The sequence below is a fragment of the Talpa occidentalis genome, unplaced genomic scaffold, assembly GCF_014898055.3.
Source record: "Talpa occidentalis isolate TD23 unplaced genomic scaffold, MPIMG_talOcc4v2.1 talOcc4.2, whole genome shotgun sequence".
Classification (NCBI taxonomy): domain Eukaryota; kingdom Metazoa; phylum Chordata; class Mammalia; order Eulipotyphla; family Talpidae; genus Talpa; species Talpa occidentalis.
The window spans coordinates 17,875,822-17,947,910 of NW_023602073.1; the positions used below are offsets into that span (position 1 = coordinate 17,875,822).

General features: G+C 41.8%; 1 protein-coding gene and 2 pseudogenes across 1 annotated transcript; 2 read left to right on the top strand and 1 right to left on the bottom strand.

The window, feature by feature from the left end:
• Positions 1 to 3,435: 3,435 nt before the first annotated feature.
• On the top strand, positions 3,436 to 4,335 carry LOC119253540 (putative vomeronasal receptor-like protein 4; annotated as a pseudogene).
• A 20,012-nt stretch (positions 4,336 to 24,347) lies between these two features.
• Positions 24,348 to 25,246, top strand: LOC119253541 (putative vomeronasal receptor-like protein 4; annotated as a pseudogene).
• Positions 25,247 to 38,584: 13,338 nt separating this feature from the next.
• LOC119253542 (putative vomeronasal receptor-like protein 4) lies at positions 38,585 to 39,475 on the bottom strand. The gene has a single exon (XM_037521053.1). It carries the CDS (start codon positions 39,473 to 39,475, stop codon positions 38,585 to 38,587), a length of 891 nt encoding a protein of 296 aa, XP_037376950.1.
• Positions 39,476 to 72,089: the final 32,614 nt, after the last annotated feature.

Consider the following 72,089-nt stretch of genomic DNA (forward strand, 5'->3'; position numbering starts at 1 on the left):
AGAGCCAGAGCGGGGAGCAGAGCAGGCAGAAGGACCGAAGTACACTGCTGAGGGGAGCAGCGGGCGGCAGGAGAGGTCTGCGCGCCACGTGGGACCCTCGCCCAGTGGCTGGGAATCGAACAGGCGCTGCAGAGGCTGCCGGCAGCCTTGCAACCCAGGGCTCAACCGCTGAGCCACCGGGGAGGCCCTCAATAAGTTTTATGACTTGCTTCAATTGCATATAACTAGAACTAAATCAATAAATTGACAAGGCCCGTACCTTAACATGCCCCTTCTGCATACTAGACACTGGGCTCCAGAGAATGAATTTTCTTACACTCAAGGATAGAATGTTATTGACAAAGAGAATTGTTTCAATGCTCTGAAAATGACCAGTTCTGATATTCAGATGCCTTGATGATTCTTCCAGATTGTTCCTGAGCTGTGCTGATGACCAGGGGTGTTGCAGGAGTGGTGATGATTCCAGGAACCTGGATGCTCCCCCAAGTGTGCTTGGGGAACTTCCCTCTCCCCTGCCTCCCACTCACCACAGCACTTTTGCTGTCACTGGGATGAGGGTGTTTGTGGGCTGAGCAGTTAGGAAGCACCAGGGAGGGAGAGCTGAGCCCCAGAGATGGGTGTTGTGCACAGAGGCTGTGTGTGCCCGCAGGCCCCTTGAGTGACACTGACATCTTGACAGCAGGGTGTGTGAGGCTGAGCCTGGGACTCAGGGAAGAAAAAGGGCCCGGTGCTGCAGCTGTGCCAGTCCCTACCTGATCCATGCTGCTCTGCTGCCAGGTGAGTGTCCTGAGACCTGCAGGTGCTGCCTTTGCCTTAGAAAGGAGGCTTCTGGTGCAGGGCCAAAGGCCAGGCATGGGGTGGGGGTGGGGGTCCGATGCATTCAGGGGGAGAAAGGTGGCAGCACCGGGAAGGAGAGCCCACCCTTCCAGCTGCCCCAGAGTCATCTGCTCTCTCTGCTGCGTGAGGAGCTGTCAGGAGATGTGTTTGCTGTGTTTGCCGGAGCTGCCCCCTGCACTCAGGTGAGGCAGGCAAAGGGGCTCAGAGGCCAAGGTGTTTCACCAGGTGTGGAAGCTCTTACTCTCTGCGGTCCCCAGGACCCCTCCAGCAGTGGGTGTTTATTTAAGTCATGTTTATTGTGTCACTTCTGGTGTCCTTTTGTTTTTTTCAGCATAGAATATGCATGTTTTCTTTATTAAGATTATGTTTATTCTCATGCTATCCTTTCCTGCCCCCACATAGCCAACAGTACATTATTCTAGAGATTTGAAAAGCAGATGTGTGACAAATCACCACATCAACAGATGTTTTTTAGAACATGATCTTTAATGCTGCTAGGTGCTAACATAATCCTATATGAATATCTATAGACCAATTCAATTTACCCTCAAAATAGACCTATATATTGCAAAGTGTCAGCCATCTTTACAGATGAGAACATTGTGCCTTAAATGATCAGATGCTTAATGGCATCCAGAGTGGAATTGGGAAGGGCAGGCGTTGACCACAGAGAGATGGCTGCAAGCTCCTAGTTGTGAACTCAGCAGGTATCTTTCTTCAATTTAATGATTCTGTTAAAGCATCAGGTATAGGTTCATCCCTCCCCATCACTGAGCAGAAAACCCTGACTTACCACATTCACAAAGATCATATTTTTTTTATCCTGATACTAGAAGAGCTTTTGAAAACTTACCGAAAACTCTCCAACATAGCCCAGAAGAGGTGTTAGTGCATGGGCTTTTGCATTCCATCGTTGATGCTTTTCAGGGAAGCAAAGAAAATTCCTATTAAGATGATATGTTATTGGTGTTTTTTGGAACACAGAGATAGCTGAGAAAATAAATCACATGAGAAGCAGTAAGACCTGGAAATTTTCATAGCTTTCAGATTCTTAAAGGCCAGTCCATCTCATTCACTGACTCAAAGGAGATTTTGCAACTCAGTCATCTAGTAGCTAAGTTATTCCATTTTTACACTCTTAACACACACCAACTCAAATCTCTCTTCAGGTTGGTTTATAAACTCATCTCTATGATGCACATGCAGCTGACAACCGAATCACATGCTTCTATAATTTATTCACAAGTTTGTTAAACATTTAATTGCAGGTACTATGCTGGTCACTCAGAAGCCAGACAGAAGGGGAGCCAGACTGTCCTGCAGAATCAGGACTCCACTGCAGATTCAGGGAGGACACAGGTAAACAGGCCGTGGGGACAGATCCCAGGAGCTCAGGGAGAGTCACCACATAAAATTCTAACTTTCTGTGTGTGGGGACGGGAGTTAGCTCTGTAATGGGGGTGGCTGGGGCAAGAGCAGCTCAGCATGAAGAGTTTATACAAATATTGGGGGGACAGTTGAAGGTAATAAAGATATAAGTAAGAAGAAGAGGAAGCCCAACTGTGGAGGAAAATATATTTAGGTGTATGAATGACAGGTGAAGCCACATATGGTTTGCAGGAGGTTTCCAGGGGCTTCTATAATGCAGAAGAAGAAGGAACAGAGGAAGCAATGCTAATTTGCAAAGTGGTTACAAATCACAATGGCAAATATTAAAGGGCTTGGCCTAAGGGTGGGGTTCTTCAGATTGAAAAAGGTCACTAGATTAGAAAAAGAAATTAAATCAGACCAGTTTGAGTCTATTGAATGAAATGCTAGGATGGGGAATCCTTTTCTGCTGACTTGTTGGGAAGTGCTGGCAGGAGAAGGAGAGAATGAGACTAGGAAAGACAGAGGAAAACATCACTTCACTCTGCTCCAAAGCCAGGGAGATCAGGAATGCAGATTTACCACAGAGATAGAGCCTCCTGCCTGCAGGGGCACTTTCCTACCCCTTTGCCAGGAGAGGGAAGTCACATAAGCTTCTCTGTGAAACTACTGTCATTTAGCAAAGTATATTTCTTTGTAGAAAATACAACTCATTGAAGCCACACATGCAAAGTGTCTGAGGAATGAGTGTGTGGACAGGAAAGGGGCGGTGGGTGGGCACCAGCACCACCCATTACTGTCAGGCAATTTGCCAGGTGTGGGTAGTGAGGGAGAAGGAGGCAGCTGAGTTGAGAGCATTATAGCTCAGAGGACCACTGGGTGGTACTGCCCTGGCTAAGCTATTGTCAGGGAGGAATAAGTCATGTGAGCTTCAGGCATGAGGGACACAGAGAAGGCCCTTTGGAAAGGTGGGCAGATTCACTGGTGTGGCCTTTATGGGAGATGTTTAATTGTCATTATCACCGTTGGTGTCAACTGAACCAACAGGAAAAGAAGAACAAAGAGCAAAGAGTGATTCATGGCCACGCCAGGGCAGAAGCATGCATGTGTATTTCCTTCAGATTGAGACTATTTGTGTCACTAGAGCAGACAGGAAGCCACAGACCTCAAACATGTCATTCTGACTTACTTTTGTCTCAAACTTTCTCCTTGTTCTGTTCCTGAAGTCAGATGACTTGGACCTTCATCCAGAGATTACTCTTCCTTTGTTTTCTTGGACATGGAATTGTGGGCAACGTCCTTATCCTAGGGGGACATTTATATGCTTTCATCATGGGGCCCAAGAGGAAATCTATTGACCTTATCCTCATCCACTTGGCTTTTGCAAATGCAGTCATTGTTTGTACCAAGGGAAGCAGATCTGTAAGCACAGTATTTCATCTGGGAAATGTCCTAGGTGACGCTGGTTGCAAGATTATGATTTTTCTGGGGAGGGTGGCCCGGGGCCTCTCCATCTGCACCACCTGTCTCCTCAGCGTGGTCCAGGCCATCACCATCAGTTCCAGGACCACCTCCTGGAGAAAGCTCAAGCCAAGGTCTGCATGGCAAGTGCTTCCCTGTCTCCTGCTCTTCTGGGTCTTCAATTTCCTGATCAGCTCTAACCTGCTCTTCTACATCACAGCAGCCCAGAGCACCAACAGCTCTGCACTTGGTCTTGATTTTGAACATTGTGATATTCTTCCATCTGAGCAAATAGTCAGGTAGCTTTTCCTCACTCTGATGACTCTGCGGGATGTTGTCTTTCAGAGTCTGATGGGCTGGAGCAGCGGGTACATGGCCTTTCGCCTGTACCAGCATCATAAGTGTGTCCTTTATCTTCAGACCTCCAGGCTACAAGGAACTCCCAGTCCAGAGATGAGAGCTACTAAGAGTGTCCTCATGCTCATGACCTGCTTTCTTTTCTTTTATTGGGCAGATTTCATTTTCTCCTTCTACATTGGCTCCTTCTTGACAAATAGATACAGAGTTTGCTGTATTAAAATTTTTCTAACTTTTGGTTATGCCAGTCTCAGTCCCATAGTGCTGCTGAGCAGGAATATCCATGTCGCTAAATGCTGGCGAGCTCAATGAAAACAGGGGTCGCTCTTACATCCATGCCTCCAGGAAAGACTGGGATGTTACTTTGAGGGGTTCCTTCCCCTTCATCTATGTCAAACTGTTCAAGGTTTATGAGAACAGTTTTTTTTTTTTTCTTGTCTTAGGAGATTCCTGGAATGAGTCCATCTTAAACTGTTGCTGGAGTTCCAGTAAGTGATGAAGACAGACTCTTTCCTGCTGCCATTCAACCCTCACTAATACATGGCTGTTGTGTTCTTGTTGCACAGCTAGTGAGAATATGTTGGTTTTTATTTGAGAGAACGATTTGGAGATATGAGTACCTTGCATATATACTTGTATTTTCTTATCATTGGAATGGGGAGTCAAAGTTCATTTTCAAAATGCTGTCTGCAGAGTTGGGGTAAGACCATGCAGGAGAGGGAGAGAGCCAGGATTGCTGAACATACTCTGTTTTACAATTTTGACTGTAAAATCAAACAAAAATTGTATATCATTTTAAAAATTAAAAACTTCACACTATCAAAATGTAATGCAAGTGAAAAGAAAAAAGTAACAATTGCATGTTAATTGCTGGCAAAGTCACACAAAGAAGCATTGCAAATGACTAAGCATAACATTTTCTACTGCTTTTCTTTTTGTTTTTCATTTTTTATCTTCTATTTGAAGTCTAACATTTCATTATGACCTTGGTATTTGTTGCTGACAATCAACATGTGTAAATACTACTTTGTCTTTGTCAACTAACAATCTGCCCTTCAGCACACCATTGTCCCCATTTTCCTGACTTATCTCCTCTGCCTCTTCCTGTAACCACTAATTGTCCTATTGTCCCATAGTTGATTTTTGTTTCCTTTAATCCAACTGTTTTTCTCTGCATATGCCACAAAGGTAAAGTCGTATGATATTTGTCTTTGTCTAGCTATTTCTGTTATAGGACAGGGAGAAGGGCAGCCCAAACCCCGCAAACCTGCCTATTCTACATGGGTTCTGCCATCCGCCGCATCAACACAAAACATAGGAGACTTTAATGGGAAGGAACTTTAATAAAACTAGGAAACAATACTGGTAAGGCAAAGAGTCTAGTTTCTAGTCTAGTTTCTAAATGAAGCATCCAGAGTTACCCGTCCCCTCGTGGGTAAAAGTCCATCCAAATGGGATTGGCCCAGAGCAAGGCCCCAAGGCCTGCCACAAGTCTAAAGCATCTTCCAGTGGGGACCCACAGCAAAGGGTCACAAACAACTGGACAAGCCCGGAAGGAAAAGAGCAAAATCAACATCAAGATAAAAGCTGCCATTGTCACCTCCCCATGGGTCTCACCCACATCTGTGTCACCCCGTCCACGACCAAAAGACAAGCGCAGCTTCTTCACGTGTCTCTAGGCTCCATGCGCCTCCTCCAGGTCTCCTGGCTCCATCCTGCTTCTTTCCTCAGTCTCTTCTCCAGCTTCTCCTCTTCCTGCTCAGCTCCACCCTCCCTTGGGTGGGGCAGGGAACCTGGAACCTCCCCCTTTCCTGGGGACCACCCTGTTACATTTCCACCTTCCTTACTTCCCTCTAGGCCCATGAAAATTATTGCAAATGCAGCATTTTTTCTTTTTGGTAGTATTTTCACCCACGAGTAGTGTTTTTGTATTTTTTTAAAAAGATTTATTTATTTATGCATACAAGAGGTGTGGTGCAGGCCACAGGTGGTAAGAGTATTCACCAGACACATTGGGGCACAGAACAGGCAGATCGAGTGAAATACACTGCTGTGGGGAGCAGCAGGGAACACCGGTGAGGTCTGCTTTGCCATGTGGGTTGCTCCCTGGCAGGCCAGGGATCCAACTCATGCTGCAGAGGCTGGAAATCCTTCATAGTGCGGTGCTTTAACCCCTTATGCAACCAGGGGCGCCCTGGTTTTTTTATTTTACATTGTAAATACTAACGCTGGGAGAATTCGATGCATGGTATTTCAATTGTTAACTTTTTCAGAAATATTCCATGCTTCTTTCCATAATAGCTACATTCCCACCAACAGGTCTTCATGGTTCCTTCATCTCTACATTCTAATCTACACTTGTTACTTGTCTTTTACATAATGTCTGTTCTCTCAGGTGTGAGGTGGTATCTCCTTGTGTTGCTTTACATTTCTCTGGTAATAAACTATGATGAACATCTTTTCATGAAGCGTAACATTTGATTGCATATTCCTAAGGGTATCTGTGTAAAGACAAAAACAATCACTAAGTTTTCTGAAATGTCTAGCAAAAGCATTATTATATGGCTATATATGATAAAGCAAAGAATTACTTATGCCCGTGAAAGTAACCTAGATTTTCAGTATAAAGGAAGACATAAAACAAGATTTAAAATATAAAGAAATAGTTGTTGAAGGCAAAGTTAACAAAGTTATAGATGAAAAGGATAAGTATGAAAGGCTGTAGATAAAATTTCTGTAATATTTTACTTCAGTTGGATAGTTTGGTAGAAGTCATGACATATTTCTGTTTTTCTAAATGATATCTGTATAGATACTACCTCTGTCCACTCTAAAGGTCTAGAAGAACTGACATCTCGATAGAGCCCAGATTATGCTTTTTAAATCGTTGCTCATGAAGGTGATTAGACTGGATCTGAAATAGCGGTGCAAGCCAGGGATAGGGCAGGAAATCTGGGGGACCTTGCTGTACCTAACAGTGGGCAAACTGTCAAAGACACTGAGGACCTGTCCAGGTAGCACAGGAGTCATCTGGAAGGGACCACCACTGGCCAAAGTGAGTTCGTGTCAGCACTTCTTTGGTGCACGCTATATTCAGGGCCATCAAACCCTTGATGAGCAAGTGTTTCTTTATGGAAGCTGTGCAGCTAAACATGAGGAGTGGTAGATTTAGAATATCACCATTTTGCAAAATCCCCAAAATAAGCGGTAATCTGCACATTGTCATCTCTCAATTCTTCACTCTAAGGGGAAGGCTTGGTGAAGTTTTTCTTTTCCGGAGTTGGCAAGTGAGAGAAAGTGCTTCTGATAAAGGGAAAGGCAAAGAGATTAAACGTTGCACCATGCACAGCCTAAGCTTTCTGAAAGAGGAGGTAAGAAACCTCACTTGCTGTCATCATTACTGAACTTTGTCATGAGTCTGGCTTCCTCCATGAACTCTTGTGAATGATTCTATGAATTGATGCAACTTCCTTGCTTTTTAATGGCTGCATATTGTTTCCCTCAAGAAATGCATTCCCTTGCTGTGCTAATTGCTCAGTATCCCAATACAAGAAACTTTGCCAGAGCCTACTTGGCTGTCCTAAGATGCTCTCAGACCAGTGAATGACATCAGCATATTACCCCAATCCTTCATCCTTCACCCCTGCCTCTCCCAGGACCACCTGTATTTAGGCCTCATCCTGGCTTACCGGAGCTGAATTTTATAGGAACATGCAAGAGCTTGTCTCCTCAGGGTGAAAGGAAAATTTTCTCCTCACCAATTGTGGCTCAGATTCTACTTGCTCTTCTCACTGTCTATTAAAGGGTATTTTTCACGTTTCTGAATATTTTTATATGAACTCCATGTCTCCACTTCCAACCCCTTTCTTTTCTTCTATGCTATGAAAAGATTATTCCAACATTAACCCTTTTGTTATACCCTCCCACATCTCTTCCATGGCCAGTGTATAACCTAAGTTTTATTAGTTATTACCAAATATTTTTCAAAGGCACACTCACATGGTAATCCAAAAATAGAAAATGAATAAAAGTCATTTTAATTTGCATAAAGTAGGAGTACACTAAATCTGTGTTCATCAAATTCTTAATAAGATCACCTAAATGTATAAATTATATCTTTCTCTATTAGGACACATGTATGGCTACATATATCTCTCCAAATATTCCCCTGCATATCTGGTTTTTATCAGAATAAAACCATAAGGTTATTTTAGAATTCAAATAAAATAAACCATTTTAATATGCATACATTTGAGACATTTTAGATCTCCAATACCAAAGAAATTGTATAATTACAAATCAAATTATTTCTTTTTCCCCAAAGATTTATTTTTATACAAGAGCTAGTGTAAAGGACAGAGATGCTGGAGGGTGAGCAGGGAGCAGAACAGGCAGACTCAACACTGATGATAAAGAACTTATCACAAAAATCTACAAAAAGCTGATGAGACTCAACAAAAACAGGTACATAATTCAGTCAAAAAATGGGCAGAAGTGCTAAAAAGAAACTTCTCCAAATTATTAGAGCATCAGAAGTAGTCGCTTCAGAGCATTTGAAACAATTCTCTATGTTGATAACATTAAGAAAGCTCAATCTCTGAAGTGCAGAGTCTGGTATACAGAAGGGGCCTGTTAGGATGCAGGCCTTCTCGATTTTTTGATGTAGGTCTGGTTATAAGCATGTGAAGCTACTCATATAACTCATTGTGATGTTCATTTATGTTTGTGGCTAAACATGCCACTGTTCTAGAAGTTTATGTCCTGCAGTCACGGTGCAGACTTAGATTGGCTTGACAAGTGTGCAGTCCAGACCCTGAGAAGTGTTCTGGGGCCCCTATACCATTACAGATATGGCTCCTTCCTCGCCTGTCATTAAACAGTTGGGCAGCTGATTTTGACATTCATCACTGCCCAACAATGCAGACTCCATGAAAATGCCTCTGTGATAACTCCACATCACCTTCCCTTCTGAATGTCAGGGGACCCTTCCCCGGGTCTAACAGTTCTGAAGTTCCAGTTTCATTCACTCATCAAAGAAACTAATTTTAAAAAATGACTAGGCTTTTTAAAAAATGAACCCATTTTATTCATTTCAGTCTTCATGAAATAAGGATTTTATGTTTATGACTTCATTGCATACTGTGCCTGGCACATAATGGACTCCCAAGAAATATCTGGGACATAATTGTTGTTGCAGTGATTCTATGAGGTGCCGCAGGAATCTCCAGGATTCTCTGAAGCTCCCTTGGGGTTGGAGCCTGTCCACTTGCTGGAGCTTGTGTCCCTGAGCTCAGCATGCTCTCAGGACTTTGGAGCAGAGGCACCCGGAAAAAGGGAGCATTTCATAAATAACCACATCCAGCTGTTTGGTATACTCCCCACCCACACAGCACTGCTCTGCTGGCCCTCGAAAAGAATACTAATTTTTTTTTTCTTTCTGGCTTATTTCACTGAGCATGATCCCTTCCAGCTCCATCCATGTTGCTGCAAATGGCATGAGTTTATCTTTTTTGATTGCTGAGTAATATTCCATGGTGTATATGTACCACATCTTCTTGATCCAGTCATCTGTTTTGGGGCATTTGGGTTTTTTCCATAGCTTACCTATTGTAAATAGTGCTGCAGTAAACATAGGGGTGCAGGTGTCCTTTTGAATTAATGTTTTTGTGTTCTTTGGGTAGATCCCTAGGAGTGGAATTGCTGGATAGTATGGATGCTCCATTTCTAGTAGTTTGAGAGACCTCCTTACAGCGTTCCATGGTGGTTGCACCAGTCTGCACTCCCACCAGCAGTGTACCAGATGGTCTCGCTTATACCAGGGATGGAGAGGATCCAAATATGGGATCAGGAGAAAAAACTATAATAAAGTAAAAATCAAATTCAGAGACATATTGGAGGAGAGGAGATAGGAGTAAGATCAAAACAGGGGTGGGAAGAGCCTAAGGGACCATGGTGATAGTTCATGGGTGAATGGGTGGTCGGAATTTCACAGGGACTATACCCAAGATGAAAATGCATACATTGTACAAAAATGAAAAATGATGGAAAAATTATATAAAAATTTTTAAAAATGCTCATGTTGACTCTTCCATGGAGATTGTATTCTCAGACATGGAATCTGAGCACTCCTAGAGGCATCTAATAAACCTGCACTGACTCTGATCTTTTCTTGGGAAAGGTGAGTCCACACCTCTGATTCACACCCACTCTGACCTGTTGAATTAGCCCCTGGAAATGTGCATTCTGTACAGTAAACTTCACTTATTTCTGCTTTTGTCTTTGTTATATTTTCACTTCATCTGTGCTTTGGTTTTCTGGTTATCGTTCTTGTTTCTTAGACATTTAGGTTATTGATGTCAACCTCTCTTCTTTTCTAAGACAAGCATTTAATGCTACACATTTCATTGCGAGTCATTCCATTATGGATATCTTCCATTTTCATTGAATTAAGTTGAAAATATTAGCAACATTTCCTTTCAGACTCTTTTTGTCCCCCCTTGTTATTCATAGCATGTTGCTTCATTTCAAAATATTTAGAGATTTCCAATTATCTTTCAGTAACTATTAATTTTTGCTTGAATACACCATGGTCCTCAAATACTTTTATGATGTCAATTATTATAGCTGTGTTAACATTTCTTTTAAAACCCAAGATAGACCATTTATATTGAAGCTAATTATTTATATAGTTGATTTAATAGTTGATTTATAGTTGATTTATTTATTTATTTTATAGTTGATTTATTTATTTATTTTAGTTGATTTATATAGTTGTTATATTGTTTCCTCTTTCCCAAATTATATTTTTCTTTCCCATTTTTCTTTCCCATTTCATGTAGTTCATGCTGGAGCTCCTTCTGTTGAATGACAGGGCAGCAAAGAAGATGTCTGTAGTGGAACTGGGGCCCCAGAACAATTCTCAGGGTCTGGGCTGCACACATGTCACCCCATGCTAGGTCTCCACTGTGAGGACAGGACATGACATTCTGGAGCAAGTGGCATTATTTGGCAGTAAATTTTTGAAGTTACGCATTTTTAAAAAGTAAACATAACTAAGGATACTGATCATGAATTCTCTCAGTATTTTTATGGAAAAATCTTTATTTTTTCCTCTTAAAAATATTAACTTTGAATTATAATATAGCTTTAAATTACAGAGAAATTTCACAGATAAATACAGAGAGTTCCCACCTACCCTCACTCAGTTTCCCTACTGTCAATATTCATGAATAACCATGATACACTTGTCACAACAGGAGCCAACACTGGAACCAACACTGGAACATAACTACTAACTTCAACCCAGATTTCATTTGAATTTTACTAGTTTTTCCAGTAATGTCCCCTTTCTTTCTTTTCTTTAAAGATTTATTTATTTATTTATTTTTTTTGGGGGGGAATTAGATAGTAATGGATTTATTTTTTTATTTTTTTTTAATAATAAATTTTACTTTTATATTCCCCATACAATTGCAGCCCCCCCATTCTGACCCCAATCCTCCCCTCCCACCCCCGCCCCCCTAAAAGTGTCTCTGGTTCGTAGTTTTTTGTTGATTTTGATTTTCACTTTCTTATAGTTATTCGTTTCCTGGTCCCTTATTTAAGTTTTCTAGATTCCTGCTATGAGTGAGACCATCGGTATTTTTTCTTTTTCTTTTTGGCTTATTTCGCTGAGCATTCCCTTCCAGCGCCATCCATGTTGCAGCAAATTGCATGTGTTTATCTTTTTTGAATGCTGAGTAATATTCCATGGTATATATGTACCACATCTTCTTGATCCAGTCATCTATTTTTGGGCATTTGGGTTGTTTCCAAAGCTTAGCTATTGTAAACAGTGCTGCTATAAACATAGGGGTGCAGGTGTTCTTTGGAATTGATGTTTCTGTGTCCTTTGGGTAAATACCTAGGAGTGGAATTGCTGGATCATATGGAAGCTCTATGTTTAGTAGGTCCAGAAATCTCCACACAGCTCTCCATAGTGGTTGGACCAGTTTGCACTCCCACCAACAGTGCAGAAGAGTTCCTTTTTCTCCACACCCTCGCCAACATTTGTTGTTGCTAGTTTTTTTAATATGTGCCATTCTCACTGGTGTAAGACGGTATCTCATGGTAGTTTTGATTTGCATTTCCCTGATGACAAGTGATGTTGAACATTTTTTCATATGCCTGTTGACCATTTGCATTTCCTCTTCAGAGAAGTTTCTTTTTAGCTCTTCTGCCCATTTTTTGACTGGATTCTTTTCTTTGTTGTTGTTAAGTCTCATCAGCTCTTTGCAGATTTTTGTGATCAGTCCTTTATCATTAGTGTTGGGTGCAAAAATGTTCTCCCAGTTGGTGGGGTTTCTCTTTGTTTTTGTTATTGTCTCTTTTGCTGTGCAGAAGCTCTTTAATTTGATGTAGTCCCAGCTGTTTATCTTCGCCTTCACTATCGCTGCTTTGGGTGATGTGTCTGTAAAGATGTCTTTGATGTGCAAATCACGTAGTGTTTCGCCTATATTTCCTTCCATATATTTTATGGTTTCAGGTCTTATGTCTAGTTCTTTAATCCATTTTGAGTTGATTTTTGTGTATGGTGTGAGGTAGTGGTCAAGCTTCATTCTTTTGCATGTAGCGTCCCAGTTTTCCCAGCACCATTTATTGAACAAACTTTCTTTGCTCCAATGCATAGTCTTTGCTCCTTTGTCAAAGATTAGTTGACCATAAATCTGTGGGTTTATTTCTGGATTTTCTATTCGATTCCATTGGTCTGTATGTCTGTTCTTGTTCCAATACCATGCAGTTTTGATGATTATGGCTTTGTAGTAGAGTTTGAAGTCTGGGAGTGTGATGCCTCCATTCCTTCTTTTTTTTTCAGGAGAGCTTTGGCTATTGGGGTTTTTTGTGATTCCATATGAATTTCATCAATAATTGTTCTATTTCTTTGAAGAATGACATTGAAATTTTGATTGGAATAGCATTGAATCTGTATATTGCTTTTGGAAGGATGGCCATTTTAATAATGTTTATTCTTCCAATCCATGAGCAGGGGATGTCTTTCCATTTCTTTGTGTCTTCTTCTATTTCTTTTAACAGTGTTTTATAGTTTTCTTTGTATAGGTCCTTTACCTCTTTTGTTAGATTTATCCCAAATATTTGATTTTTTTTGTTTCAATAAAAAAAGGGATGGTTTTTTTGATTTCTTCTTCAGATTTATTGTTTGTGTATAGGAAGGCTACTGACTTTTGCGTGTTGATTTTGTATCCTGCCACTTTACTGAACTGATTGATGAGTTGAATTAGTTTTTCTGTGGACTTTTTGGGGTTCTCTATGTATATTATCATATCATCTGCAAATAGTGATAGTTTGACTTCTTCTTTTCCTATTTGGATTCCTTGGATGTCTTTCTCTTGTCTTATTGCTCTGGCTAGGACTTCCAGTATTATATTGAAAAGCAGTGGTGAGAGTGGACATCCTTGTCTTGTTCCAGATCTTAATGGAATTGCTTTCAGCTTTTCACCATTGAGAATGATACTGGCTGTTGGCTTGTCATAGATGGCCTTTATGATGTTGAGGTATGTTCCTTGTATCCCAAGAATTTCAAGGGCTTTTATCATGAATGGGTGTTGCACTTTGTCGAAAGCTTTCTCAGCATCTATTGATATTATCATATGGTTTTTATATTTCTTTTTGTTGATGTGTTGGATAACGTTGATTGATTTTCGGATGTTAAACCATCCTTGTGTCCCTGGAATGAATCCTACTTGGTCGTGGTGAATTATCTTATGGATGCATTGTTGGATTCTGATAGCTAAAATTTGATTGAGGATTTTTGCATCAGTGTTCATTAGGGAGATTGGCCTGTAGTTTTCCTTTTTTGTATTGTCCTTGTTTGGTTTTGTATTAGTGTAATGTTGGCTTCATAGAACGTGTTTGGTATTGTCCCTTCCTTCTCAATTTTTTGGAAGAGTTTGTGAAGGATAGGCACTAATTCGTCTCTGAATGTTTGGTAGAATTCATTTGTAAATCCATCATATGTACAAAAGGTCCCGGGCTTTTGTTTTTGGGGAGGTTTTTGATTACCATTTCAATTTCGCTGCTTGTAATTGGTCTGTTTAGGTGTTCTATTTCTTCTTTATCTAGCTTTGGGTGATTGTAGAGTTGTAGGAATTTGTCCATCTCCTCTAGATTGTTAAACTTGTTTCCATATAACTGTTCATAGTAGTTACTGATTATTCTTTTGATTTCTGCTGTGTCCATTGTGATTTCTCCTCTTTCATTGATGATCCTGTTTATTTGTGCTTTCTCCCTTTTTTCCTTTGTGAGCCTGGCTAGGGGTTTGTCTATTTTATTGATTTTTTCAAAGAACCAGCTCTTGGTTTCATTGATCTTTTGGATTGTTTTTTTAGTTTCAATTTCATTTATTTCTGCTTTTGTTTTTATTATTTCTTTTCTTCTACTGGTTTTGGGGTTTTTTTGTTGTTCTTTTTCTAGATCTTTGAGCTTCGAGATTAGGTTGTTTCTTTGAGTTCTTTCTTGTTTCTTGATGTGAGCTTCTATTGCTATATATTTTCCTCTTATTACTGCTTTTGCTGCATCCCATACATTTAGGATATTGGTGTCCTCCTTGTCGTTCAATTCAAAGAATTTTTTAATTTCTTCTTGATCTCCTCATTAGTCCAGTGGTCTTCCAGTAGTGTGGTTTTTAATCTCCATGAGGTAGGAAAGTTCCTTGCCTTCTTTTTATGGTTTATTTCTAGTTTGATGCCTTCATGGTCAGAAAAGATGGTTGATATGATTTCAATCTTGGTGTATCTGTTGATGTTTGTCTTGTGCCCCAGTATGTGATCGATCCTGGAGAATGTTCCGTGTGCGCTTGAGAAAAATGTGTACTCCGTTTTTTTGGGTTTAGTGTTCTATAGATGTCTGTTAAGCCCAATTGCTCTAGGTCCTTATTTAGAGCTTTGGTTTCTTTACTTATTTTTTGTCTTGTTGATCTATCCATTGTTGATAGTGGTGTGTTGAAGTCTCCCACTACGTATGTGTTTTTCTGATGTCTGTTTTCAGAGAGGATAACAGTTGTCTGATATATTTTGGTGCTCCTTCGTTTGGTGAGTATATGTTAATGAGTGTTATTTCTTCTTGAAGTATTGTCCCCTTGATCATAATGTAGTGACAATTGGGGTCTCTTTTTATCTTTTTGAGTTTGAAATCTGTTTTATCTGATATAAGTATAGCTGTTCCTGCTTTCTTTTTTGGTCCATTTGCTTGTAGGATTGTTTTCCATCCTTTAACTTTGAGCCTATTTTTATCTTTTGTAGCTAAATGTGTTTCCTGGAGACAGCAAAAGGTTGGGTTTGTTTCTTAATCCAGGCTGCAACTCTGTGTCTTTTTATTGAAGAGTTTAGTCCATTTACATTTAGAGTTAATATTGATATGTTAGCATCTGTATTTGCCATTGTGTTTGTCTTTCCTTTGATTTTATTTATTTATTCTTTTAATAACTTTTTTTTTTTGGCCTTCTTTCATTGTTATTCGTCCCTCTGAGGTTCTGGCTTTAGGACTCCTTGTAGTATTTTTTGGAGTGGGGGTTTAGTTGCAATGAAATTCCGGAGTTTCTGTTTGTCTGGGAAGGTCCATATTCTTTCTTCAAAGAGAAAGGAGAGCTTTGCGGGATAGAGAATTCTTGGTTGGCATCTGTTTTCTTGGAGTCTGTTGACTATGTCCCTCCATTCTCTCCTTGCCCGTAGTGTTTCTTCGGAGAAGTCTGATGTCAGCCTGATTGGCTTTCCTTTGAATGTTATCTGTTTCTTCCCTCTTGCCAGCTTCATTATTTTTTCCTTGTCCTGGATTCTTGGGAGCTTTACTATTATGTGTCTTGCTGTATTTTTCCTTTCGTCGTGGAAGTTGGTGTTCTTCTTGCTTCTTGTATATCAATTTTCAGCTCCTTCTTCACATTTGGGAAGTTCTCTTCAATTATCTCCTGGAATATTTTCTCTGTTCCTACATCTCTCTCCTCTCCTTCTGGTATTCCTATAACTCTTATATTTCCTTTCCTCATGGAGTCAGATAGTTCCCAAAGTCTTTCTTCGTTCTTTTTCCTTCGTACTTCTCTTTCCTTTTCTGTTTTGGTTCTTTTATTTCTGTGTCTTCAAGATTACTTATTCGTTCTTCCATTTCGTCTATTCTGCTTTCATTGCTTTTCCCAGAATTCTTTAGTTCTTCCATTAATTCTTTGATCTCCTGCATTTCTTTTACTTCCCTCTTTAGGGACTCAATTTCATTCTTCTGACCATTGTTTTCCCTCTCTAGGGACTCAATTGCATTCTTCTGATCGTTGATTATTTTCCCTTATCATTGTTTTCCTTTATGACTTCTGTCAGTTTTTTAATCACGGCAATTTTAAATTCTCTTTCTGGAAGGCTCAGAAGTTCTTCCAAGTTACTGTCGTTGCAATCTGGGGGCTGCTTTCCTTTTTGTGGTGTGCTTTTTCCCTGGGGAGTTGCTAGTTTGCATGTGGTTCTTCTCCTCCCTACTGTCTGTTTTCTAATTTGCCGTATGCGTTGGGACACTGTGTAGTTGGGACTGGCCGGCATCTTGGGTGAGCTTCTCTGCTCTCCTCTGGTTCCTCCAGGAGTCATCTGTCAGTTTCAAGCAGTCTTTACTGGAGAAAGGTCCCTGTTCTAAAATGCCGATGTGGGGACACACTCCCCTGTGCGCCTGGTCTGCCCCGGCGGTGGGTTCCTGCTCCCCTCTGGGCTTGGACTGCAGGCCAGAGGGGGTCTGGCGTGGGCGAACTTCCCCGCTCACCTCTGGCTCCTGAGGAAGCCTTCTGCAGGTAGTCTTTACTGAAGAAATGTCCCTGTTCTAAGATGGTGATGTGGGACACACTCCCTGTGCGTCCGGTCTCAGGCACACTCTTCTGCGCGCCTGGTCTGCCCCGGCTGTGGGTGCTCGCTCCCCCTGTGGGCTCAGACTACTGGTCGGAAGGGGCCCGGCGTGGGCTAACTCCCCAGCTGGCCACTGCTCCTCTAGGCGCCTCTGCTGGCTTCAAGTCGCTAGGTGGCGCCAGAGATCTCTCCTGGAGCCCTTGGGGAGCTGATTTTCCACCCCGTGGGACAGGGAATAGAGCGGGAATGGTAGGGTAAGCCTCAACGGCTTTGGGGTGCTGTGTCTGCCTTGTGCCCCACCGTCGTGGGGAACCCACGCCCCTAGTTTCATGCCCCGGGTGTCAGTTCCAAAGCCCTCAGTTCCAGGACTCAGGCTGTAGCCCAGTTCAGTGGCGCGGGAATGGCACCTTTTGAATCCCGCTCCCGTGCCTGGGCGCCTGGTTCCTGCTCACTCAGGGAGGGCCTCCGCGCGTCTCCCCGCAAGCCTAGGTCGCAGGCAGGGACCTGGGCAGCTGCGATCTGGATCCGCGTTTGCTTTTCAACTGCACTGCTTTCCGCGCGCGCGCGCGATCCCGATTCCCATCCGCACTTGGTTTTCCAGCGCGCCGCTGTTCCGCGCAATCCTGACCGCGATCCGCGCCTGTTTTTCCAGCGCGCCGCCTTTCCGCGCAGGCTTACCGGGCAGCCCGGGGCTGTGTGCTGGTGCTGGTCTCCTCCTGGGGGCGGGGCCTCTCTTCAATGGCAACCTGAGCCTGTGCTGGTCTCCTCCCCGGGGGCGGGGTCTCTCTTCAATGGCGCCCAGAGCCGTTCGCTCACCTCCGCGGCGGATCCTGCAGGGTTCTCCACAGCTCCCGTTCACGGGGTGTGGTGGCTGCATAGTTCCTTTCCACTCACAGTCCCGCTTGCTGCGTCGTTTGTTCTTGTTGGCCGTTTTGGTTTGTTGTTTTCCTCCTCTCTGCGGGTCGGAGAGTGCCGCCTCTGTGGGCGGGGAGAGGGAGCAGGGTTCTGCGCTTCCCTCCCTTCTGGTCCTCTTTTATGGCCACTTTTTTTCGGGCAGTCGCTGGCGTCGTACGCGTCCGTTATCTTCCGTGTCCCAGTTCTCACTGGGACCTGCCGCTTTTCCTCCCTATTCACTTTTTTTAATGGGAGATCTTACTCGCAGCGTGTCTCCTCGCCGCCATGTTGCTCCGCCCCCCTTTCAAAGATTTATTTATTTATGCATGTAAGAACTGGGGCACAGGCCAGAGGTGTGTGTGGGGGCGGGGGATAAGAGGATTTACCAGAGACAGAGTGGGGAGCAGTACAGGTGTATCTACTGAAATACACTGTTGAGGGGAGCAGCGAGGAGGGACAGAGGAGGTCTGCTGTGCCATGTGGCCAGCTTGATAGCTTCATAGTGCTGAGACTTAACCCCATTAGGAAGGCCCTAATGTCCCTTTCTTTTCAAGGACCCTATCACATACCTCATTCCATATCATCACTGTGTCTCCTTACTCTCAGGTGCTCCCTGAAAACTTCCCAATATTTCCTGGTGTTTCATGGCCTTCACAATTTTGGGAGCCCTGACAAGTATTCTGTAAAATTCTCTTACTTTGGGTGTCTGATGGCTCCTTTAGTATCAAAATGGGATTGTGAGCTTGGGGAGAGAGGACCACATCAGTGAAGTGCCCTTCATCTCATCTTATCAGAGTATGTGATATTACACTTCGCCACCTGTGACATTAAATGAGCGGAGCAGGCAAAGATAGATGAGTTGGGTTTTGCCCTGTAAAGTGACTATATTGCACCCTTTCTATACCCTGCTCTTTGAATGTGAGTCAATGTATGCCACCTTCCCATAAGGGGAGAGGATGATGAACATCATCTCTTGAAGAGAGAGTGTTTATATAACTACCTGGAATGTTTCAGTAATGAAGAATTTCACCTACTTCCTAGGATATATTTATTTGCTTATTTAACATATTTAACATTATGGATGGGGCTGGACATTCAGAAGACGAGATGTATTTCATGAAGTGGTGTATTTCATGGGGTCTGCATTGCCTGGCAGTGATGAATGTCAAAATCACTGCCCTCCTTTGCTGGAGTCCCTACTGCTGAATGACAGGTGCGAAAGGGGTCATGTCTGTAATGGTACAGGAGCCCCAGAACAATTCTCAGGGTCTGGGCTGCACACATGTCACCCTGAGCTAGGTCTCCACTGTGACTGCATGACATAAACTTCTAGGCCTGTGACATGGATTGGCCATACATTTTTGGAAATACACATTTTTTAAATTTATTTTGTTTTCCCCTTTTTATACTATTTGCTTTCTTTTCTCAAGTGTAGTCCCCATAGAATTTCCACCACCATTTACCCATGTACCATCACCATAATCCTTGTACTCACAAATACTTTAATTCAAAAGGATACCTGTAGCCCTATGTTTATTGCAGTACTATTTACAATAGGTAAAACTTGGAAACAACCCATGTGGATCAAAAAGATGTGGTACATAGACACAATAGACTACTATTCAGCATTCAAAAAATAAACTCAAGCCATTCACAGCAACATGGATGGAGCTAGAAGAGATTATGCTCAGTGAAATAAGTGAGAAGGAAAAAGAAAATAAGGGATGGTTTCACTTATAGGAGGAATAAAGGGGACCAAATAAAAGATCAGGAAAAAAAAACAATTTAAAAACTTCAAGTAAAAAAAATAAACACAAAACTATAAATCAGAGACATTCTGCAGGGAGGGCAAGGGATAAGGATCAGAGTGGGGTGGGAGGAGTACAATAGAAATACACATTTATAGATTAAAGAACTAGACATAAGACCTGAAACCATAAAATACATAGAAGGAAATATAGGCAAAACACTACATGACGTGCATCTCAAGACATCTTTACAGACACATCACCCAAAGCAGTGATAGTGAAGGCAAAGATAAGCAGCTGGGACTACATCAAATTGAAGAGCTTCTGCACAGCAAGAGAGAATAACGAAAACAAAGAGACTGACTGGGAGAAAATTTTTGCACCCAACACTAATGATAAAGGACTGATCACAAAATATACAAAGAGCTGATGAGACTCACAAAAAAAAAGAAAATAATCCAGTCAAAAAATGGGCAGAAGGCTAAAAAGAAACTTCTCCAAAGAGGAAATGCAAATGGCCAACAGGCGTATGAAAAAGTGTTCAACATCACTTGTAATCAGGGAAATGCAAATCAAAATTATAAGGAGATACCATCCTACACCAGTGAGAATGGCACATATTAAAAAAACTAGCAACAACAAATGTTGGCAAGGATGTGGAGAAAAAGGAACTCTCCTGCACTGCTGGTGGGAGTTGCAAACTGGTCCAACCACTGTGGAAAGCTGTGTGGAGATTTCCTGACCTACTACAGATAGAGCTTCCACATGATCCAGCAATTCACTCCAAGGTATTTATCCAAAGGACACAGAAACATTAATTCAAAAGAGGACCTGCACCCCTATGTTTACGCATCACTATTTCCGATAGCTAACCTATGGAAACAACCCAATGCCCAAAAATAAATGACTGGATCAAGAAGACGTGGTACATATACACAATGGAATATTACTCAGCAATCAAAAAAGATAAACTCATGCAATTTGCAGCAACATGGATGGAGCTGGAAGGATCATGCTCAGCAAAATAAGCCAGAAAGAAAAGAAAAATACCAGATGGTCTCACTCATAGCAGGAATTTAGAAAACTCAAATAAGGGTTTTAAGGAAAAAGACTAACTGCAATAAAGTAAAATTCAAAATCAACAAACAACTATAGACCAGAGACACACTGCAGTGGGGGACAGGGGGAGGAGAAGAGGGATTAGGGTCAGAAAAAGGGGGTGTGAATTGTACTGGGAATATAACGAAATGAAAATGCATAGATTATGCAAAATGAAAAGTGATGTAAGAATTATATAAAATAAAATAATTCATAAAAAAAGAAATACACATTAAAAAAAAAGTAAAGCCAACATAAGTGAACATCTCAATAAGTTTATGAATTGCTTCAATTGCATATAACTACAACTAAGTCAATAAATTGACAAGGCCCGTACCCTAACAGGCCCCTTCTGCATACTAGACACTGGACTCCAGAGAATGAATTTTCTTACACTCAAGGATATAATATTTTCAACATTGAGTGGTTTCAATGCTCTGAAAATGATGGTTCTGATATTCAGATGCCCTGCTGATTCTTCCAGATTGTTCCTGGGCTGTGATGGTGACAAGGAGGGGATGCAGGAGTGGTGATGATTCCAGGACCTGGATTCCCCCACAGCTGTGCTTGGGGAACTGCCCTCTCCCCTGCCTCCCACTCACCACCACACTTTTGCTGTCACTGGGATGAGGCTGTTTGTGGGCTAAGCAATTAGGAAGCACCAGGGAGGAAGAGCTGCGCGCCAGAGATGGGTGTCGTGCCAGAGAGCCATGGGCCCCAGCCATAACCCCATGTGACACTAACATCTTGACAGCAGGAGAGGTGCTGAGCATGGACCTCAGAGGATAAAGGCCTGGCACCGCTGCTGTGCCAGCCCCTGCCAGATCCCTGCGACTCTGCTGCAGGTGAGTGTCCTGAGACCTGCAGGTGCTGCCTTTGCCTTGGGAAGAGGCTTCTGGGGCAGGGCTGCAGGCCAGGCATGGGGTGGGGAGGTCCTCTGCACTCAGGGGGAGGAAGGTGGCAGGACCGTGGAGGAGAGCCCGCTCTTCCAGCTGCCCCAGAGTCATCTGCTCTCTCTGCAGCATGAGGAGCTGTCAGGAGAATGTGTTTTGCTGTGGGTGCCCGAGCTGCCCCTGCACTCAGGTGAGGCAGGCAAAGGGGCTCAGAGGCCAAGGTGTTTCACCAGGGTGGAGCTCTTACTGTCTGTGGTCCCCAGCACCCCTGCAGCAGTGGGTGTTTATTGAAGTCGTGTGTGTCACTTCTGGTGTCCTTTTTGCTTTGCAGCATAGAATGCACATGTTTTCTTTATTAAGATTATGCTTATTCTCATGCTATCCTTTCCAGCCCTCACATAGCCAACAGTACATTATTCTAGAGATTTGAAAAGCAGATGTGTGACAAATCACCACATCAATAGATGTTTTTTAGAACATGATCTTCATGCTGCTAGGTACTAAAATAAGTCCTATATTTGTATCTTGTATATTATATATGCAATGTATCACCCATCTTTACAATGAGAACATTGTGCCTTAAAAGTTCGGATGCTTAATGGCATCCAGAGTGGAATTGGGAAGGGCAGGCTTCGAGCAGAGAGATGGCTTCGAGCTTGTACTTGTGAACTCTGCAGGTATCTTTCTTCAATTTAATGATTCTGTTAAAGCATCACATATAGGCTTATCCCTCCCCACCAATGAACAGACCCTGACTCACCACATTCAAAAGAACATACATTTTTTATCCTGTTACTAGAAAAGCATTTGAAGACTTATTGAAAACTCGCCAACATAGCCCAGAAGAGGTGTTAATGCAGGGGCTTTTGCATTCCATCATTGATATTTTCAGGGAAACAGATATTTCCATTTAAGAAGCTATGTTATTGGTGCTCCATAGAACACAGAGATAGCTGAGAAAATAGAAGTCACATGAGAAGCAGTAAAACCTGGAAATTTTCATAGCTTTCAGATTCTTCAAGGACAGTCCATCTCATTCACTGACTCAAAGGAGGTTTTGCACCTCAGTCATCTAGTAGTTAAGTTATTCAGTTTTTACACTCTTAACACACCAACTCATTTATCTCTCCAGGATGTTTTATGAGCTGTTCTCTGTGATGAACATGCAGTTGACAACTAGAATCACATGCTTCTTTTAGTAATTTATTCACAAGGTAGTTAAACATTTAATTGCTGGTACTCTGATGGTCACTCAGAAGCCAGACAGAAGGGGAACCACTCCCCAGGACTCCACGGCAGAACCAGGGAGGACACAGGTAAACAGGCTGTGGGGGCAGGTCCAAGGAGCTCAGGAAGAGTCATCACATAAAATTCTAATTTGCTGTGTGGGGGGACAGGAGTTAGCTCTGTAATGGGGATGGCTGGGGGCAAGAGCAGCTCAGCATCAAGAGTTTATACATTTGGACTATAAAACCAGCTAGTGGTTACCTTAAGGAAAGATGGAAGGAGGGTGGCTAAATTGGAAAAAAAGGGGACATGGTACGGTTAAGGAAAGTTTTGAACTTTTAGGGGAAACCTTACTGTAGTGTATATATATATATATATATATATATATATGCTGATTGTTTTTCAACAAAGAACTCCTGCCTTATATAATGTTATAATGTAACATTACTCAAATAAGCATAAATAAAAAATTTTAAAGAAATGCAAAAAAAAGAGTTTATACAGATTTTAGGGGGACAGTTGAAGGTAATAAAGATATAAGTAAGAAGAAGAGGAAGCCAAACTGCAGAGGAAAATATATTTAGGTGCATGAATGACAGGTGAAGCCACATATGGTGTGTTGGAGGTTTCCAGGGTGCTTCTATGATACAGAAGGAGAAGGAACAGAGGAAGCAACACTAATTTGCAAAGTGGTTAAAATCACAGTAGCAAATAATAAAGTGTTTGACCTACAGGGTGGGGTTCTTTAGATTGAAAAGAGTCACTAGATTAGAAAAAGAAATTTAGTAACACCAGTTTCAGTCTATGGAATGAAATGCTGGGATGGGGAATCCTTTTCTGCTGACTTGTTGGGAAGTGCTGGCAGGAGAAGGAGAGAATGAGACTAGGAAAGACAGAAGAAAACATCACTTCACTCTGCTCCAAAGCCAGGGGAGATCAGGAATGCAGATTTACCACAGAGATAGAGCCTCCTGCCTCAGGGCACTTTCCTACCCCTTGCCAGGAGAGGGAAGTCACATAAGCTCCTCTGTGAAACTACTGTCATTTAGCAAAGTATATTTCTTTGGAGAAAACACAACTCATTGAAGCCACACATGCAAAGTGTCTGAGGAATGAGTGTGTGGACTGGAAAGGGGCGGTGGGTGGGCCCAGCACCACCCATTACTGTCAGGCAATTTGCCAGGTGTGGGTAGTGAGGGAGAAGGAGGCAGCTGAGTTGAGAGCATTATAGCTCAGAGGACCACTGGGTGGTACTGCCCTGGCTAAGCTATTGTCAGGGAGGAATAAGTCATGTGAGCTTCAGGCATGAGGGACACAGAGAAGGCCCTTTGGAAAGGTGGGCAGATTCACTGGTGTGGCCTTTATGGGAGATGTTTAATTGTCATTATCACTGTTGGTGTCAACTGAAGCAGCAGGAAAGAAGAACAAAGAGCAAATAGTGAGGTGAGAGCCACGCCAGGGCAGAACCACGCACATGTATTTCCTTCAGATTGAGACTATTTGTGTCACTAGAGCAGACAGGAAGTCACAGACCTCAAACATGTCATTCTGACTTACTTTTGTCTCAAACTTTCTCCTTGTTCTGTTCCTGAAATCAGATGACTTGGACCTTCATCCAGAGATTACTCTTCCTTTGTTTTCTTGGACATGGAATTGTGGGCAACGTCCTTATCCTAGGGGATATTTATATGCTTTTATCATGGGGCCCGAGAGGAAATCTATTGACCTTATCCTCATCCACTTGGCTTTTGCTAATACAGTCATTGTTTGTACCAAAGGAAGCAGATCTGTAAGCACAGTATTTCATCTTGGAATTGTCCTAGGTAACACTGGTTGCAAGATTGTAAATTATCTGGGGAGGGTGGCCCGGGGCCTCTCCATCTGCACCACCTGTCTCCTCAGCGTGGTCCAGGCCATCACCATCAGTCCCAGGACCACCTCCTGGAGAAAGCTCAAGCCAAGGTCTGCATGGCAAGTGCTTCCCTGTCTCCTGCTCTTTTGGGTCTTCAATTTCCTGATCAGCTCTAACCTGCTCTTCTACATCACAGCAGCCCAGAGCACCAACAGCTCTGCACTTGGTCTTGATTTTCAACATTGTGATATTCTTCCATCTGAGCAATTTGTGAGGTGGCTTTTCCTCACTCTGATGACTCTGCGGGATGTTGTCTTTCAGAGTCTGATGGGCTGGAGCAGCGGGTACATGGCCTTTCGCCTGTACCAGCATCATAAGTGTGTCCTTTATCTTCAGACCTCCAGGCTACAAGGAACTCCCAGTCCAGAGATGAGAGCTACTCAGAGTGTCCTCTTGCTAATGACCTGCTTCCTTTTTTTTTATTGGGCAGATTTCATTCTCTCCTTCTACATTGGCTCCTTTTTGACAAAAAGCCATATCATTTACTATATTAAAATGGTTCTAGGTTATGGTTATGCCAGTTTCAGCCCCGTAGTGCTGCTGAGCAGGGATATCCGCGTGACTAAATGCTGGCGAGCTCAATGAAAATAGGGGGTCCTTTTACATCCATGCCTCCAGGAAAGACGGGGATGTTACTTTGAGGGGTTCCTTCTCCTTCATTTCTATCTTACTGTTCAATTTTATAAGAACAGATTTTTTTTTTCTTGCCTTAAGAGAGTCCTGGAATGAGTCAATCTTAAGTTCTTTGTGGAATTCCTGTTAGTGATGAAGACAGACTCTTTCCGGCTTCCATTCAACCCTTCCTAGCACATGGCTGTTGTGTTCTTGTTGCACAGATAATGGGAATATGTTACTTCTTATTTGAAAGAACGATTTCAAAATATGAGTACCTTGCATTTGTACTTATATTTTCCTATCATAGGAATGGGGAGTCAAAGTTCATTTTCAAAATGCTGTCTGCAGAGTTGGGGTAAGACCATGCAGGAGAGGGAGAGAGCCAGGATTGCTGAACACACCCTGTTTTACAATTTTGACTGTAAAATCATACAACAATTGTATATCATTTTAAAAATTAAAAATTTCACACTATCAAAATGTAAAGTAACTGAAAAGAAAAGTTGCAATTGCATGTTAATTGCTGGCACAGTCAGACAAAGAATCATTGCAAATGACTAAGCATAACATTTTCTACTGCTTTTGTTTTTGTTTTTCATTATTTATCTTTTATTTGAAGTCTAACATTTCAGTGCTCGCTTCGGCAGCACATATACTGAAGTCTAACATTTCATTATGACCTTGGTATTTATTGCTGACAATCAACACATGTAAATACTGCTTTGTCTTTGTCAACTAACAATCTGCCCTTCAGCACGCCATTGTCCCCATGAAATCTGGGTTGTAGTCAGTAGTTGTGTTCCACTGTTGGTTCCAGTGTTGGCTCCTGTTGTGACAAGTATATCATAGTTATTGGTGAATAGTAACAGTAGGGAAACTGAGAGGTTGGTGGGAACCCACTGTATTTATCTGTGCAATTTCTCTGTAATTTAAAGCTATATTATAATTTAAAAGTCAATATTTTTAAGAAAAAAATAAAGATTTTTCCATGAAAATACTGAGAGAATTCATGATCAGTATCCTTAGCTTTGCTTTATTTTTAAAAAATGTATAATTTCAAAAATTTACTGCAAGTAATGCCACTTGCTCCAGAAGGTCATGTCCTGTCCTCACAGTGGAGACCTACCACGGGGTGACATGTGTGCAGCCCAGACCCTGAAAATTTTTCTGGGGCCCCAGTTCCACTACAGACATCTTTCTTTGCTGCCCTGTCATTCAACAGAAGGAGCTCCAGCATGAACTACATGAAATGGGAAAGGAAACTCTTCAAGCGAGTGAAATAGGAGTCAAAAGAAACATTCATCTGCACAAAGGAACAGAAATGATAAATATGCATCATAGATAGTACCCGATTCATCGAAAGCTAAGCAGAAAAAAGCTATTTAAAATGGAAGAAAAATATGATTTTGGGAAAAGAGGAAACAATATAACAAGATGGTCTATTTAAATCAACTATATAAATAATTAGCTTCAATATAAATGGTCTATCTTGGGTTTTAAAAGAAATGTTAACACAGCTATAATAATTGACATCATAAAAGTATGTACTGACCATGGTGTAATTAAAGCAGAAATTAGTAGTTAAGGAAAGATAATTGGAAAATCTCTAAATACTTAGAAATGAAGCAACATGCTATGACTAATAAGGGGGGACAAAAAGAAAGTCTGAGAGGAAATATTGCTAATATTTCAGCTTAATTAAATGAAAATAGAAGATGTCAATATTGTGGAATGACTCGCAATGAAACATGTAGCATTAAATGCTTGTCTTAGAAAAGAAGAGAGGTTGACATCAATAACCTAAATGTCTAAGAAACAAGAACGATAACCAGAAAACCAAAGCACAGATGAAGTGAAAATATAACAAAACAAAAGCAGAAATAAGTGAAGTTTACTGTACAGAATGCACATTTCCAGGGGCTATTTCAACAGGTCAGGGCAGGTTGTGAATCAAAGGTGTGGCCTCACCTTTCCCAAGAAAAGATCAGAGTCAGTGCAGGTTTTTTAGATGCCTCTAGGAGTGCTCAGATTCCATGCCTGAGAATACAATCTTCATGGAAGAGTTAACATGAGCATTTTTTTTTAAAATATTTTTTCCATCACTTTTCATTTTTGTACAATGTATGCATTTTCATCTTGGGTATAGTCCCCGTGAAATTCCGACCACCCATTCACCCGTGAACTATCACCATGGTCCCTTAGGCTTTTCCCACCCCTATTTTGATCCTACTCCCTTCTCCACCCCCTGCAATATGTCTCTGATTTTGATTTTTACTTTATTATAGTTTTTTTTCCCTGGTCCCTTATTTGGATCCTCTCCATTCCTGCTATAAGTGAACCCATCTGGTACACTGCTGGTGGGAGTGCAGACTGGTGCAACCACTATGGAAAACTGTACGGAGGTTTCTCAAACTACTAGAAATGGAGCATCCATACTATCCAGCAATTCCACTCCTAGGGATCTACCCAAAGGACACAAAAACATTAATTCAAAAGGACACCTGCACCCCTATGTTTATATTGCAGCACTATTTACAAGCGGTAAGCTATGGAAACAAACAAATGTCCAAAAATAGTATCAAGATGTGGCACAATGGAATATTACTCAGCAATCAAAAAAGATAAACTCATGCCATTTGCAGCAACATGGATGGAGCTGGAGGGGATCATGCTCAGTGAAATAAGCCAGAAAGAAAAAAAAAATTAGTATTCTTTTTGTGGGCCAGCAGAGCAGTGCTGTGTGGGTGGGGAGTATACCAAACAGCTGGATGTGGTTATTTATGAAATGCTCCCTTTTCCCAGGTGCCACTGCTCCAAAGTCCTCAGAGCATGCTGAGCTCAGGGACACAAGCTCCAGCAAGTAGACAGGCTCCAACCCCAAGGGAGCTTCAGAGAATCCTGGCGATTCCTGAGCTACATCATAGAATCACTGCAACAACAATTATGTCCCCAGATATTTCTTGGGAGTCCATTATGTGCCAGGCACAGTATACAATGAAGTCATGAACATAAAATCCTTATTTCATGAAGACTGAAATGAATAAATGGGTTCATTTTTTTTAAAGTCTAGTCATTTTTTAAAATTAGTTTCTTTGATGAGTGAATGAAACTGGAACTTCAGAACTGTTAGACCCGGGGGAGGGTCTCCTGACATTCAGAAGGGAAGGTGATGTGGAGTTATCACAGAGCCATATCCATGGAGTCTGCATTGTTGGGCAGTGATGAATGTCAAAATCAGCTGTTCTCTTCTGCTGGAGCCCCTCTATTTAATGACAAGTGAGGAAGGAGCCATGTCTTTAATGTATAGGGGCCCCAGAACACTTCTCAGGGTCTGGGCTGCACACTTGTCAAGCCGAGCTAAGTCTGCACTGTGACTGCAGGACATAAACTTGTAGAACAGTGGCTTGTTTAGCCACAATTTTTTTTTAATTTTATTTTATATTCCCTATACAATTGCAACCCCCTTATTTTGACCCCAATCACTCCTTTCCCCACCTCCCCCATAGTGTGTCTCTGGTTAATAGTTGTTTGTTGATTTTGATTTTTTCTTTCTTATAGTTATTCTTTTTCCTGGTCCCTTATTTAGATTTTCTAGATTCCTGCTATGAGTGACACCATCTGGTATTTTTCTTTTTCTTTCTGGCTTATTTCGCTGAGCATGATCTCTTCCAACTCCATCCATGTTGCTGCAAATTGCATGTGTTTATCCTTTTTGATTGCTGAGTAATATTCCATTGTGTATATATACCACATCTTCTTGATCCAATCATCTGTTTTTGGGCATTTGGGTTGTTTCCAAAGCTTAGCTATTGTAAATAGTGCTGCTATAAACATAGGGGTGCAGGTGCTCTTTGGAATTAATGTTTCTGCGTCCTTTGGGTAAATACCTAGGAGTGGAATTGCTGAATCATATGGAAGCTCTATGTTTAGTAAGTCAAGAAAACTGCACACAGCTCTCCATAGTGGTTGGACCAGTTTGCACTCCCACCAGCAGTGCAGGAGAGTTCCTTTTTCTCCACATTCTCACCAACATTTGTTGTTGCTAGTTTTTTTAATATGTGCCATTCTCACTGGTGTGAGATGGTTCTCATTGTAGTTTTGATTTGCATTTCCCTGATTGCAAGTGATGTTAAACATTTTTTTCATATGCCTATTGGCCATTTTATTTCCTCTTTGGAGAAGTTTCCTTTTAGCTCTTCTGCCCATTTTTTGACTGGATTATTTTCTTTGTTTTTGTTAAGTCTCATCAGCTCTTTGTAGATTTTTGTGATCAGTCCTTTATCATTAGTGTTGGGTGCAAAAATTTTCTCCCAGTTGGTGGGGTTTCCTTTGTTTTGGTTATTGTCTCTTTTGCTGTGCAGAAGCTCTTTAATTTGATGTAGTCCCAGCTGTTTATCTTTGCCTTCACTGTCACTGCTTTGGGTGATGTGTCTGTAAAGATGTCTTTGAGGTGCATGTCTCGTAGTGTCTCGCTTATATTTCCTTCAATATATTTTATGGTTTCAGATCTTATGTCTAGTTCTTTAATCCATTTTTGAGTTGGTTTTTTTGCATGGTGTGAGGTAATAGTCAAGCTTCATTCTTTTGCATGTAGCAACCCAGTTTTCCCAGCACCATTTATTGAACAAACTTTCTTTGCTCCAGTGCATATTCTTTGCTCCTTCGTCAAAGATTAGTTGACCATAAATCTGGGTGTTTATTTCTGGATTTTCTATTCAGTTTCATTGGTCCGTGTGTCTGTTCTGGTTCCAATACCATGCAGTTTTGATTATAATGGCTTTGAAGTATAGTTTGAAATCTGGGAGAGTGATGCCTCCATTCCCTTCTTTTTTTTCAGGAGGGTTTTGGCTATTTGGGGGTTTTGGTGGCTCCATATGAATTTCATCAATATTTTTTCTATTTCTTTGAAGAATGACATTGAAATTTTAATTGGAATAGCATTGAATCTGTAGATTGCTTTTGGTAGGATGGCCATTTTGATAATGTTAATTCTTCCAATCCATGAGCAAGGGATGTATTTCCATTTCTTTGTCTCTACTTCTATTTCTTCTAATGGTGTTTTATAGTTTTCTTTGTATAGGTCCTGTACCTCTTTTGTTAGATTTATTCCCAAGTATTTGATTTTTTTTTGTTTCAATAATAAAAGGAATGGTTTTCTTGATTTCTTCTTCAGATTTATTGTTTGTGTATAGGAAGTCTACTGAATTTTGTGCATTGATTTTGTATCCTGCCACTTTACTAAACTGATTGATTAGTTGAATTAGTTTTTCTCTGGAGTTTTTGGGGTTCTCTATGTATATTATCATATCATCCTCAACAGTGATAGTTTGAATTCTTCCTTGCCTATTTGGATTCCTTGTATGTCTTTCTCTTGTCTTATTGCTCTGGCTGTGACTTCCAGTATTATGTTGAAAAGCAGTGGTGAGAGTGGACATCCTTGATTTGTTCCAGATCTTAATGGGAATGCTTTCAGCTTTTCACCATTGAGAATGATATTGGCTGTGAGCTTGTCATAGATGGCCTTTATGATGTTGAGGTATGTTCCTTGTATCCCGAGAATTTCAAGTGCCTTTATCATAAATGGGTGTTGTCGAATGCTTTCTCAGCATCTATGGATGTTATCATATGGTTTTTATATTTCTTTTTGTTGATGTGTTGGATTACATTGATTGATTTTCGGATGTTGAACCATCCTTGTGTCCCTGGAATAAATCCTACTTGGTCATAGTGATTTATTTTATGGATGCTTTGTTTGATTCTGTTGGCAAGGATTTTGTTGAGGAGTTTTGTGTCAGTGTTCATTAGGGAGATTGGCCTGTAATTTTCTTTTTTTGTGCTGACTTTGTTGTGTTTTGGTATTAGTGTAATGTTGGTTTCGTAGAACGTATTTGGTAGTATTCCTTCTTTTTCAATTTTTTGAAAGAGTGTGTGTAGGATAGGCACTAATTCACTGCTGAACGTTTGGTAGAACTCATTTGTGAAGCCGTCTAGGCCTGGGCTTTTGTTTTTGGGGAGTGCTTTGATTACTGCTTCAATTTCGCTGCTTCTAATTGGTCTGCTTAGTTGTTTTATTTCTTCTTTGTCCAGCTTTGGATGATTATATCATTCTAGGAATTTGTCCATCTCTTCTAGGTTGTTGAATTTGTTTGCATATAAGTGTTCATAGTAAACTCTGATTATTCTTTTGATTTCTACTGAGTCTGTTGTGATTTCTCCTCTTTCATTTATAATCCTGTTTATATGTGTTTTCTCCTATTTTTTCTTTGTGAGTCTTGCTAGAGGTTTGTCTATTTTGTTTATTTTTTCAAAGAACAAACTTTTGATTTCATTGATCTTTTAGATTGTTTTTTTTAATTTCTAATTCATTTGTTTCTGCTTTGATTTTTATTATTTCCTTTCTTCTACTTTCTTTAGGGTTTTTTTGTGGTTCTTTTTCTAGTTCTTTGAGATGTGAGATTAGGTTGTTTCTTTGAGTTCTTTCTTGTTCATTGATGTGAGCCTGTATTGCTATATATTTTCCTCTTATTACTGCTTTTGCTACATCCCATACATTCTGGAAAGTGGTGTCCTCCTTGTCATTCATTTCAAAGTATTTTTTAATTTCTTCTTTGATCTCCTCATTAGTCCAGTGGTCTTCCAGTAGTGTGGATTTCAATCTCCATGAAGTGGGAGGGTTCCTTGTTTTCTTTTCATGATTTATTTCTAGCTTGATGCCTTCATGATCGCAGAAGATAGTTGGAATGATTTTGATTTTCATGTATCTGTTGATGTTTGTCTTGTGGTCCAGTATGTGATTGATTCTGGAGAAGGATCCATGCGCACTTGAGAAAAATGTGTACTTGGATTTTTTTGGGTGCAGTATCCTATAGATGTCTGTTAAGTCCATGAGTTCTATGTCTTTATTTACAGCTCTAGTGTCTTCGTTTATTTTTTGTCTCGTTGATCTGTCCATTGGTGAGAGTGGGGTGTTGAAGTCTCCCACTATATATGTATTTTCTTTAATATCTGTTTTCAGAGCTGATAATAATTGTCTAATATATTTTGGTGCCCCTTCATTTGGTGAGTATATGTTGATGAGTGTTATATCTTCCTGATGTATTGTCCCCTTGATCATAATGTAGTGTCCATCTATGTCTCTTTTTACATTTTTTAATTCGAAGTCTATTTCATCCGATATAAGTGTGGCTGTTCCTGCCTTCTATTTTGGTCCATTTGCTTGTAGGATTGATTTCCAACCTTTTACTTTCAGTCTGTGTTTATCTTTTGTGGTTAAATGTGTTTCCTGGAGACAGCAGAAGGTTGGATTTTGTTTTTTAATCCAGCCTGCTACTCTGTATCTTTTTACTGATGAGTTTAATCCATTTACATTTAGAGTTAATATTAATATGTTGGCATATGTGTTTGCCATTTGTTTGTCTTTTTTGTGATTTTATTCCTTGCTTTATTCTGTTCTTCTTGTTCATTCCTCTGTTGGTTTTGGCTTTAGGACTTCTTGTAGAATTTTTTGGAGTAGGAGTTTAGTTGTAATGAATTTCTGGAGTTTCTGTTTATCTGAGAAGGTCCCTATTTTTTCTTCGTAGAGGAAGGAGAGCTTTGCAGGGTAAAGTATTCTTGGTTGGCATTTGCTGTCTTGATGTTTGCTGAATATGTTACTCCATTCTCTTCTTGCCCATAATGTTTCTTCGGAGAAGTCAGAAGTTAACCTGATTGGTTTTCCCTTACAAGTTATCTGTTTCTTCCCCCTTGCCAGTTTCATTATTTTTTCCTTGTCTTGGACTCTTGCTAGCTCTACTATTAGGTGTCTTGCTGTAGTTTTCTTTTCATTGTGGTAATTGGGAGTTCTCACTTCTTGTATGTTTATATTCATCTCCTTTCTCATGCTTGGGAAGTTTTCTTCAATTATCTCCTTGAATAATTTCTCAGTTCCTTTGTCTCTCTCCTCACCTTCTGGAATGCCTATAACTCTTACATTTCCTCTCTTCATGGAGTCTGATAATTGTCTAGAAGTCTCCTCATACTGCTTCATTTTCACTTCTCTCTCCTTTTCTCTTTTGGCTCTTTTTATTTCTGTATCTTCGATAGTACTGATCCATTCTTCCATTTCATCAATTCTGTTTTCATTGCTTTTCCCAGAATTCTTTATCTCCTCTAGTAATCTTTTTATCTCCTGCGTTTCTTTTATTTCCTTTCTTAATGTCTCAATTTCATTCTTCAGTTCAGTGATTATTTGTCTCAAACAATTTTTTTCCTTTTCGTTTTCTTTCTGCTTTTTAATCAGGATGGTTATTAATTCTCTATCTGATAGGCCAAGAAGTTCTTCCATGTCATTGTTGAGCTCTGGTGACTATATTTCTTTTTGTGGTGTGTCCTCCTGCTGGCTTGCTTGGTTATTTATATTTTTTCTTCTCCTTGTTGTTTGCTTTCTAATTAGTTTTATGCATTGGGACGTTGTGCCACTTGTGTTGGAGGGCATCTCTTTGGAGTGCTCCTTTAGGGATGTCGGAAACTGTTTACCAGACTGAAACTAGCACTGGTAGGCCAAAACTCCACCAGGGTGTTGATGCTGTGTTGCTGGACTCTGTCCCTTACAGTTCCCTCCCCTGTATTTACTCAGTTCCAAGAGACAATCAGCTAGTTGGTGATTTAGTTCTGGTCACAAGGTGGCGCCAGAGACCCATACTTGCCGACCTGTGCTTTTTCCCAATGGTTCTCTGAGTAACAGAGGAGGGGCAGAGGGGAGCACCTCCACACAGGGGCTCTTATTCAAGCCGGGTGCTTAGACACAATTTTTTAAAACATATTTTAAAAAGTGAAGACCACAGAAGTGAACATCACAATGAGTTTTATGAGTAGCTTCAAATGCATATAATAAAAAGATCATCAATAAAAAATGCATCAATAAAAAGATAAGGCCCACACCCTAATAGGCCCCTTCTTCATACCAGACTCTGCACCTCAGAGACTGAGCTTCCTTAATGTTACCAACTTAGAGAATTGTTTCAAATGCTCTGATAATTTGGAGAAGTTTCTTTTTACCTCTTCTGCCCATTATTTGACTGGATTATTTACCTGGTTTGTTGAGTCTCATCAGCTCTTTGTAGATTTTTGTGATCAGTCCTTTATCATCAGTGTTGCGTCTGCCTGTTCTGTTCCCTGCTCACCCTTCGCGCCTCTGGCCTCTACCCCAGCTCTTTTATAAAAATACATCTTTAGGGAAAAAAAAACAATTTGATTTGTAACTATAAAATTTCTTTGGTATTGGTGTTCTAAAATGTCTCAAATGTATGCATATTAAAATGGTTTATTTTATTTGAATTCTAAAATAAATTTATGGTTTTATTCTGATGGAAAATCAGATATGCAGGGGAATATTTGGAGAGATATATGTAGTCGTAAATGTGTCCTAATAGAAAAAGATATAATTTATACATTTAGGTGATCTTATTAAGAATTTGATGAACACAGATTTAGTGTACTGTTAATATATACAAATTAAAATGACTTATTCATTTTCTATTTTGCATTACCATGTGAGTGTGCCTTTGAAAAATATTTGGTAATAACTAATAAAACTTAGGTTATACACTGGCCGTGGGAGAGATGTGGGAGGGTATAACAAAAGGGTTAATGTTGGAATATTCTTTTCATAGCATAGAAGAAAAGAAAGGGTTGGAGGTAGAAACAAGGAGTTCGTATAAAAATATTCAGAAACATGGAAAATACCTTTTAATAGAGAGTGAGAAGAGCAAGTAGAATCTGAGCCACAATTGGAGAGAAAATTTTCCCTTCACCTGAAGAGGCAAGCTCTTTCATGTTCCTATAAAATTCAGCTCTGGTGGGCCAGGATGAAGCCTAAATACAGTTGGACCCAGGAGAGGCAGGAGTGAGGGGTGAGAGACAGGGGCATATGCTTATGTCATCACTGGTCTGGGAGCATCTTAGGACAGCCAAGGACTCTGGCAAAGTTTAGTGTATTGGGAAGCTGTGAGCAATTAGCACAGCAAGGGAATGCATTACTTGAGGGAAACAATATGCAGCCATTAAAATGCTGGGAAGTTGCATCAATTCATAGAATCATTCACACAGAGTTCACACGGGAAGCCAGACTCATGATAAAGTTCAGTAATGATGACAGCAAGTGAGGTTTCTTATCTCCTCTTTCAAGAAGCTTGGTCTCCCAACATTTAATCTCTTTGTTTTTCCTTTTATCAGAAGCACTTTCTCCCACTTGCCAGCTCCGGAAAAGAAAAAGTTCACCAAGCCCTCCCCTTAGAGTGAAGAGTTGAGAGATGACAATGTGCAGTTACTACTTATTCTTGGGATTTTGTGAAATGGTGATATTCTAAAGCTACCACTCCTCATGTGTTAGCTGCACAGCTTCCATAGAGAAACACTTGCTTGAATATAGGGTTTGATGGCCCTGAATATAGCGTGCACCAAAGCAGTGCTGACATGAGCTTACTTGGCCAGTGGTGGGCCCTTCCAGATGACTCCTGTGCTATGGGGACAGGAACTCAATGTCTTTGACAGTTTGCCCACTGTCAGGTACAGCAAGGTCCCCCAGAGACTCCAGGTTTCCTGCCCTTCCGCTGGCCTGCACTGCTCTTCCAGATCCAGTCTAATCACCTTCATGGGCAACCATTTAAAAAGCATAATCTGGGCTATAGAGTGTTCCTTGCTATCGAGATGTCAGTTCTTCTAGATCTTGATAGTAGACAGAGGTAGTATTTATACATATATCATTTAGAAAAATAGAAATATGTCATGACTTCTACCAAAATATACAATTGAAGTGAAATATTACAGAAATTTTATCTACTGCCTTTCATACTTATCCTTTTCATGTTTAACTTTGTTAACTTTGTCTTTAACAACTATTTCTTTTTTTTTTAATTAATTAATTAATTAATTTATACAAGCACTGGGTACAGTCAGAAGCATGGGAGTTTGAGAGAATCCACCAGGGCCAGAACGGGGAACAGAACAGGCAGACCAGCGACCTGGCAGGAGAGGTCTGCTCGACATGTGGGATGCTGGCAGGTGACCTGGGATGAAACAGGCGCTGCAGAGGCTGCAAGGCAGCTTTGCACCCAGCGCTCAACCGCTGCGCCACCAGGGGAAGCTCTATTTCTTTATATTTTAAATCTTGTTTTATGTCTTACTTTATACTGAAAATCTAGGTTAATTTCACGGGCATAAGTAATTCTTTGCTTTATCATACATATCCACATAATAAAACGTAGTGATTGTGAGCCATTTCAGAAAACGTGATGATTGTTTTCGTCTTTACATAGATCCTCTTAGGAATAATTATCAAATGTTATGCTTCATGAAAAGATGTTCATCATAGTTTATTACCAGAGAAACATAAAGCAACACAAGGAGATACCACCTCACACCTGAGAGAACGGGCATTGTGTAAAAGACAAGTAACTAGTGTAGATTAGAATGTAGAGCTGCAGTAATCAAAAAAGATAAACTCATGTAATTTGCAGCAACATGGATGGAGCGAGAAGGAATTATGCTCAATGAAATAAGCCAGAAAGAAAAAGAAAAATATCAGATGGTTTCACTTAGAGCAGGAATATAAGAACAGTACAAAACACAACGAAACAAAAACAGACAATTACAAATCAGAGACATACTGCAGGGGAGGAGGAGAGAGAGGGGTCAGAGGGAGTAAGGGAAACAGGAGACTGTGGTGATGGTGCACGGGTGCCTTGGGGAAGGAAATTCTATGGGGACTCAACCTGAGGGGGTGGGAGGAAGAAAATATTGCTAAAAAAATTTTTAAAAAAAGTTAATAGTGATTTAAAAAAAAGGAAAGAATGTAGAGATGAAGGAACCATGAGGACCTGTTGGTAGGAATGAAGCTATTATGGAAAGAAGCATGGAATATTCCTGAAAATGTCAACAATTAAAATGCCATGCATTGAATTCTCCAGCTCTAGCATTTACAATTTAAAAATATAGAAACACTGATCACGGGCAAAAATACTAAACAAAAAGAAGAAATGCTGCATTTGAAATAATTTTCATAGGCCTAGAGGGAATTGAGGTAGGTAGAACTTACTAGACAAAGACAAATATCATACGAGTTTATTCTGTGTGGCATATGGAGAGAACAAGCAGATTGACTCAAAGAAACAAAAATCAACTTTGGGACAATAGGACAATCAGTGGTTACCAGAAGAGACAGAGGCAGAGGGGTATAAGTCAGGAAAATGGGGACAATGGTGTGCTGAAGGGCAGATTGTTAGTTGAGGAAGACAAAGTAGTATATAGACATGTTGATTGTCAGCAATAAATACCAAGGTCATAATGAAATGTTAGACTTCAAATAAAAGATAAAAAATGAAAAACAAAAACAAAAGCAGTAGAAAATGTTATGCTTAGTTTTTTGCAATCATCTTTCTGTGACTTTGCCAGCAATTAATACAAAATTGCAACTTTTTTCTGTCCACTTGCTTTACATTTTGATAGTGTGATGTTTTTAATTTTTAAATGATATACAATTTTGCATGATTTTAGAGTCAAAATTATAAAACAACATATGTTCAGCAATCATGGCTCTCTCCCTCTCCTCTATGGTCTTAGAACAACTCTGCAGACAGCAATTTTGAAAATGAACTTTATTTATTTATTTATTTATTTATTTATTATGTATTTATTTATTTATACATACAAGCACTGGGTACAGTCAGAAGCGCGGGAGGGTGAGAGAATTCTCCAGAGCCAGAGCGGGGAGCAGAGCAGGCAGAAGGACCGAAGCACACTGCTGAGGGGAGCAGCGGGCGGCAGGGGCCCGCCATGTTGGACCCTCCTCCCTTGGCGGTGGCCAGGGAGCAGCTGGGGATTGAAACGGAGCTGCAGAGGCCGCGGGCAGCTTCGCAACCCAGCGCTCAACTGCAGCGCCACTGGGGAGGCCCTGAAAATGAACTTTGACTCCCCATTCCTAAGATAAGAAAATACAAGTATATATGCAAGGTATTCATATTTCCAAATCATTCTTTCAAATAAAAACAAACATATTCTCACTAGCTGTGCAACAAGAACAAAACAGTCATGTGTTAGGGAGGGTTGAATGGTAGCAGGAAAGAGTCTGTCTTCATCACTTACTGGAACTCCAGTAACAGCTTAAGATTGACTCATTCCAGGACTCTCCTTAGACAAGAAAAAAAAAATCTGTTCTTATAAACCTTGAACAGTTTGATATCTGATAAATGAAGGGGAAGGAACCCATCAAAGTAACATCCCAGTCTTTCCTAGAGGCATGGACATAAAAGTGCCCCCCTGGTTTCATTGAGCTTACCAGCATTTTGCCACATGGATATCCCTACTCAGCAGCACTAAAGGGCTGAGACTGGCATAACCAAAAGTTAGAACTATTTTAATATGGTAAATGATGTCGATTTTTGTCAAGAAGGTTCCAATGTAGAAGGAGAAAATGAAATCTGCCCAATAAAAGAAAAGGAAGCAGGTCATGAGCATGAGGACACTCTGAGTAGCTCTCATCTCTGGACTGGTAGTTCCTTGTAGCCTGGAGGCCTGAAGATAAAGGACACACTTATGATGCTGATACAGGCGAAAGGCCATGTACCCGCTGCTCCAGCCCATCAGACTCTGAAAGACAACATCCCGCAGAGTCATCAGAGTGAGGAAAAGCCACCTCACGAATTGCTCAGCTGGAAGAATATCACAATGTCCAACATAAGGCCTAAGTGCAGAGCTGTTGGTGCTCTGGGATGCTGTGATGTAGAAGAGCAGGTTAGAGCTGATCAGGAAATTGAAGACCCAGAAGAGCAGGAGACAGGGAAGCACTTGCCTTGCAGACCTTGGCTTGAGCTTTCTCCAGGAGGTGGTCCTGGAACTGATGGTGATGGCCTGCATCACACTCAGGAGACAGGTGGTGCAGATGGAGAGGCCCCGGGCCACCCTCCCCAGAAAAATTACAATCTTGCAACCAGCATTACCTAGGACATTTCCCAGATGAAATACTGTGCTTACATATCTGCTTCCCTTGGTACAAAAAATGACCGTATTTGCAAATGCCAAGTGGATGAGGATAAGGTCAATAGATTTCCTCTTGGGCCCCATGATAAAAGCATATAAATGTCCCCCTAGGATAAGGACGTTGCCCACAATTCCATGTCCAAGAAAACAAAGGAAGAGTAATCTCTGGATGAAGGTCCAAGTCATCTGACTTCAGGAACAGAACAAGGAGAAAGTTTAACAAGGAGAAAGTTTGAGACAAAAGTAAGTCAGAATGACATGTTTGAAGTCTGTGGCTTCCTGTCTTCTCTAGTGACACAAATAGTCTCCATCTGAAGCAAATACACGTGTATGGTTCTGCCCTGGCGTGGCTCTCACCTCACTCTTTGCTATTTGTTGTTCTTTTCCTGCTGCTCCAGTTGACACCAACAGTGATAATGACAATTAAACATCTCCCATAAAGGCCACACCAGTGAATCTGCCCACCTTTCCAAAGGGCCTTCTCTGTGTCCCTCATGCCTGAAGCTCACATGACTTATTCCTCCCTGACAATAGCTTAGCCCAGGGCAGTACCACCCAGTGGTCCTCTGAGCTATAATGCTCTCAACTCAGCTGCCTCCTTCTCCCTCACTACCCACACCTGGCAAATTGCCTGGCAGTAGTGGGTGGTGCTGGTGCCCACCCTCTGCCCTTTTACAGTCCACACACTCATCTCTCAGACACTATTGTGACTTAAATGGGTTGTGTTTCTCCAAAGAATATTGTGCTTTGCTAAATGACAGTAGTTTCACAGAGGAGCTTATGTGACTTCCCTCTCCTGGCAAAGGGGTAGGAAAGTGCCCCTGCAGGCAGGAGTCTCTATCTCTGTGGTAAATCTGCATTCCTGATCTCCCTGGCTTTGGAGCAGAGTGAAGTGATGTTTTCTTCTGTCTTTCCTAGTCTCATTCTCTCCTTCTCCTGCCAGCACTTCCCAACAAATCAGCAGAAAAGGATTCCCCATCCCAGCATTTCATTCCATAGACTCAAACTGGTCTAATTTAATCTTTTCTAATCTAGTGACCTTTTGCAATCTGAAGAACCCCACCCTGTTGGTCAAGCCCTTTAATATCTGCCATTGTGATTTGTAACCACTTTGCAAATTAATGTTGCTTCCTCTGTTCCTTTCCTTCTGTATTATAGAAGCGCCCTGGAAACCTCCTACAGACCATATGTGGCTTCACCTGTCATTCATGCACTTAAATATGTTTTCCTCTGCAGTTGGGCTTCCTCTTCTTCTTACTTATATCTTTATTACCTTCAACTGTCCCCCTAAAATCTGTATAAACTGTTGATGCTGAGCTGCTCTTGACCACCCGACTCCCATTACAGAGGTAACTCCCATGCCCACACACAGCAAGGTAGAATTTTATGTGATGAGTCTCCCTGAGCTCCTTGGACCTGTCCCTATGGCCGTTTACCTGTGTCCTCCCTGAATCTGCAGTGGACTCTTGGAGAGCGATTCTCCTTCTGTCTGGCTTCCGAGTGACCAGCATAGTACCTGCAATTAAATGTTGTGAATAAATTACTAAAAGAAGCATGTGATTCTGGTCATCAGCTTCATGATCATCACAGAGGTGAGTTTAAAACCAACCTGGAGAGATATTTGAGTTGGTGTATGTTAAGAGTGTAAAAACTGAATGACTTAGCTACTAGATGACTGAGCTGCAAAACCTCCTTTGAGTCAGTGAATGAGATGGACTGGCCTTTAAGAATCTGAAAGCTATGAAAATTTCCAGGTCTTACCGCTTCTCATGTGACTTTTATTTTCTCAGCTATCACTGTGTTCTATGAAATACCAATAACATATCTTCTTAACAGGAATTTTCTTTGCTTCCCTGAAAAGCATCAATGATGGAATACAAAAGCCCATGCACTAACATATCTTCTGGGCTATGTTGGAGAGTTTTCAGTAAGTTTTTGAAAGCTCTTCTAGTATCAGGATAAAAAAATATATAATCTTCTTGAATGTGGTGAGTCAGTGTTTTCTGTTCAATGGTGGGGAGGGATGAGCATATACCTGATGCTTTAACAGAATCATTAAATTTAAGAAAGATACCTGTGGAGTTCACAAGTACACGCTCACAGCCGTCTCTCTATGAACAACGCCTGCCCTTCCCAATTCCGCTCTGGATGCCATTAAGCATCGAACATTTAAGGCACAATGTCCTCATTTGTAAAGATGGGTGATACTTTTCAATATATAGGTCTATTTTGAGGGTGAATTGAATTGGTCTATAAATATTCATATAGGACTTTTGTTAGTACCCAGCAGCATTAAAGATCATGTTCTAAAAAACATCTGTTGATGTGGTGATTTGTCACACATCTGATTTTCAAATCTCTAGAATAATGTACTGTTGACTATGTAGGGGCAGGAAAGCATAGCATGAGAATAAACATAATCTTAATAAGAAAACATGTAAATTCTATACTGCGAAGACAAAAACATCAGAAGTGACACAATAAACACGACTGCAATAAACACCCGCCGCTGGAGAAGTGCTGGAGACCTCAGAGAGTAGGAGCTTCCACCCTGGTGAAACACCTGGTCTCTGAGCCCCTTTGCCTGCCTCACCTGAGTGCAGGTGGCAGCTTGGGCACGCACAGCAAACACATCCCCATGACAGCTCCTCATGCAGCAGAGAGAGCAGATGACTCTGGGCAGCTGGAAGGGCGGGCTTTCCTCCATGGTCCTGCCACCTTCCTCCCCCAGAGTGCAGAGCATCTCCCCACACCCCACCCCATGCCTGGCCAGTGGCCCTGCCCCAGCAGCCTCCCTTCCAAAGCAAAGGCAGCCCCTGCAGGGCTCAGGACACTCACCTGGGCAGCGGAGCAGTAGGGATCTGGCAGGGGCTGGCACAGCAGCAAGGCCAGGCCCTTTATCAGCAGCGCCAGGCCTCCCTGAGGCCCAGGTTCAGCCTCACTCTCCCTGCTGTGAAGATGTCAGCATCACTCGTGGGGCCTGTCCAGGGCACAGGGCCTCTGTGCACAAAACCCATCTCTGGGGCCCAGCTCCCCTCCCTGGTGCTTCCTAACTGCTCAGCCCACAAACACCCTCATCCCAGTGACAGCAAAAATGCAGTGGTGAGTGGGAGGCAGAGGAAGAGGTCAGGTCCCCAAGCACAGCTGGGGAACAATCCAGGTTCCTGGAATCTTCACCACTCCTGCATCCCCACCACAGTCACCAGCACAGCTCAGGAACAATCTGGAAGAATCATCAGGGCATCTGAATATCAGAACTGGTCATTTTCAGAGTATTGAAACAGTTCTCTATTTTGATAACATTATGTCCTTGAGTGTTAGAAAATTCAGTCTCTGGAGTCCAGTGTCTAGTATGCAGAAGGGGCTTTAGGGTGTGGGCCTTGTCAATTTATTGATTTAGTTCTAGATATATGCAATTGAAGCAAGTCATAAAATGTACTGAGATGTTCACTCGTGTTGGATTTACTTTTTATAAAATGTTATTTCTATTTTACTCCTCCCCCCCTCCCCTCTGATCCCTCTCCCTAGCCCTCGACTGCAGAATGTCTCTGATATACTTGTTTTATTTTTATTTTCTTGCGGTTTTTTAATTCTTACTGTTTTTTTTTCTGATCTGTTATTTGGTTCCCCTTTATTCCTCCTATAAGTGAAACCATCCCATATTTTTCCTTTTCCTTCTGACTTATTTCACTGAGCATAATCTCTTCTACCTCCATCCATGTTGCTGTGAATGGCATGAGATTATCTTTTTCAATTGCTGAATAGTAGTCTACTGTGTCTATGTACCACATCTTTTTGATCCATTTGGGTTGTTTCCAAGTTTTACCTGTTATAAATAGTACTGCAATAAACATAGGGCTGCAGGTATCCTTTTGAATCAAAATTTTTGTGAGCAGAAGGACTATGGTGATGGTACATGGTTGAATTGGTGGTAGAAATTCTATGGAGATTACACCCAAGAAAAGAAAGCAAATACTATAAAAAAAATGAAAATAAAATAAAATTTTTAAAAAATGTATATATCCAAAAATATATGGCCAATCAATGTTTTGGGCCTAGAAGTTTATGTCCTGCAGACACAGTGGAGACCTAGCTCGGGGTGACATGTGTGCAGCCCAGACCCTGAGAATTGTTCTGGGGCCCCAGTTCCACTACACACTTCTTTCTTTGCTCACCTGTTATTCAAAGGAAGGAGCTCCAGCATGAGCTACATGAAATGGGAAGTGGAACTCTTCAAGCGAGTGAAATAGGAGTCAGAGAAACATTCATCTGCACAAAGGAACAGAAATGATAAATATGCATCATAGATAATACTTGATTCATTGAAAGCTAAGCAGAAAAAAAAAACATTTAAAATGGAAGAAAAAAATGGGGAAAAGTTGGAACAATATAACAAATTGGTCTATTTAAACCAACTATATAAATAATTAGCTTCACTATAAATGGTCTATCTTGGGTTTTAAAAGAAACGTTAACACAGCTATAATAATTGACATCATAAAAGTATGTACTGACCATGGTGTAATTAAAGCAGAAATTACTAGTTACTGAAAGATAATTGGAAAATCTCTAAATACTTAGAAATGAAGCAACATGCTATGACTAATAAGGGGAGAAAAAAAGAAAGTCTAAAAGGAAATGTTGCCAATATTTTCAACTTAATTCAATGAAAATAGAAGATATCTATAATGTGGAATGACTTGCAATGAAACGTGTAGCATTAAATGCTTGTCTTAGAAAAGAAGAAAGACTGACATCAATAACCTAAATGTCTAAGAGACAAGAACGATAACCAGGAAACCAAAGCACAGATGAAGTGAAAATATAACAAAAACAAAAGCAGAAATAAGTGAAGTTTACTGTACAGAATGCACATTTCCAGGAGCTGTTTCAACAAGTCAGGGCGGGTTGTGAATCAAAGGTGTGGCCTTACCTTTCCCAAGAAAAGATCAGAGTCAATGCAGGTTTTTTAGATCCCTCTAGGAGTGCTCAGATTCCATGCCTGAGAATACAATCTCCATGGAAGAGTTAACATGAGCATTTTTTAAAAATTTATATATTTTTCCATCATTTTTCATTTTTGTACAATGTATGCATTTTCATCTTGGGTATAGTCCCCGTGAAATTCCGACCACCCATTCACCCGTGAACTGTCACTATGGTCCCTTAGGCTCTTCCCACCCCTGATTTGATCTTACTCCCATCTCCCCCGCCTGCAGTATGTCTCTGATTTTGATTTTTACTTTATTATAGTTTTTTTCCCCTTTTCCCTTATTTGGATCCTCTCCATTCCTGCTATAAGTGAGACCATCTCCAGTGCACTGTTGGAGGGAGTGCAGACTGGTGCAATCACCATGGAAAGCTGTATGGAGATTTCTCAAACTACTAGAAATGGAGCATCCATACTCTCCAGCTATTCCACTCCTAGGGACCTACCCAAGGACACAAAAACATTAATTCAAAGGGACACCTGCACCCCTATGTTTATATTGCAGCACTATTTACAATAGGTTAGCTATGGAAATAACCCAAATGCCCAAAAACAGATGACTGGATCCAGATGTGGCACAATGGAATATTACTCAGCAATCAAAAACAATAAACTCATGCCATTTGCAGCAAAATGGATGGAGCTGGAAGGGATCATGTTCAGTGAAATAAGCCAGAAAGAAAAAAAAAGTTAGCCTTCTTTTTGTGGGCCAGCAGAGCTCTGCTGTGTGGGTGGGGAGTATACCAAACAGCTGGATGTGGTTATTTATGAAATGCTCCCTTTTTCCGGGTGCCTCTGCTCCAAAGTCCTGAGATCATGCTAAGCTCAGGGACGTAAGCTCCAGCAAGTAGCCAGGCTCCAACCCCAAGGGAGCTTCAGAGAAACCTGGAGATTCCTGAGCTAACTCACAGAATCACTGCAACAACAATTATGTTCCCAAATATTTGTTGGGAGTCCATTATGTGCCAGGCACAGTATACAATGAAGTCATGAACATAAAATCCTTAGTTCATGAAGATAGAAATCTAATAAAATGGGTTTATTTTTTAAAAAGCCTAGTCATATTTAAATTAATTTCTTTGATGAGTGAATGAAACTGGAACTTCAGAACTCTTAGACCTGGGGGAGGGTCCCCTGACATTCTGAAGGGAAGGGAATGGGGAGGGATCACAGAGCCATATTCATGGAGTCTGCATTGTTGGGCAGTGATGAATGTCAAAATGAGCTGCCCACCTCTGCTGGAGCCCATCTGTTTAATGACAGGCGAGGAAGGTGCCATGTTTCTAATGGTATAGGGGCCCCAGAACACTTCTCAGGGTCTGGGCTGCGCACTTGTCAAGCCGAGCTAGGTCTTCACCATGACTGCAGGACATAAATATCTAGAACAGTGGCTTGTTTAGCCACAAATTTTTGAAAATATATTTTAAAAAGTGAAGGCAACATAAGTGAACATCTCAGTGAGTTTATGAATAGCAATGAATGCATGTAACCAAACCTACATCAGTAAATCAACAAGGCCTTCACCCTAACAGGCCCCTTCTGCATACCAGACACTGCACTTCATGTTGAGCTTTCTTAATGTTATCAACTTAGAGAATTGTTTCAAATGCTCTGAAGTGACCACTTCTGATGCTCTGATGGTTTGGAGAAGTTTCTTTTTAGCTCTTCTGCCCATTTTTTGACAGGATTATTTACCTGGTTTTGTTGAGTCTCATCAGCTCTTTGTAGATTTTTGTGATCAGTCCTTTATCATCAGTGTTGCATCTGCCTGTTCTGCTCCCTGCTCACTCTCCCATGCCTCTGGCCTCTACCCCACCTCTTTTATAAAAATAAATCTTTAGGGAAAAAAAAAACAACAATTTGATTTGTAATTATAAAATTTCTCTGGTTTATTGGAGTTCCAAAAGTCTCAAATGTATGAATATTAAATGGTTCATTTTCTTTGAGTTCTAAAATAACTTTATGGTTTTATTCTGATGGAAAATCAGATATGCATGGGACTTTTGGAGAGATATGTAGTCGTAAATGTGTCCTAATGGAGAAAGATATAATTTATATATTTAGGTGCTCATCTTAAGAATTTGATGAACACAGATATAGTGTACTCTTACCATATGCAAATTAAAATGACTTTTATTCATTTTCTACTTGGATCACCATGTGAGTGTCCCTTTGAAAAATATTTGGTAATAAATAATAAAACTTAGGTTATAAACTAGCTTTGGGTAGCCCTGGGATGCTATAACAAAAGAGTTAATGTTGGAATATTCTTTTCATAGCATAGAAGAAAAGAAAGGGGTTGGAAGTTGAGACATGGAGTTCATATAAAAATATTCAGAAAAGTGAAAAACCTTTTAATAGACAGTGAGAAGAGCAAGTAGAATCTCAACCACAATTGGAGAGGAGAAAATTTTCCCTTCGCCCTGAGGAGACAAGCTCTTGCATGTTCTTGAAAAATTCAGCTCTGGTAGGGCAGGATGAGGCCTAAATACAGTGGTCCCAGGAGAGGTAGGGGTGAGGGGAGAGGGATGGGGGCATATGCTGATGTCATTCACAGGTCTGGGAACATCTTAGGACAGCCAAGTAGACTCGACAAAGTTTAGTATACTGAGAAACTGTGAGCAATTAGCACAGTATGAGAATGCTCTTCTTGAGGGAAACCATATGCAGCCATTAAAATACAGAGAAGTTGCATTGATTCATAGAATCATTCACACAGAGTTCATGCGGGAAGCCAGACTCAATAAAGTTCAGTAATGATGACAGCAAGTGAGGTTTCTTATCTCCTCTTTCAGAAAGCTTGGGCTGGGCATGGGGCTACGTTTAATCTCTTTGCTTTTCCCTTTATCAGAAGCATTTTCTCCCACTTGCCAGCTCCGGAAAAGAAAAACCTCACCAAGCCTTCCCCTTAGAGTGAAGAATTGAGAGATGACAATGTGCAGATTACTACTTATTTTGGGGATTTTGCAAAATGGTGATATTCTAAAGCTACCACTCCTCATGTGTTAGCTGCACAGCTTTCATAGAGAAATGCTTGCTTGAATATAGGGTTTGATGGCCCTGAATATAGCGTGCACCAAAGCAGTGCTGACATGAGCTCACTTTCGCCAGTGGTGATCCCTTCCAGATGACTCCTGTGCTACGTGGACAGGACCTCAGTGTCTTTGACAATTTCCCCACTGTCAGGTACAGCAAGGTCCCCCAGGGACTCCAGGTTTCCTGCCCAACCCCTGGCCTGCACCGTTCCAGATCCAGTCTAATCACCTTCCTGGGCAACAATTTGAAAAGCATAATCTGGGCTCTAGAGTGTTCCTTGCTATCGAAATGTCAGTCCTTCTAGACATTTAGAGTAGACAGAGGTAATATCTATGCACATATCATTTAGAAAAATAGAATATGTCATGACTTCTACCAAAATGCCCAATTGACATGAAATATTACAGAAATTTTATCTACTGCCTTTCATACTTACCCTTTTCATCTTTAACTTTGTTAACTTTGTCTTTAAGAACTATTTCTTCATACTTTAAATCTTGTTTTATGTCTTCCTTTATACTGAAAATCTAGGTTAATTTCACGGGCATGAGTAATTCTTTGCTTTATCATGCATATCCACATAACAATGATTTTGTGAGCTATTTCAGAAAATGTAGTGAATGTTTTTGTCTTTACATAGATCCCCTTAGGAATATGCAATCAATGCTTCATGAAAATGGTGTTCATCATAGTTTATTAAACACAGAAATGTAAAGCAACACAAGGAGATACCACCTCACACATGAGAGAATAGACATTATGTAAAAGACAAGTAACAAGTATAGATTAGAATGTAGAGATGAAGGAATCATGAGAACCTGTTGGTGGGAATGTAGCTATTATGGAAAGAAGCATGGATTATTCCTGAAAAAGTTAACAATTGAAATGCCATACATGGAATTCTCCCAGCTCAAGTATTTACAATTTAAAAATACAAAAACAAGGGCTCCCTGGTAGCATAAGGAATTAAAGCACCGCACTATGAAGCAATCCGCAGCCTCTGCAGCATGAGTTTGATCCCCGGCCTGCCAGGGAGCAACCCTCATGGCGCAGCAGACCTCTCCTGACTCGCTCGCTGCTCCCGTCAGCAGTGTATTTTCACTCACTCTGCCTGTTCTGCGCCCCACTCTGTCTCTGGTGAATCCTCTCACCATAGCATCTCTGGCCTGCACCCCAACTATTGTATGTATAAATAAATAAATCTTTAAAAAAAAATACAAAAACACACTAATCACAGGTGAAAATACTAACCAAAAAGAAGAAATGCTGCATTTGCAATAATTTTCATGGGCCTAGAGGGAATTGAGGTAGGTGGAAATAGCTAGACAAAGACAGATATACACATTTACTCTGTGTGGCATATGGAGACAACAAGCAGATGGACTCAAGGAAACAAAAATCAACTTTGGGACAATAGGACAATTGGTGGTTACCAGAAGAGAGAGAGACAGAGGGGTTAAGTCAGGAAAATGGGGACAATGGTGTGCTGAAGGGCAGATTGTTAGTTGACAAAGACAAAGTAGTATATAGACATGTTGATTGTCAGCAATAAATACCAAGGTCATAATGAAATGTTAGACTTCAAATAAAAGATGAAAAATGAAAAACAAAAACAAAAGCAAAAGCAGTATAAAATGTGATGCTTAGTAATTTGCAATGATTCTTTGTGTGACTTTGCCAGCAATTAATACAAAATTGCAACTTTTTTCTTTCCACTTGCTTAAAATTTTGACAGAGTGAAGTTTTTAATTTTTAAAATGATATACAATTTTTGAAGAATTTTAGAGTCAAAATTGTAAAACAGAGTATGTTCAGCAATCCTGGCTCTCTCCCTCTCCTGCATGGTCTTACCCCAACTCTGCAGACAGCATTTTGAAAATGAACTTTGACTCCCCATTCCATTGATAAGAAAATACAAGTATATATGCAAGGTACTCATATTTCAAAATCGTTCTTTCAAATAAAAACCAACATATTCTCACAAGCTGTGCAACAAGAACACAACCACCATGTGTTACAGAGGGTTATATGGCAGCAGGAAAGAGTCTGTCTTCGTACTTACTGGAATTCCAGAAACCGATTAAGATTGACTCATTCCAGGACTCTCTTTAGACAAGAAAAAAAAAAATCTGTTCTTATAAAGCTTGAGCAGTTTGACAAAAATGAAGGAGAAGGAACCCCTCAAAGTAACATCCCTGTCTTTCCTGGAGGCATGGATATAAAAGCGCGCCCTGTTTTCATTGAGCTCGCCAGCATTTAGCCCCGCGGATAAACCTGCTCAGCAGCACTATGGGGCTGAGACTGGCATAACCAAAAGTTAGAAATATTTTAATACAGCAAACCATATAGCTATTTGTCGAGAAGGAGCCAATGTAGAAGGAGAAAATGAAATCTGCCCAATAAAAGAAAACGAAGCAGGTCATGAGCATGAGGACACTCTTAGTAGCTCTCATCTCTGGACTGGGAGTTCCTTGTAGCCTGGAGGTCTGAAGATAAAGGACACACTTATGATGCTGGTACAGGCGAAAGGCCATGTACCCGCTGCTCCAGCCCATCAGACTCTGAAAGACAACATCCCGCAGAGTCATCAGAGTGAGGAAAAGCCACCTGACTATTTGCTCAGACGGAAGCATATCACAATATCCAAAATCAGGTCTAAGTGCAGAGCTGTTGGTGCTCTGGACTGCTGTGATGTAGAAGAGCAGGTTAGAGCTGATCAGGAAATTGAAGACCCAGAAGAGCAGGAGACAGGGAAGCACTTGCCTTGCAGACCTTGGCTTGAGCTTTCTCCAGGAGGTGGTCCTGGGACTGATGGTGATGGCCTGGACCATGCTGAGGAGACAGGTGGTGCAGATGGAGAGGCCCCGGGCCACCCTCCCCAGAAAAATCACAATCTTGCAACCAGCATTACCTAGGACATTTCCCAGATGAAATACTGTGCTTACATATCTGCTTCCCTTGGTACAAACAATGACTGTATTTGCGAAGGCCAAGTGGATGAGGATAAGGTCAATAGATTTCCTCTCGGGCCCCATGATAAAAGCATATAAATGTCCCCCTAGGATAAGGACGTTGCCCACAATTCCATGTCCAAGAAAACAAAGGAAGAGTAATCTCTGGATGAAGGTCCAAGTCATCTGACTTCAGGAACAGAACAAGGAGAAAGTTTAACAAGGAGAAAGTTTGAGACAAAAGTAAGTCAGAATGACATGTTTGAGGTCTGTGGCTTCCTGTCTGCTCTAGTGACACAAATAGTCTCAATCTGAAGGAAATACACGTGTATGGTTCTGCCCTGGCGTGGCTCTCACCTCACTCTTTGCTATTTGTTCTTCTTTCCTGCTGCTCCAGTTGACACCAACAGTGATAATGACAATTAAACATCTCTCATAAAGGCCACACCAGTGAATCTGCCCACCTTTCCAAAGGGCCTTCTCTGTGTCCCTCATGCCTGAAGCTCACATGACTTATTCCTCCCTGACAATAGCTTAGCCCAGGGCAGTACCACCCAGTGGTCCTCTGAGCTATAATGCTCTCAACTCAGCTGCCTCCTTCTCCCTCACTACCCACACCTGGCAAATTGCCTGGCAGTAGTGGATGGTGCTGGTGCCCACCCTCTGCCCTTTTACAGTCCACACACTCATCTCTCAGACACTATTGTGACTTAAATTGGTTGTGTTTTCTCCAAAGAACTGTACTTTGCTAAATGACAGTAGTTTCACAGAGGAGCTTATGTGACTTCCCTCTCCTGGCAAAGGGGTAGGAAAGTGCCCTGCAGGCAGGAGGCTCTATCTCTGTGGTAAATCTGCATTCCTGCTGTCCCATGGGTTTGGAGCAAAGTGAAGTGATGTTTTCTTCTGTCTTTCCTAGTATCATTCTCTCCTTCTCCTGCCAGCACTTCCCAACAAGTCAGCAGAAAAGGATTCCCCATCCCAGCATTCCATTCCATAGACTCAAACTGGTCTGATTTAATTTCTTTTTCTAATCTAGTGACTTTTTTCAATCTGAAGAACCCCACCTTGTAGGTAAAACCCTTTAATATCTGCCATTGTGATTTGTAACCACTTTGCAAATTAGTGTTGCTTCCTTTGTTCCTTCTCCTTCTGTATTATGGAGGAGCCCTGGAAACCTCCTATAAATCATATGTGGCTTCACCTGTCATTCGTAAACCTAATTTATTATCCTCCACAGTTGGGCTTCCTCTTCTTCTTACTTATATCTTTATTACCTTCAACAGTCGCCCCAAAATTCATATAAATATTTGATACTGAGCTGCTCTTGTCCCCACCCACCCCCATTACAGAGCTATCTCCCGTACCACACACAGCAAGTTAGAATTTTATGTGATGACTCTCCCTGAGCTGCTTGGATCTGTCCCCATGGCCAGTTTACCTGTGTCCTCCCTGATTCTGTGATGGAGTCCTGATTCTGCAGGACAGTCCAGCTCCCCTTCTATCTAGCTTCTGAGTGACCAGCATAGCACCTGCAATTAAATGTTTAACAACCTTGTGAATAAATTACTAAAAGAAGCATATGATTCTGGTCGTCAGCTGCATGTTCATCACAGAGATGAGTTCATAAACCAACCTGGAGATATATTTGAGTTAGTGTGTGCTAAGAGTGTGAAAACTGAATGACCTAGCTACTAGATGACTGAGCTGCAAACCCTCCTTTGAGTCAGTGAATGAGATGGACTGTCCTTTATGAATTTTAAAGCGGGCCTCCCAGTGGCGCATTGGTTGAGCGCTGGGTTGCGAAGCTGCCCGCAGGTTTGATCCCTGTCTGCTCCCCAGCCACCAGAGGAGGGTCCCACGTGGCGTGCAGACCTCTCCTGCCACCCGCTGCTCCCCTCAGCAGTGTACTTCGGTCCTTCTGCCTGCTCTGCTCCCCGCTCTGGCTCTGGTGAAATCTCTCACCCTCCCGCGCTTCTGACTGTACCCAGTGCTTGTATAAAATAAATTAAAAGAAAAAAATCTAAAAAAAAACCAAAACAAAAAGAATCTTAAAGCTGTGAAAATTTCCAGGTTTTACCACTTCATGTGACTTTTATTTTCTCAGCGATCTCTGTATTCTGTGAAGCACCAATAAGATATCTTCTTAATAGGAATTTTCTTTGCCTCCCTGAAAAGCATCAATGATGGAATGCAAAAGCCCGTGCACTAACACCTGTTCTAGGCTATGCTGGAGAGTTTTCAATAAGTTTTCGAAAGCTCCTCTAGTATCAGAATAAAAAATGTATGATCTTTGTGGTGTGGTCAGTCAGCGTTTTCTGTTCAATGGTGGGGAGGGATGAGCATATACCTGATGCTTTAACAGAATCATTAAATTGAAGAAAGATACCTGCGGAGTTCACAAGTACAAGCTGGCAGTCATCTCTCTGTGGTCAATGCCTGCCCTTCCCAATTCCTCTCTGGATGACATTAAGCATCCAATCATTTAAGGCACAAAGATCTCATCTGTAAAGATGGCTGATACTTTACAATATATAAATCTATTTTGAGGGTGAATTGAATTGGTCTATAGATATTCTTATAGGACTTATGTTAGTATCTAGCAGCATTAAAGAGCATGTTCTAGAAAACATCTATTGATGTGGTGATTTGTCACACATCTGCTTTTCAAATCTTCAGAATAATGTACTGTTGGCTGTGTAGGGGCTGGAAAGGATACCATGAGAATAAACATAATCTTAATAAAGAAAACATGTGCATTCTATGCTGCAAAGACAAAAGGACACCAGAAGTGACACACGTGACTTCAATAAACACTCACCGCTGCAGGGGTGCTGGGGACCGCAGAGAGTAAGAGCTTCCACCCTGGTGAAACACGTTGGCCTCTGAGCCCCTTTGCCTGCCTCACCTGAGTGCAGGGGGCAGCTTGGGCACACCCAGCAAACACATCCCCATGACAGCTCCTCGTGCTGCAGAGAGAGCAGATGACTCTGGGGCAGCGGGAGTGCGGGCTCTCCTCCATGGTCCTGCCACCTTCCTCCCCCTGATGCAGAGGACTCCCCTACCCAATGCCTGGGTTGCAGCCCTGCCCCAGAAGCCTCCCTTCCAAGGCAAAAGCAGCCCCTGCAGGGCTCAGGACACTCACGTGGGCAGCGGAGCAGCAAGGATCTGGCAGGGGCTGCCGCAGTAGCAAGGCCAGGCCCTTTATCCTCCCTGAGGCCCAGGCTCAGCCTCACACTCTCCCAGCTGTCAAGATGTCAGCATCACTCGTGGGGCCTTGCCGGGGCCCAGGGCCTCTGTGCACAACACCCATCTCTGGGGTGCAGCTCTCCCTTTCTGGTGCTTCCTAATTGCTCAGCCCACAAACACCCACATCCAAGTGACAATAAAAGTGTGGTGGTGAGTGGGAGGCAGGGGAAGAGGGCAGTTCCCCAAGCACAGCTGGGAGAGCATCCAGGTTCCTGGAATCATCACCCACCTGCATCCCCCCACAGTCACCATCACAGCTCAGGAAGAATCTGGAAGAATCATCAGGGCATCTCAATATCAGAACTGGTCATTTTCAGAGCATTGAAACAATTCTCTATGTTGATAACATTATATCCTTGAGTGTTAGAAAATTCATTCTCTGGAGTCCAGTATTTAGTATGCAGAAGGGGCCTGTTAGGGTACAGGCCTTGTCAATTTATTGATTTAGTTCTAGTTAAATGCAATTGAAACAAGTCATAAAACTTATTGAGATGTTCACTTATGTTGACTTTACTTTTTTTAAAATGTGTATTTCTATGTTACTCCTCCACCCCCCTCTGATCACTCTCCCCCATCCTCCCCTGCAGAATGTCTCTGATTTATAGTTGTGTGTTTTATTTTTGTTTTCTTGCAGTTTTTTAATTGTTGCTGGTTTTCTTTTTCCTGATCCTTTATTTGGTTCCCCTTTATTTCTCCTATAAGTGAAACCATCCCATATTTTTCTTTTTCCTTCGGACTTATTTCACTGAGCATAATCTCTTCTAGCTCCAGCCATGTGGCTGTGAATGGCATGAGTTTATCTTTTAGGATTGCTGACTAGTAGTCTATTGTGTCTATGTACCACATCCTTTTTTTTTTTTTTTTTTAAGATTTATTTATTTATTCATACAAGCACTGGGTACAGTCAGAAGCCCGGGAGGGTGAGATAATTCACCAGAGTCAGAGCGGGAAGCAGAGCAGGCAGACTGACCAAAGTACACTGCTGAGAGGAGCAGCGGGCGGCAGGAGAGGTCTGCGTACCATGTGGGACCCTCGCTGGTGGCAGGGATCGAACCAGCCGCTACAGAGGCTATGGGCAGACTCGCAGCCCAGTTCTCAACCGCTGCACCACCGGGGAGGCCCTGTACCACATCTTTTTGATCCATTTGGGTTGTTTCCAAGTCTTACCTATTGTAAATAGTGCTGCAATAAACATAGAGCTGCAGGTATACTTTTGAATTAAAGTTTTTGTGAGCACACGAACTATGATGATGGTACACATGTGAATTGGTGGTGGAAATCCTATGGGGACTACACCTGAGAAAAAAAAGCAAAAACTATTTAAAAAAATGAAAATAAAATAAAATTTTTAAAAAATGTGTACTTCCAAAACTGTATGGCCAATCAATGTTTCAGGCCTAGAAGTTTATGTCTTCCAGACACAGTGGAGACTTAGTTCGGGGTGACATGTATGCAGCCCAAACCCTGAGAATTGTTCTGCGCTCCTGCACAATTACAGACATGGACCCTTTACACCCGTCATTCAGCAGTAGGAACTCCAGCAGAGGAGGGCAGCAATTTTGACATTCATCACTGCCAGGCAATGCAGACTCCATGAAATATACCTCTTCATGAAATACACCTCATCTTCTGAATATCCAGCCCCATCCATAATGTTAAATATATTAAATAAGTATATAAATAAATCCTAGGAAGTAGGTGAAATTCTTTATTACTGGAACATTCCAGGTAGTTTATATAAACTCTCTTCAAGAAGGTGGATGTTCATCATCCTCTCCCCTTACGGGAAGGTCGCATACAGTGACTCACTTTCAAAGAGCAGGGTATGGAAAAGGTGAAATATAGTCACTTTACAGGGCGAAACCCAACTCATCCACCTTTGCCTGCTCCGCTCATTTAATGTCACCAGTGGCGAACTGTAATATCATATACTCTGATAAGATGAGATGAAGGCCACTTCACTGATGTTGTCCTCTCTCCCCAAGCTCACAATCCCATTTTAATACTAAAAGAGCCACAGACACACCAAAGTAAGGGAATTTTACAAAACACTTGTCAGTGCTCCCCAAAATTGTGAAGGCCATGAAACACCAGGAAATATTGGGAAGTTTTCAGGGAGCATCTGAGATTAAGGAGACACAATGATGATGTGGAATGAGGTATGTTGATAGGGTCCTTGAAAAGAAAGGGGACATAAGGGCCTTCCTAATGGGGTTAAATCTAAGCACTATGAAGCTATCAAGCTGACCCACATGGCACAGAAGACTCCCCTGTCCCTCCCGCTGCTCCCCTCAACAATGTATTTCAGTAGATAACACCTGTTCTGCTCCCCACTCTGTCTCTGGTAAATCCTCTCACCCCCCACCCCCCAATCACACCTCTGGCCTTTGCCCCAGCTCTTACATGCATAAATAAATAAATCTTTAAAAGAAAAAAAAAAGGGGGACATTAGTGGAAAAACTAGTAAAATTCAAATGAAATCTGGATTGTAGTTAGTAGTTATGTTCCAGTGTTGCTTCCAGTGTTGGCTCCTGTTGTGACAAGTATATTATGGTTATTCATGAATATTAACAGTAGGGAAACTGAGTGAGAGGTAGGTGGGAACCCTCTGTATTTATCTGTACTAGTTCTCTGTAATTTAAAGCTATATTATAATTTCAAAGTTAATATTTTTAAGAGGAAAAAATAAAGATTTTTTCATAAAAATACTGAGAGAATTCATGATCAGTATCCTTTGTTTAACTTCACTTTTTAAAAATGTGTAATTTCAAAAGTTTACTGCAAGTAATGCCACTTGCTCCAGAAGGTCACGTCCTGTCCTCACAGTGGAGACCTAGCACGGGGTGACATGTGTGCAGCCTAGACCCCGAGAATTGTTCTGGGGTTCCGTATCCTCTACAGACATCTTTCTTTGCTCACCAGTCATTCAACAGAAGGAGCTCCAGCGTGAATAGCATGAAATGGGAAAGGAAACTCTTCAAGGGAGTAAAATAGGAGTCAAAAGAAACATTCATCTGCACAAAGGAGCAGAAATGATAAATATGCATCATAGATAGTACTTGATTCATTGAAAGCTAAGCAGAACTATCACCATGGTCCCTTAGGCTCTTCCCACCCTTGTTTTGAAACTACCCTCTTTCCCCCCTGCAATATGTCTCTGATTTTGATTTTTACTTTATTATAGTTTTTTCCCCTGATCCCTTATTTGGATCCTCTCCATTCCTGCTATAAGTGAGACCATCTGGTACACTGCTGGTGGGAGTGCAGACTGGTGCAACCACTATGGAAAGCTGTATGGAGATTTCTCAAACTACTAAAAATGGAGCATCCATACTATCCAGCAATTCCACTCCTAGGGATCTACCCTAAGGACACAAAAACATTAATTCAAAAGGACACCTGCACCCCTATGTTTATTGCAGCACTATTTACAAAAGGTAGGCTATAGAAACAACCCAAATGCTCAAAAACAGATGACTGGATCAAGAAAATGTGGCACAATGGAATATTACTCAGCAATCAAAAAAGATAAACTCATGCCATTTGCAGCAACATGGATGGAGCTGGAGGGGATCATGCTCAGTGAAATAAGCCAGAAAGAAAAAAAATTAGTATTCTTTTCATGGGCCAGCAGAGCACTGCTGTGTGGGTGGGGAGTATACCAAACAGCTGGATGTTTTTATGAAATGCTCCCTTTTTCCGGGTGACTCTGCTCCAAAGTCCTTAGTACACGCTGAGCTCAGGGATTCAGCTCCAGCAAGTAGACAGAATCAAGCCCAAGGGAGCTTCAGAGAAACTTGGAGATTCCTGAGCTACCTCATAGAATCACTGCAACAACAATTATGTTCCCAAATATTTGTCGGGAGTCCATTATGTGCCAGGCACAGTATACAATGAAGTCATGAACATGAAATATTATTTCATGAAGACTGAAATCTAATAAAATGGGTTTATTTTTTAAAAAGCCTAGACATTTTTAAAATTAGTTTCTTTGATAAGTGAATGAAACTGGAACTTCAGAACTGTTAGACCCGGGGGAGGGTCCCCTGACATTCAGAAGGGAAGGATATGGGGAGGGATCACAGAGGCATCTTCATGGAGTCTGCATTGTTGGGCAGTGATGAATGTCAAAATCTGCTGCCCTCTTCTGCGGGAGCCCCTATGTTTAATGACAGGTGAGGAAGGAGCCATGTCTGTGATGGTACAGGGGCCCCAAAACACCTCTCAGGGTCTGGGCTGCACACTTGTCAAGCCGAGCTAAGACTGCACTGTGACTACAGGACATAAACATCTAAAACAGTGGCTTGTTTAGCCACAGATTTTTGAAAACATATTTTTAAAAAGTGAAGGCAACATAAGTGAACATCTCAATGAGTTTATGAATAGCGTCAAATGCATACAACCAGACCTACATCAATAAATCGAGAAGGCCTTCAGCCTAACAGGCCCCTAGTGCATACAAGACTCTCCACTTCAGAGATTGAGATTTCTAAATGTTATCAGCATAGAGAATTGTTTCAAATGCTCTGAAGTGACCACTTCTGATGCTCTTATAATTCTTCCAGTTTGTTCCGTCACTGTGCTGGTGACTAGGGGCGGGATGCAGGAGTGGTGATGATTCCAGGAACCTGGATTCTCCCCAAGCTGTGCCTGGGGAACTTCCCTCTCCCCTGCCTCCCACTCACCACAGCACTTTTGCTGTCACTGGGATGAGGGTGTTTGTGGGCTGAGCAATTAGGAAGCACCAGGGAGGAAGAGCTGCGCCCCAGAGATGGGTCCTAAGAGAGTCCTGGAACAAGGCAATTCTATGCTGTCTCTTGAATTCCAGGAAGTGATGAAGACAGAATGTTCCACCATCCCTATCTTGTACTTTGGTGCTCTTGCTTGAACAATGACTGAGAATATGTTGGGTTTTATTTGAAAGAATAATTTGAAATTATAAATGCTCTTGTATAAAGAATAATTTGTAATTATAAATTCTTCTACATTGGCTCCCTCTTGACCAATAGCTACACCATTTACAGTATTAAAATAGTTCTGAACTCTGGTTATGCCAGTTCAGCCCCTTGGTGCTTATGAGCAGGCATGTCCGAGTGGCTAAATGCTGGGGAGCTCACTTCCAGGAATGAAGGGGATGTTAATTTGAAGGGTTCCTTGCCTTCATGTATGAGACTATCACACTAGTCAAGTTTTATAAGGATAGATTTTTTTTTTTTTTTTTTGGACAAAGAGATTCCTGGAAGGAGACAATCCTATGCTTTCCCTGGAATTCCAGGAAGTATTGAAGACAGAATCTTTCGCGTTCTGCCATCCCTATCTACTACTATGGTGCTCTTGCTTGAACAATGACTGAGAATATGTTGGGTTTTATTTGAAAGAATAATTTGAAATTTTGAATACTCTTGTATATTTGCCTTTTATTCGGTTAAAGGAAAGAGAAGTCAAAATTCTTTTTCAAAATTCTGTTTTGAGACCAGGGGTAAGAATGCAAACGAGAGGGAGAGATCTGGGATCACTAAGCATACTTTGTTTTACAATATTGAATTTAATATCCTATAAAAATGGTGTATAATTTTCCATTAAATATTGAAAGCATTACAATATTAAAATGTATAGCATAACATTTTCATACTGGTTTTTTTTTGCATTTTTCTTTTTTATCCTTTAATTGAAGCAACATTACATTATGACAATATAAGTTTCAGGTGTTCATAGGTAAATACTTACATAGGTAAATACTACATTGTCTTCGTCATTAAAAGTCTGTCCTTCACCACACCATTGTCTGCAATTTCCTCATTTACACACCTCTGCAGTGGCTGGTGATAGCTTGATAGTGCTGAGACTTAATCCCTTGCACCACCAGGGAGGCCCCATCTTTGTATTTTTAAATTTGAAATACTAGAGCTGGGATAACTCGATCTATGGCCTTTCGATTTTGAACATTTTCAGGAATCTCCATGAGGCTTTCCATAATAACTGCACCAATTTACATTCCTACTTACAGGGTCTAATGGTTCCTTTCTCTCTACATTTTTGTCTACACTTATTTCTTGTCTTTCTCACAGGCGTGAGGTGGTATTGCATTTTGATTTACGTTTCTCTAATAATAAGAGATAATGATCATCTTTTCCTGAAGCATAACTTATTGATGGTACATTTCCAAGGAGATATATGTGTAGACAAAATGAATATGTTTTCATGATTTTATGCTGTAAATGATACAAATAATTTAAATTTACTTGTCTAGTGATCTTTTATTTATGTATTTTAAAATTAAAATATGCATGGATTTTCATTAGATTTGTTCATTTGAAAGCTCTTAAAACACTGAGTCACATAGTGCAAGCTTAGTGTCTCCCTGGTGGTGCAAGGGGTGAAGACACAAACTGCAACCACTGCAGCACGAGTTTGATCCCTGGCCAGGGAAATACACACATGGAGCCGCAGGCCTCTCCTGACTCACCCGCTGCTCCCTGCAGCAGTGTATTTCAGAGGATCTGCCTGTTCTGATGCCCACTCCATCTCTAGTGAATCCTCTCACCCCCCACAACTGTGGCCTGTACCCTAGCTCTTGTATGTATAAATAAATAAATCTTTTTAAAAAACACAAATAATGGAGGCTTAAACACAATTTGAAAAGGCCTATCGCTATTCTTATCCAGCTAATAAAAAAGAAAACACTCAGGCACCATGGATTATCCGAAGGCAGCTCAGTCCATATGGCTCATGTGATGTAGGCAAAGACTTGAGCAGCTGCCCTGACTTTCTAGGCTTGGCCTCTGTGACTTGGGTCAGCAGCTGCCAGTGCACCTGCCAAGAATTCTCAACAGGCCCAGGAAAGGGCTCTGGGAGAGCAAGAACATTGGGAGGACACGTGACCAGGGGTCACTTGAGCTAAACATGGAGGAAGAAAATCCATATTCAGACATTTGTGCTTTGTAAAGAAACTCCAAGTGGGTAGACTCGGGGAAAGGAGGCAGGAGTGATTATTTAGAGTTGGTGGCAAAAGGGAGCCATTTGGACTGGGGCAGAAACAGGATTGTCGTTTTTAAATGTGCATTTACTACACCTAGCCATGGTGCCTAACAAAATAGCAAAACAGGGCCTCCCTGGTGGCAGAGCGGTTGAGTGCTAGTCTGCAAAGCTGCCCACAGCCTCTGCAGTGCCAGTTCGATCCCTGGCCCCTGGCAAGGGTCCCATATTTTGCGCAGACCTCTCCTACCCCGCCCCTGCTGCTCCTTTCAGCAGTGTACTTGTAAGTTTGGCTGTTCTGCTCCCCGCTCTGGCTCTGGTGAATTCTCTCACCCTCCCGCATTTCTGACGGTACCCAGTGCTTGTATAAATAAATAAAAATACATAAATAAATCTTTAAAAAAAGGACAAAACAAAGTTGTAGCTACAGTTATTTCCTATACACAGGCATGCACACACAGACATATATAATCAAACTATATGTGACATTTAAAGATTTCTTTGGATCTATCCATATGTGTGTTTTTATTTTGTGTTGAAGTACCATCTACATCGTTGTTTGTATATTGTAAGGATAGAATCTCTCCTGGTGTCCTCACCATCTCACACCCACCACCAAGCACACGGAGTCCTCCACGATATCTCACACTGTTGTCTGTTTCAATGATTACTTTATTTATATGAATGAATAGGGACCCATATTATGGATACACCACCATTTGTTTACCATTTTACCCCCTGAGATACAGAATGGCTGCTTCCGGTTTGACCCCACATTACATAAAGTCCAATGAGCATCTGTGTATAGCTCTTGTGAGTACCTGAATTTCCATTTCTCAGGATGAAAGTCCAGGAGTGCATTTGCTGATTTATATGGTGTATGTTGAGTTTATAAACTGCCAAACGATTTTCGTGCGTGGGTATTCCATTTCATATTGCCAACGGCAGCATGTAAATGATCCAGCTACTCCACATCCTTGACAGCATTTTATACGGTCACTGCTTGGGCAGTGCTGGACATCATTGGGTGGAATCAGCTCCTGCTCTGCCTGGGGCCAGCTGTTTCTCCACATTCAATATTGTTCCCATTTCTGTGGTGATGATACTCAGATGTCATCCAGATGTCAGTGTGACCTCACAGCATTTCCTCCAGTCTGAAAACAGTGTCAGGGTCTCTTCAACTGGAAAAAGTTTTCATCACTGAGTTTATCTACACATGGCAGGAAGAATCCAGAAGAGAGGAGAATCCAGAAGAGAGGAGAATCCAGAAATCTGTGCCTTGATCTGTTCATTCCAAAGAGCTCTGAATCTGCTGGCTTGACCATACTTCTCACACCTGAGGAAGGCCAGAGCTCAGAGTGGACTCAGGGGCCAGTGCCTGCTGCCGGCACCGCTTGGTGGGCAACTGTTGGGGCCCAACCCCAGAAAACCCTCACCTGGCAGATGCACATATAGTCTGTGGGTCAGACCAGAGTCATCAGAATCCCCTGCGGACCCAGATGCCGCTGTCATCCCAAGGGCAGTCTCAGGCTCTGGGCAGGCCGCACCACCGGAAGCCGCAAGGCCTGCGGCCCCAACCCCTCCCCACTCTAGTGCCCACCGGCCTGGCCTCAACACCAGCGCCCTGTCCAGGAGCAGCAGTGCCATCACTCAGGTCTCACAGCTGTTTGAGGCCTCTTTCCTCTAATGTGTCCCACAATGTCAGTAGGTGCTAACATTCTGAAATGACCCAAATTAACCATGATTGTTATAACATTTCAGGACAATAGCTCCCAGGATGGACAAGCAACCCCTTTCAACACCAATATTAATACCATGAGACAATGATTCTCAGGAAGTCACCAAGTATATCAAATTGATCCAGTCCATCTAATGTGAAAGGAGACATTCCATGAGGTGTCTCAGGAGCTCCTCTGAGGTTCTACCAAACTTCTTTTAATCGCTTAAACAAGGGAAAGACTTACCAAAAGCAATATACAGATTCAATGCTATTCCAATTAAAATTTCAATGACAGTCTTCAAAGAAATAGAACAGTTATTGATGAAATTCATATGGAATCACTAAAAACCCTGAATAGCCAAAGCTCTTCTGAAAAAATAAAGACGGGAATGGAGGCATCACACACCCAGACTTCAAACTATACTACAAAGCCATAATCATCAAAACTTCATGGTACTGGAACAAGAACAGACACACAGACCAATGGAATAGAATAGAAAATCCAGAAATAAACCCACAGATTTATGGTCAACTAATATTTGACAAAGGAGCAAAGAATATGCACTGGAGCAAAGAAAGTTTATTCAATAAACGGTGCTGGGAATACTGGGTCGCTACATGCAAAAGAATGAAGCTTGACCACTACCTCACACCATGCACAAAAACCAACTCAAAATGGATTAAAGAACTAGACATAAGACCTGAAACCATAAAATACATAGAAGAAAATATAGGCGAAACACTAAATGACATGTACTTCAAAGACATCTTTACAGACACATCACCCAAAGCAGTGACAGTGAAGGCAAAGATAAACAGCTGGGACTACATCAAATTAAAGAGCTTCTTCACAGCAAAAGAGACAATAACCAAAGCAAAGAGAAACCCCACCGACTGGGAGAACATTTTTGCACACAACATTAATGATAAAGGACTGATCACAAAAATCTACAAAGAGCTGATGAGACTCAACAAAAACAAAGAAAATACTCCAGTCAAAAAATGGGCAGAAGACCTAAAAAGAAACTTCTCTGAAGAAGAAATGCAAATGGCCAACAGGCATATGAAAAAATGTTCAACATCACTTGTAATCAGGAAAATGCAAATTAAAACTGCAATGAGATACCATCTCACACCAGTGAGAATGGCACATATTAAAAAAACTAACAACAACAAATGTTGGCGAGGTTGTGGAGAAAAAGGAACTCTCCTGCACTGCTGGTGGGAGTGCAAACTGGTCCAACTACTATGGAGAGCTATGTGGAGATTTCTTGAACTACTAAACATAGAGCTTCCATATGATCCAGCAATTCCACTCCTAGGCATTTACCCAAAGTCACACAGAAACAGTAATTCCAAAGGGCACCTGCACCCCTATGTTTATAGCAGCACTATTTACAATAGCTAAGCTATGGAAGCAACCCAAATGCCCAAAAATAGATGACTGGATCAAGAAGATGTGGTACATATACACAATGGAATATTACTCAGCAAACAAAAAAGATAAACACATACAGTTTGCAGCAACATGGATGGAGCTAGAAGGGATCATGCTCAGAGAAATAAGTCAGAAAGAAAAAGAAAAATACCAGATGGTCTCACTCATAGCAGGAATTTAGAAAACTTAAATAACAGACCAGGAAAAAGACTAATCAATACAAAGTAAAAATCAAAATGAACAAGCAACTATAAACCAGAGACACACTGGTGGGGGGGGGGAGAAAGAGGGGCAGAGAAAGGAGGGACTAGAGTTAAAATAAGGGGAGGTGCAATTGTATGGGGACTATAACTAAAATGAAAATGCATACTTTGTTGCAAAGAAGAAAAAAGATGTAAGAATTATATAAAATAAAATATTGAAATTAAAAAAAAGAAAATTAGAAAAAAGAAAAAAAAAAACAAGGGAAAGACTACCAGTTATCTACAATTCATCTTCTGGGAAGCTTGGTCATAAGCAATGAAAAAAAAACAATTACCTGTTCTCAACAATCTATTATCCCGATGGTGACATCCCAGCGCTTTCTCAGGTCCTCATACCCTCCTAGTCTCCAAAAGACCTAAAAATTTTCCCAAATGCCATTTCATCAATGCCCAATAAAACACCAAAAGTTACCCATTCCCAGTGGATAAATGCCCAGCCAAAGGGAGTCGACCCAGAGCAGGGCCACTGAAGCCCCACAGTGTGCCCAGGTCTAAGGTGCCTTCTAGCAGGGAACCATAAAAAAAAAAAGGCAGGAAAGTCCTGGCAAGTGGGACTAAAAGGAGCAAAATCAGATTAAAAATCAAGTTAGAGGCCTCCCTGGTGGTGCAAGTGGTTAAGTCTTAGCAGCACAAAACTATGGGCAGCTTCATAGTGATATTTTAGTATCAACAAAGTAGTTTCAAATTTTGTGAAAGGGACTGCTTCTGATGCTCTGATGATTCTTCCAGATTGATCCTGAGCTGTGCTGGTGAGCTGGGGGAAGATGAGGGGGTAGGATGCAGGAGGTGGTGATGATTCCAGGAACCTGGATTTTCCCCCAGCTGTGCTGGGGTAACTGCCCTCTCCCCTGCCTCCCACTCACCACCACACTTTTGCTGTCACTGGGATGAGTGTGTTTGTGGGATGAGCAATTAGGAAGCACCAGGGAGGAAAAGCTGCAAGCCCCAGAGATGGATGTTGTGTATAGGAGCCCTGTGCCCCAGCCAGGCCCCACATGTGACACTGACATCTTGACAGCAGGTAGAGTGAGGCTGAGCCTGGGCCTCGGGGAGGAAAAAGGGCCTGGAGCTGCTGCTGTGCCAGGCCCTGCCAGATCCCTGCTGCTCCGCTGCCCAGGTGAGTGTCCTGAGCCCTGCAGGGACTGCCTTTGCCTTGGAAGGGAGGCTTCTGGGACAGGGCTGAAGGCCAGGCATGGGGTGGGGTTGCGGGGTCCTCTGCACTCAGGGGGAGGAAGGTGACAGGACCAGGGAGGAGAACCCACCCTTCCAGCTGCCCCAGAGTCATCTGCTCTCTCTGCTGCATAAGGAGCTGTCACGGGGATGTGTTTGCTGTATGTGCCCAAGCTGCCCCCTGAGCTTAGGTGAGGGAAGAAAAGGGGCAGCAGAAGCCAACGTGTTTCACCAGGTGTGTGGAAGCTCTTACTCTCTGCAATCTCCTGCACCCCCCAGCTGTGGGCATTTACTGAAGCCATGTGTGTCACTTCTGGTGTTCTTTGTATTTTCCAAATAGAAGGCACATATTTTTTTACTAGGATTTTATTTATTCTAATGTTTTCTTTTTCCCACCCCTAATATACTACAGTACATTATTCCAGAGAATTAAAAAACACTGGTGTGTGCGATACATCACCAATTTAATTAATAGTTGCCTTTTACAAAAAGTGATTCTTCAATGCTTGCTAGACACTCACATAAGTATATATATTGGGAGACCTGGAGGAGGCACATGGGGCAGAGGGACATGGGAAGAAGCTGCGCTTGCATCTTGGTCTTGGACTGGTTGAAACAGATGTGGGTGAGAGGTCCCTGAGAGGTTAACAATGGCAGCTTTTATCTTGACTTTGATTTTGTTCCTTCTGTCCCAGATGTGCCAGGTCCCTTCTCTCCCTTTCCTGTAGGTCCCCACCAGGAGTAGTTTTAGACTTGGGGAAGCATTCAGGCCTCAGTGGCCCTACTTTGGGCCAACCCTCTTTGGCTGGGCATTTACCCACGAGGGAATGAGAAACTTTACGTGCTTGATTTGGAAACTTTATTCTTCCCCTTTTCTGTATTGCACACTATTTGCATTAAAGTTACTTTCCAGTAAAGGTCTTCAGCACTAGATTCTGTTTTGTCTCGATGCAGTGGATGGATAGCACCCTTTTAGAGTGGGCCATTTTGGGGGTTCTGGGGTACTCCTCACCCTGCCCTGTAGCATAATGATTCTGCTCAAGCATCTAGAATATGCTCACCCCTCCCAGCCACTTCTTATAGAAAACCCTGACTTGATGTCGATGCAAACTGCATTTTTTTATGCTGAATTGCTGGAAGTAGAGCTTGTGAACACTTATTAAGAATGAATATATGCAGATATCATCTGTATGCCTCCTATTTCCAACAGGCCTCAGATAAGTTTTAAGTGTAGAGCTTTTCTAATTGACATGTCATGTATTCAGGAAATGAAAGACAAATGCCTTATTTTAAAATCTATTATTGTTGATTCAGAGAACAGCCGAAGAAAAATTAGAGCTGAAACAGATAAATACTGAGATCTGGGAAGTGGAAACTTACCACAATTTATAAATCTCACAATGGAAGGACCATGTCATTCACTGGATCAATGGAGGGGTTGAACTTCAAACATCTTCATATGAATGAAACTGTAAAGTCCCCACTAAATGTGTCATCCAATGTGGATTTGTTACAGGTCAGGGAGAGAAGTACCCCAGAACCTCCGGCCTGCCTACTCTAAATTGGTTCTGCCCTTCACTTCATCAACACAAAACATATATGGTCCTCCCTGGTGGCAGGCAGTTGAGCACAGCGCTGTGAAGCTGTCCACAGCCTATGCAGTGCCAGTTCGATCACCGCCACCAGGGAGATACCCACATGGTGTGGCAGACCTCTCCTGTCTCGCCCGCTGCTCCCCTCAGCAGTGTATTTCAGTTGTCTGCCTATTCTGTTCCCTGCTCTCTCTCTGGTGAATCCTCTCACCCTCCGCACACCTGGCCTGTACCCTGGTTCTTGTATAAAAATAAATAAACCTTTTTTTTAAAAAAAAAGACAAAACATATAGACCTTTAATGGAAAGGGACTTTAATACAGTTAGTGAACAATACAGAAAAGACAAAGAATACAGTTTCTAAATCAAGCGCCCAAAGTTACCCATCCCCTCATAGGTAAAAGTCTACCCAAATGGAATTGGCCCAGAGCAAGACCTAAAGGCTGCCACAAGTCTAAAGCACCTTCAGGCAGGGACCCACAGAAAAGGGTCAGAAACAACCAGACAAGTTTGGGAGGAAAAGAGAAAAATCAAAATCAAGATAAAAGCTGCTATTGTTAACCTCCCCACAAGTCTCTCACCTACATCTGTTTCAACCAGACCAGGACCAAAAAGCAAGCGCAGTTTCTTCACGTGTCCCTCTGCTGCCTCAGACTCCACAAGGTCTCCTTCTGCCACCGCATTATGCTTCTTTCCTTATCGGTTTCTTCTCCAGTTTCTTCTCCTGCCTGCTCAGCTCCACCCTCCCTTGGATGGGGCAGGAAATCTGGAACCTCCCCCTTTCCTGGGCACCACCCCGTTACAGAATGACCTCTCCAAGTCTTTCAATTATTACGCTTGTAACAAAACGTACATCAACTCAAATATCTCTCCAGATTGCCTTTATAAACTCATCTGTGTGATGAACATGCAGATTTACAACCAGAACCACATGCCTCATTTAATAATTGATTCACATGTTTTTTGAGCATTAAATTAAGTGCAAGTACTGTGCTAGATCACTCAGATACTGTACAGAAGGGGAGCTGCTCCCCAGGGCTCCACTGCTGAGTCAGGGAGGGCACAGGTAAATAGGCCATGGCCACAGGCCCAAGGACCCTTGGAAAGTCATCACATAAAATTCTAAGCTGGTGTGTGAAGGGACAGCTTTCGCTCTGTGAGGGTGTGGTTGGTGGCAAGACAGCTCAGCTGGGGGATTTTCTGCACATTTGTTTGGGGGGCGTGGAAGGTAAGAAAGACATATGTAAGGAGAGGAGAACAAACCATGAAGGAAAATATGTTTAGATTTAAGGTTGACAGGCAAAGCCACATATGGTTTGTAAGAGGTGAGCAAAAGGGTCAGGTTGATGTCCCAAAGCTCATTCTGACTATAACAGAGAAGGAGAATAAAGGAAAAACTGATACCATTCATAAAGTGGTGACAAATCCCAATTGGAGACTTTAGGTGGATTGACCAACAGGGTGGGGCTCGTCTAAATGAAAAAAGTCACAAGATTTGACAAAGAGATAAAATGAGACCAATCTGAGTCCACAGAACCAGAAGCTGGGATGGGTAATCTTTCTCTGCTGACTTGTTGGGAAGCGCTGGCAGGAGAAGTGACAATGGACTAGGAAAGACAGGAGAAAACCTCCCTTCACTCTCATCCACCCTTGCAGAAGATCAGGAATGCAGATTTACCAGAGTTAGCACCTCCTGGAGGTAGGGGGGTATTGCGGGGATGTTTGACTTTTCTGTACCATTGTGGGGGAGAGGTAATTCACATAAAGTCCTCTGTGAAACTATTCTCACTTAGCCAAGCACAATTCCTTTTTTTTTTTTTTAAAGATTTATTTATGCATACAAGAGCTGGGTACGGGCCAGAGGTGTGGGAGATGAGAGGATTTACCAGACACAGAGCAGGGAACGAACAGGCAGACTGACTGAAATACACTGCCGAGGGGAGCAGCAGGGAGGCAGGAGAGGCCTCCTGGCCCATATGGGTCACCTCCCTGACCAGTTAAACTCCATGCCTTGCTGCAGAGGCTGTGAATAGCTTCATAGTGCTGTGCTTAACCCCTTGTGCCACCAGAGAGACCCCCAAGTACAATTCTTGCAACTCTTTCTAGCTGCACATTCGAAGTGTCTGAGGAGTGTGTGGGGAATATAAAGAGGAGGCGGGAGAGGTAACAGCAAAATCCACTACTGTGAGGTAATTCACAGGCATGAGCAGTGAAGGAGAAGGAGGCCTCTGAGCTGTTCCTCGGCATTGTTGCTGAGAAATCAGCTGGGCGATTTGTTCTTGGCTTAACACTGAGAATAAGGTCATATAAACTTCAGCCGTGACAGATGCATAGAAAGATCTCTAGAAAGACAGCTGGAGGCACTAGTGTGGCATTTATGAGTGATCTCTGTGTTGGATGTTAAATTGTAATTAACACCACCTTTGTGTCAACAGCAGCAGGAGAAAGAAGAGAGCAAAGATTAATATCCAGGGCACACAAGCAACAAAAGCAGGTGCTTTCTCACTTTTTAGAGTTGAAACTATCCTGTCAGTAGAGAGAAAAAGTCAGAGACCTAAAATACGTCCCTTTAACTTACTTTTATGTATTAGCATTTCTTCTAGTTCTGCTCATGAAGCCAGATGACTAGGAATACCTTCCCCCAGGGATTGCTCTTCATCCCTCTTCTTGGACATGGGATAGTGGGCAACTTACTTTTATTAGGGGGACATTTATATGCTTTTGTCATGAGTCCTGAGAAAAAAACTCATTGACTTTATCCATACCCATTTGTTTTTTGCAAATGCAATCGTTTGTACCAATGCCATCACTGATATCACCACAATTTTGGGTTCCCAGAATTTTCTAAGTGCTGTTGGCTGTAGAATTCTGACTTTTCTGGGGAGGGTGGCCCGGGGCCTCTCCATCTGCACCACCTGTCTCCTCAGCGTGGTCCAGGCCATCACCATGAGTCCCAGGACCACCTCCTGGAGAAAGCTCAAGTCAAGGTCTGCATGGCAAGTGCTTCCCTGTCTCCTGCTCCTCTGGGTCTTCAATTTCCTGATCAGCTCTAACCTGCTCTTCTACATCACAGCAGTCCAGAGCCCCAACAGCTCTGTACTTAGACCTGATTTTGGACATTGTGATATGCTTCCATCTGAGCAAATACTGAGGTGGCTTTTCCTCACTCTGATGACTCTGCAGAATGTTGTCTTTCAGAGTCTCTGGGCTGGAGCAGCGGGTACATGGCCTTTCGCCTGTACCAGCATCATAAGTGTGTCCTTTATCTTCAGACCTCCAGGCTACAAGGAACTCCCAGTCCAGAGATGAGAGCTACTCAGAGTGTCCTCATGCTCATGACCTGCTTCCTTTTCTTTTATTGGGCAGATTTCATTTTCTTCTTCTACATTGGCTCCTTCTTGACAAATAACTACACAGTTTACCATATTAAAATATATCTAGGGGCTCCCCTGGTGGCGCAGGTGGTTGAGCACCATGCTGTGAAGCTGTCAGTAGCTTCTGCAGCGTCAGTTTGATCCCGGCTGGCTGGCGAGGATCCCACATGGCACGGCAGACCTCCTCTCCTGTCTCACCCACTGCTCCCCTTGGCAGTGTACTCAGTGAGTCTGCCTGTTCTGCTCCCTGCTCTGTCTCCGGTAAATCCTCTCACCATCCTGCACATCTGACCTGTACTCTGGTTCTTGTATAAAATAAATAAATAAATCTTTTAAAAAAGTAGGATTTAAAAATAAAATAAAATATATCTAACTTCTGGTTATGCCATTCTCAGCCCCTTAGTGCCTGCTGAGCAGGGATGTCCGTGTGGCTAAATGCCGGGTAGCTCAGTGACAGGAGAGGAATCGCTTTTTACCTCCATTCCTCCAGGAAGAAGGGTATATTCATTTTAAGAATTTTGTATCCCAGCATCAAATAAATCAAGACTTATTAGGATAGAGTTATGTTTTTGTTAAGAAGTGTCCTGGTCGGGGCAATCTCAGGGGTTCAGGAGATCCAGGGGGAGAGAGGATTCTTTCCCTCCTAGTCCCACCATCCCTATCATGTAGCAGTTATGTCCCTGCTCACACAATTGGTGAAAATCTGTTGATATTTATTTGAAAGAATAAGAAGGAAATATGAATACCTTGTGTATCTACCTATATTTTCCAATAGAAAGATAAATATTTTTTCAAAATGTTGTTTGCAGAGGAAAGTAAGAGTATGGAAAAGATTTAGAGATCTAGGGTCTCAATAAATTTTTTGTAGTCTTGGGCTTAAAAAGCATGTAATTATTTTAAACAAAAAATTACAGATAAAACAAACAGGAAGAAATAATGAGACTAATTTTCTGTTAGTTATGTCAAATGATTTTAGTATAAAAAATTTTGCTGTCTTTTTCCTTGTATTCTTTTTTCCCTTTTTAACTGAAGTAACATTGCTGTGTAACATCATGTATGCAGCACTGGAGCTAACCACATGGCGCCAGGGAGCTACCCACATGGCGCAGCAGACCTCTCCTGTCTTGCCTGCTGCTCCCCTCAGCAGTGTATTTCAGTCAATCTGCCTGTTCTGCTCCCTACTCTGTCTCTGGTGAGTCCTCTCACCCTCACACCTCTGGTCTGTACCCCAGTTCTTATACGCATAAATTAATAAATCTTTAAAAAAAGTTTAAAGAAAATATAATCTCTCATTTCAATTGGAAGCATTGGTGTGCATTCGGACACATATTTTCATCCTAAAATGTTACAAGTAGATTCTACCTCTGTCTACTATAATGGTCTAGAAGAACTGACATCTCAGTAGCAAGGAACTCTTGCTACCCTGGTTGGTGATGTTCTTTCAGTACAGGGTCCCAGCTTAGAACTCTGAGGGACAGGGGGAAAGTCACTTCCCCCTCCCCTGGACCTTAAGTGCACAGGCAGAGCAAGGTGCCTCTGCTTCTCTCCAGACCCAAGGTGGAGCCGTGATCAGAGAGCGGAATCTCCAGTGCCAGGCCTCACTGTGTCTGTGCATGAAGAGGACTTGGGAAAGAAAGGAAAGTAACTTACTCTGTGTCTCAGAACAGGCCCCAATTCGAATTGAAGACTGCGAATTTAGGGAAAGTGAAGAGAGGGCCAGGAATCTCATGGGGTTGCTGGGTCCAGAATCTCATTTTGTTGTTCATCTCTCTGCACATCCTTCCCATCAACATAATTAAACCCTAATTAAGACTGAGAAAAGTTCAGAGTCAAACTATTGTAATTGTGGAGGGACAAGGAAAGTTGTACTTTGGGGACTGAGATTCTGCAGAGGGTTTCCTTCTCCCTGCAGGGTGACAACTTTGAACTTTGAAGCCCTGAGTACGGTTTATGATTGTCAAGAGCTGTGCAAACCCAGCAGGTACTAAGACGGCTCAGGGGCTCACCTGCCAGCAGGACTCTCAAGTAGCTGAGTGCACAGCAGCT

Coding starts and splice junctions, on each gene's coding strand:
- LOC119253542 (XM_037521053.1), bottom strand. CDS start 39,475: ATGACTTGGACCTTCATCCAGAGATTACTCTTCCTTTGTTTTCTTGGA.